The sequence below is a fragment of the Mauremys mutica genome, chromosome 1 (assembly GCF_020497125.1).
Source record: "Mauremys mutica isolate MM-2020 ecotype Southern chromosome 1, ASM2049712v1, whole genome shotgun sequence".
NCBI classification, from domain to species: Eukaryota; Metazoa; Chordata; order Testudines; family Geoemydidae; genus Mauremys; species Mauremys mutica.
Genome location: NC_059072.1, coordinates 229977705 through 230049793, shown reverse-complemented (window position 1 = coordinate 230049793; position 72089 = coordinate 229977705).

Here is a 72089-nt window from a genome sequence, read left to right as displayed (position 1 = left end):
ATCTTTCAGATCATTACCTCACCTGGACTCAAGAACAAATGCATTCTCTTAAACACCAGTGTCTCTCAAACCGCATCAGCAGAGCCTTGCTCTCACAGGCACACACATTGAGAGAGCTCTTTTTCTGCAGATTACCTTTCAGTCCAGACATGTACATTCAGAGAGATCACTTTTCACAGCCTTCTTATCCGGCCAACACTTGCAGTCTCCCTTTCAGATCACAATCCAGTCTCATACACACACGGAAGCCGCGCATCAATTTTTACAATTGTCCTCAGATTTCTGATCATCACAGTAACCCTCTGTTCAAAATAAAATCTTCATCCTTCTTTTTACACTGTCATAAATCTAATAGAGTCCTAGGTAACCCTCATGCTAAGGGGCTGGAAGACAGGATTATAGAAAGAAATGCAACTAACAGGAAAGTGAACGGTTGTAAATTAATTAGATTGCCTTCTGCCAGAGATGACCCATGCCTGGGGCGGGAGAAGAGGTCAGAGTGAGGGTAGCTGGATTCAGCAATGTTGCTGAACATGCTCAGTCCGTGTGAGCATGCTCAGTACAAACCAAGCAGCAAATCTAGGAGGGACGTGACCCCACATGCCCCCCCACCCCATCACCTCTGTCTGCTGCTTTAACCTACACCGTTTCTTCAGCTCCTTGGCATGTACATTACACTCCTTTACATATTGGAAGAGGATATAATAGATGTAAGAACTCTAGCCGAGCATAAACTTGCAACCCAGGAGGAGTGAGAGCTATGGTAGCTTAAGTCACCTTTGCATCATCCTATCCTGTTTGCCTGATGGTCCTCAGAAGGCAGACTCACAGCTGTCTTACACAGTTCCTGTGCGGATTAGGTCCTCCCCAGTGAGGCAGTAGAAAAAAATGAAGTGGGTACTAATCTAAACTAAACTCTATATTCCACATATGAGAAGTGGTTAAACTCCATTTACCTTCCTGTACCCTCAACTATACTACTGGTCCTTCCCCAGTTAAAACCAGGCTTTTAGGGCCTTTTTATGTGGCATAAAGGGGCCAGCGCTGAGGTGATGATCTCACCCCTCGTTTCTCCATTTTCTCCTCCACTAATGGGTTGTTTGTTTCTTTCTAAGGTTAGCATAAAATATGTCATGCTGTTTTGGTAGATTTACATACTGATGTGACTAGTGGCTTAATTGGATGCTGGGAACATTAACATTGCCCTCTGGTAAACCCCTGACATTGTGCTGACTGAAAAACAGAGATAAGGAAAGACAAATGTGGTGGATACCTGAGAAATATTTTCTTAGCAATAACAACCAAATAAAAGCTCTCCAACTGTTGCACTAATATTCGATAAGAGGTGCTAACAGCACCGAATGAGTGAAAACAGATAAAGGATCCCATGCAAATAAATTGCCATGAGCAGAGTAAATGTCTATCACATGTAGAGGCTTCCAGGTTGTCTGGGAACTTGAAAATTTGCCATGAACAGCCTTTAATTACTTCAACAGCACAACTTCTGTATTTTCCCCCCAGTTCATTTCCTCTGTGTTTTAGAAACTCTTCATCAGAGTTCATAAAATAAACAGTAGTAATACTTTGCCAGCCGTTATGTAGTGCCTTTCACACTACATAAAGACACAACATAAAGACATGGGCAACTATCATTATCTACATCTTACTGATGGAGAAATTGAGGTCCAGATAGGGGAAGGCCTGATTTTTAGAAGTAGCCGCAAACATTATGTTTCTCCATTGCTGAGTCCCTTTAGATCTTTAGACACTTGGGACTAGACCTCTTTGCTGTGGCCAAGCAACCCTTTGGGTAACTGAGGAGAGGAAGGTCGAAGGACGCTGTTGCACCCCCCAGGCTGCTAGCCTTGGGACTACCTGGTCCTACCATTCCCCTTAGCTATCTAGTTTCCTCAGTGAAAATATGTGTGCAGTTTTTGAATACAGACAAACCAGGACTTGTAGTAAAATACTGAGCATTTTACAAAGCATCAGTGCAAATGAGATAAACTACCCAAGAAGTATTTCAAAGAATTCCTGGTGACAGGGCTGGTGCAAGGATGTTTCGCGCCCTAGGTGAAACTTCTACCTTGCACCCTCCCCCCCGTGCCCCCACCCTGAGGTGCCCCCCCCCGCAGCAGCTTCCCCCCTCTGCCCTGAGGCACCCCCCTTGCGGCACCTCCCCACCCCCCACCCTCTGCCCTGAAGCACCCCCCCACCCCAGCTCAGCCCTGCTCCGCGCACGAGCACCCCGAGCACGCCGTCACTGCTTCACTTCTCCCACCTCCAGGGCTGGCTCCAGGCACCAGCATTCCAAGCTGGTGCTTGGGGCGACAATCTGCAAGGGGCGGCAGTCCCTGTTCTTTTGCCCCCAAGCAGCTTGCCGAATTGCCGCCGCGGGCGGCGGGGGCAGTCCCTGTGCCCTTAGGGCGGCAGGCGCATTTCCGCGGCGGCTGCAATTCATCAGCAGCTTCTATGTTTAGCTGTCCGCGGCGGCTTCAGCTAAACATAGAAGCTGCCGCCGAATTGCTGCAGCCGCGGAAATGCGCCTGTCGCCCTAAGGGCACACAGACTGCCCCCGCCGCCCGCAGCGGCAATTCGATGCGCTGCTTGGGGCGGCGAAAACTGAAGTGCCGGCCCTGCCCACCTCCCAGGCTTGCAGCGCCAATCAGCTTAGGCGCCGCAAGCCTGGGAGGTGGGAGAAGTGAAGTGGCCACGGTGTGCTCAGGGAGGAGGCGGGGCAGGGGTGAGCTGGGGCAGGGAGTTCCCCTGCATGGTTCCCCTCCCCTTACTTGCTGCAGACGGCCCTCCCTGCGCTCCCCTGCCCCAGCTCCCTTTGCCTAAATGCCGGCGGTGACCGGGGTGGCCGAAGATCTGGCCGCCGCAGTCATTGCCAAAGAAAATGGCGCCCCCCAAATGCGGCGGTCGCCTAAATGGTTGCATCGGCCCTGCCTAGTGAATCCCTTATAGCTTCTGTGATCAGTTCAAACTATTCAACCATAGGTATCAGTTGTTCCCAGCCCATCAGAGGATAAAGTTCTCTTCAGCAATGCTCCTATCCAACAGGAGCCTTTACCTACTAAAGCACTGAAAAATATAGAGCCAGCAGCTTCTATGCATTACCAGAAACATGCTCCTGTCAAAGGAGCCCTCCTTTCAGGAGCAAGGATTTGGCTAAAAGCATTGAACTCATTTTCTCCCTCATCCTTTCTGCACACGGACAGCTATTTGAAAACCTTTCTGCTTACAATGTCCTTTTACAGTGCATGTAAAATGGCATGTAGTTACTTACATGCTAGATTATAAACCACACTCTGACAGGCTGCTAAAAAGGGAAGGGGCAGGGGGGATGCATGCAGTTAATAAAGGAATCCTTCATCCTGGCACCCAATCAGCCACCAAGAGATAGCAAAGCTGGAATAGCTTTTCAGCAGCCACTGCATGGAAATAACACTGATTCGCAAAGGACACTCCCACTAAGCTTCTGGTTTCTTGAGGTAATTGCAAATAATGTTGCATGGATACAGGTAGCTGAAGGGAAAAACACAGATTCTGATGAATCATGAAATTACCTGCCCTGAGCTCTAAAATAACTCTGTGTAAAAATTCACAGGGGTCTGTTGTAAAAAGAGAAAAAGAAGCCTCTGTTTCCACAGATGAACTTCCTCTTGTCTCCCCTCCCCCAATCTGTAATGTGTTCCTGTGCTACTATTTGCTTGATGCCAGAGACCAGCCTTGCATACATCAGAGGCTCCTGCATAGAATCACTCCAGCATTAAAAGGGTGGGTTGCTGCATTCAAACTAAGAAGCTGGTGCCTCCTCTCCTGTGACTGCCTGCCCAGGCTAAGTTCAGGGGCGATGGTAGCCTGGAGTGGACCATGCTCACGGTCACGTTGGTCATCAGCTTTTACATTTTTCTTCCATTTTAAATACATTTAAGCACAGCAGGACAGCTCTGACTGAAATGCAGCCTCGTTGGTTGTGAGAAGAGCCAGATGCTAACATAACTGCAGTGGAGAGAAACTAACAAAAACAGGAAGAACTAAAGAGGTGCAAAATGGTTTTGCACATCAAGGAAACCCCAGTACATTTCTTCTTCTTTTGGTGGTTTCACACAGGCAAAAAGAAAATTTTGGCAAAAAATCATCGTTTGAGTGATTTCACTCACAGAGTGTCACAGCAGAGGAAAGCGAGGAAGAGCAAGCATACTTGTCTTGCTGTTTGGCTGAATTTTGCATTTCTTAAAATACATGATGTACTGGAGGAAGAGAGGAGTTCATGCAATGAAAAAGCTGTGGTGTTGGTTATGGCACAGATCATCAAAGAGCCACATTCTGATCCCCTTCTCACACTGAGTAGCGCCTTACTCTATGAGTAGTCCCCTCCTCCCCCCGAACTCAGTGAGGCTACTGATGGAATAAGATCTTATTCAGCAAGAATGAGACTGTCAGAATCTGGCCCTTGGTATGATAGGGAATATAAACAGAGGGACATTGAGATACTTATCAATGGTTAGACTCTGCCGTCTTGCCTACAATGGGGCCACTTAGAGAGTACGGGACTACTCAATATTAGGCTGCTATGTCTATACATAGCAGCCTAATTGAGCAACAAAACTTTTGTCATTCAGAGGTGCTAACCCCACCCCCACCCCAAAAAGACAAAAGTTTTGCCGCAACAAATATCAGTGCGAACAGCGCGTTGTCAGCAGAAATGTTCTCCTGTCGACAACACAAATGCCGCTTGTTGGGGCTGAAAGTATTTTGTCGGCAAAAGTGCTGACAAACAGCAGCTACACTGCCCGACTTTTAGCGACACAGCTGTGTCGACACGGCCGTGTCGCTAAAAGCTGTGTAGTGTAGATAAAGCCTTAGTAAGGAGGGCAGAATCTGTCCCATAATACACTGAGAGAGAATGGTTATTATATATATTGCAGTAACGCTAGAAGGCCAACCACAGAACTGAGCACCATTGTGCTCTGAGTTGTATGTACAGAGTAAGGCTGCCCCAAAGAGTTTAGAGTCCAAACTGATAAAACAAAGGAAGGAGAAAGTATTATCCCATTTGACAAATGAGGAACTGGGGCCCGAGAGAAACTCAAGGATTTCCCAAGATCATACAGGCAGTCCAGTGGTTCAGTGTTCAAGCACCCTTTGTGAAAGGGTGCCTCAGGAATCCTGACATGATTATCACGAATCAGAAGAAACTATCCTTGCTTTTTGGATCCTTAGCCAATAATCCACAGGATATGAAGAAATAAAAAGGGCTGATTTGGTTGTTCTAAAATATTAAGCCACATGATGAGTGGGTGTTAACCATTTGGTCTTATCTTTTTCCCAAAATAATTTGATGCCTTGTTTACTGACTAGTTGTTCCTTCTTTGCAATTTTATAAATGCATAAGGTCAAATTCACAAGTTGGGCCACGTTCTCAGATAGTTTAAATTGTCACTGAAGCCAATAGAGCTATGCTGGTTTAACACCAGCTGAGGATCTGCCTATGATCTAGTGCAGGGTCTCTGGCAACAGAATGTCCACTGCAGTAGAGCTGAGTAATGCACCTGTCAAACTCCATTCTGCTTAGCAGCTGATCACCCCAAAAGTGAATGTGGCTAAGGCAGCTGAGGGATGCGAGATCTCTTTTGTAATGGGGTACACCAAAAAACTCATATCTAAACACCTCAGAGTTTTGAGGTAGTCTGGATTTGGATCCAAATCAGGGCCAGCCTTAGGGGTGGGTGATAAGAGCAGTTGACTTGAACACCATATTCCAAGAGGACCTATCCCTGGGCTGTTTTTTTTAAATTTGTCTTTTTTTCTTTCTTTCTTTCTTTGCTCAGCTGCTGAGGAGCGGGTTGCTCCATCAACAATTTCTGCCCTGAGTGGCAAAACATCTACAGCCAGCCCCGATTCAAACTTCAGGATAAGGCCCTATCTCCATAGTGGGTCAAATTAAAACTAGATCCCACTTCTTCCACTCCTCCCGCCCAGTATTAGGGAAATTGCATCCAAATACCCTGAACGTGGGGCTCAGGCTCTTCACCAATCTTTATGAAGTTTGAGAATTGCACTCATGCCTTACAAAGAGGCTTCTTAAACCTAATTTATTTTATCCATTTTGGAAAAATGGGTTTTTGATGAAGAGTCAGGGAGTTATCCAGCATTTCCGAAAAGCAGTGGAGTAGCCATGGAGCTAGATCCACAAAGGGGACTGAGGGCATGTCTACACTAGAAATGCTACACCGCTTGTAGCAGTGCCATCTAGACACTTATTACAGAGACAGAAGAGCTTCTTCCATCCACCTTCGAGAGGTGGTAGCTAGGTTGATGGGAGACTTCTTCTGACTAGCAGTGTCTACATCAGGGCTTAGATTGGCTTAATTACATCTCATAGGCATGACATTTTTCATAGCCCTGAGTGATGTAGTTATGCTGACCTAACTTTGTAGAGTAGAGCAGCCCTTAGACACAGAGTTGCTATGCCTCACTTAAGCTGCCATACCACCCAGTGGATCCTCAGCCATGAGTTAAGTGCCCAGGCTCCCTGTACAGTACATGGGGAGATTTAGGCACCTAGGAATGGGATCCACAGAAGCCAGCAAGCTGAGCTAGCCCATAGGAAATATTGAGACGGGTGAGCCTAAGCCCCGCCCCTCAGAGGGCATTAGGCACCTAAATCTGAACGAGACGGAAATGCCTATCTCCACTCAGGATTCACAGCCATGAAGCCTCAACTGAACTCAGATACTTACATCATGTCAGCCCTTTCTTGTAAACAAACAAATGAGAGAGGTGGTGGTGATGCCCCTCTTTCCATCCCATTTTTATAATCTGTAGACAAGCGGTTAGTGCATTCACCCCAGATGTGGGAGACACAGATTCAATTCCTCCCCTCCCTCTCTGCCTGAGTCAGAGCAGGAACTGGAGTCTGTGACCCACCCCCCAAGTGGCTAGGGCACTCCTCTAGAAGGTGGAAGACCTGCGTTCAAATCCCTCATCTGAGTGTGGCAGAGGGGGGGAGTCAAGCCAGGGTCTCCCACAGCCAAGGTGAATGCTCTAACCCCACTAGGCTATTGATCTGGTAGAAAGGGACTGCTACCCTTTTTGGTGTGCAGGGCCTGATCCAGTAGGTGCGCTCTAAGGCAGCTTCTAAGAATGAATACTGGATTGGGCCCCACAGGCAGAGAATGCCTAGTTTAAGGATCACGCCAGGGCTTAGACAGCATCAGGACTTACATGGCTTTGTACATTCCTACAGGCAGGAAATTAGGCACCTATGGCACTTTGCCCACAGAAATGTAGGTGCATAGGGAATTTGGGCACCTACAGGGTTAGGCAGCAACTGAGTCTGGATTTTGAGAATCTAAATTTTGTACTTAGGCACCTGAAGTGACAGGTTTGCACCCAAAATCCTTTGTGTGTCTAGCCCAATGTCCATCAGGGGCTTTGATGGATGATACTATTTCAGGTCCTGAAATAGGTTTTTCTAATTCAAAGAGGTGATATTAGAATCAGCAGTGAGATAGGAATGGGGAGGGGAGAAGAGAATATATCTTTGCCTGCTGCTTAGATGTGAGTCAAAACTCCAAATGAGTATTTGCAAATTACATTCAAATTAAAACTGCACAGTTGTGGGTGCACATTTTTGTTTGGATGTATGCTCATGAGAAGAGAAAAATGTCCTGAATACTCTTGGAAATATATAGTCACATCAGAAATTTATATGTCCACAGTGGAAGGATTTCCCTGGCTAACCTGAAAGCTTTTGTAGGCTTGGGAGTCAGCCAGTCAAAGATCATGTAGTCAATCACATTACTCAAATACTGAATTACAAATGGTTATGTTACTAGTGGCAAATATTGCATAAGCAATTCAGAGGATGAAATATGTTTGCATAAACTATTAATGAAATAATTTAAAATGACGACTAAATGTTAGTGTTGTTTTATTCCCTTCAACCCACTTGTCCTCACTGTCTTGAGTGTTAGGTATAGACTGGGCTAAAGCTAAAATCAAAGAAGAAATGATCTTGTACTTACTGAATTGCTGCTGAAGACCCGGACATGCCACCCCAATAACAGATGGAGTGCCGCCCCTTTCTATTGGCTGCCCCAGGCACCTGCTTCCTTCGCTGGTGCCTGGAGCCGGCCCTGGAGAACAGCTACTAAGAGGAAATTTATAGCTAACTGGCTGGCTGGGTGTCCATAAAAGGGAGCTACCCTTCCCCCCTTCATTTAGCACAGGTATCAAAGCAAAAATATAGTTGATATGTCCCTCAGATTTGAGTAATACTAGTAGCCAAGCAGCTCTTATTTGGACACTTATCAATTTTCCAAATATTTGTGAAAAGTTTGAAGTTTACAGTCTGAGGCCACAGAAATTAAAAATTAAGCAGAGGCCTTATTCAATTTCAAAAGGATAGTCAAATAGAAGTTAATAGTTGAAGAAAGAATGCTTCAAAAGAAGAAATACCATGTAAGGAGAGACACTGGTTATGTTGGGTCAAATGTGTGTAACGACGAGAAATGGACTGAAATTCAGAAAAGGGGAATTTAATATTTACCATAAACTAAAACTCTTTAATGTGAGAACTATTAGACTGGACTAAACAAAGAATGTGAAAGAAAGTAAACTGACTGATATATTTAAAACAAAACTGGAAAAGGATTAGAAAATATATGGTGGAGAACAATCCCGCACTGAGAGGAAGAGCGAAAGAATAACCAAATAGATTTTTTCCATTCCTCACTTCTGTACTACTCTGCATCATCTTCCTTTTTATGAATGGGATAAACTGTTGCATTGACTGTTTTCTCCTTGCCTTTTAACAGCAATGTGCAGCGTATGTACATCGGTTACTTTTTGTTCCATGTTAGCATTCTGCTGAGAATTTGGCCTAGGTTTCTTCAAGTTCTCTGTTTCACTGTGGACAACTGTGCCGGGGAAGATGCTGATTTTAATTGTTTGCTTGATGAATATTATATAATGAGGAATTCACCAAACCAACAAAAAAATGTATATGAGCCACAGTGGATTACCAAAGATCCAGTCAAAAGTGCCTCTGAAAGAAGAAGCAACTATCAGGCAAGCCACATGAGTTACAGCCTTCTCCTCTGCCAAAAGAGCTTCAAGAGACTTATGGTCAGAGGGCACTAGCAGAGACACAGAAGCCATAGCAACAGCAGGAGGCACTGCATCACTCTATGTCTGCAAGGCCCATCTGACTTTATTAAAGTTTCACCCAAACAACTAGATTTTCTTTTTATTAAGACTAGGCAAAAGAAGACCTGGGTCTTAGGAAACCTAAGTTCTCCCCACTATGACTATATTGCAAGAGCAACAGCAGCTGCTTTTAGAAGACTGGTTTCAGAGTGGTAGCCGTGTTAGTCTGTATCAGCAAAAACAACAAGGAGTCCTTGTGGCACCTTAGAGACTAACGAAAGCTTATGCCCAAATAAATTTGTTAGACTCTAAGGTGCCACAAATACTCCTCGTTGTTTTTATTAGAAGACTGTAGCTGGGTTTCTTGGAATCAAGAAACACAGCACAATGCGATTATCTGTAGTAGCTGAAATGTAGCCTACAACATAGATAGCTAACATATCCCATTGTTAGATAACATCAGGACACAATCAGTGGACAATATTTATGTTTGAATAGCAACAACTCAAACTATTAAGCTAAAACTAGAAATGAGCCAAAATGGTTTAGAAACCAGTGAACAAGTTTTGCAATTTGGGTGGGTTCCTTATAATAAATGAAACTGATGGTGAGTATCAGGCAATTAGTAGAAGTTATATAATGTCCCCAAATTGGTATTGCTTGGGACATTTGAAAGTTCAGCCTTTGAGCAGCAGTGCATCTGGGACAGACATTAATACATGTCACATACTGGGGTCCTTTGATGTTCCTGACAGTAGAGTAGTGACATGATTTCTAAGTGACCTGAGTGCCGGTCATGGGCAGCGGGTGAAGCTTCCCCTGGAGGAGGCTAGCTCCCTGTCCTGCCTTTTCTGCCCATGGCCCCACCCACACTCCACCCCTGCTCAGCCCCATCCCTGCTTCCCCCCTCCCGTCTGCTGCTCACCGCGTCCCTCCTCTCCTCCCCCGTAAGGCCCTCACTGCCCACCACTTCCCTCCTCTCCTCCACCTCCCTCCCCTGTGGAGCTGGAGGATGAGGGGGGATATGTCAAGTGACAGGCAGCCTCATGAGGGTGGGAGTGTGGAGGAGAGGAAGGAGATGGTGGGCGGGGGAGTCTTGTGGGGATGGGGAGTGAGGAAGGATGCGGAGAGCAGTGAGTGGGGAGTCTCGCAAGGGGGTTGGAGGAAAAGAGGGATGTGGCAAGCGGTGGGGACCTCCAGAGGGGAGGGTTGAGGAGAGGAGGGTCATGGCGAGCAGATCTCTGGGGTGGGGGGTGGACTGGAGGAGAGGCAGCAGTGGGGGCCTTGGGGAAGGGACAGAGCAGGGATGGAAAGAGGCACAGCATAGGCGGGGCGACCACGGTGTCCGGCCGTAGGTCAGTGGCAGCTGTACCAGAAGAGGCTTAGCCTCCCCTGGTCTATTATACCTGCTGCCTATGGTGCTGGTTCACAAGAGACTTTGACTTGTCTCAGAGAAACCTTCCCTCTTTGGCCAGAAGTCAACTTGTATTATTAACTTCCACAGGTCAAGTAGCAGGAAGGTATTTGCAGACGGTAAAGTGGATGTGGTATTTCACTATAGACCTAACTGTAACTAGAATAAAAATAATCAGACCCCCGCCCTTTCTATGCCTGGTCTCAAAAGCCAAAGGAAAGCACAGTTTTCAAAAGTGCATTGTCTCTTTTCTCATAAGAACATAAGAGTGACCATACTCGATCAGACCAAAGGTCCATCTAGCCCAGTATCCTGTCTTCCAAAAGTGGCCAGTGCCAGGTGCCCCAGAGAGAATGAACAGAACAGGTGATCATCAAGTGATCCATCCCCTATCGCCCATTCCCAGCTTCTGGCAAACAGAGGCGAGGGACACCATCCCTGTCCATCCTGGCTAATAGCCATTGATGGACCTATCCTCCATGAACGTATCTAGTTCTTTTTTGAAACCTGTTATAATTTTAATTCTCTTTTATCATGTTGCACATCCCTTGAAGCCAGTAAAGGAGAAATGTGGTCATCTCTATCTTCCGCTGGTAAATTGGACACCCTGTCTACTTGCTTTATTCCTCACCCCAGCAAAAGGAATGTACTTTAACACCTTCAAAATGAACATGGCAAACCCAGGATTTGAGATCCTGAGCTTTAGCTTTAAACCAGAGGATTGCCATTCACATAGAAAGGTCTTGCTGAGAGTTCATTTTCTTCAGTGTTTCATTCATTATGGTGCATGCTATAATCATTATAAGCAATTGTCTGCTAATGCTACCCCCACAGCTCTGCTGTTTGTACTGCATGAGTCACTCACTTCCCTGCTGTAACTGAAAACAGGATTTCTTCATCCTGTGGTAGCCATGTACTTTGCCCCAGATTACCTCACTTCCATTGGACTAGGCAGAACTGGTGAGGTTCACTTAGAGATAAGGCGGTGTGTGTATGATATAGGCACAGTATTTGTGCCAGTGCTGACAAACCTGTTTTCCCCCCTCATTATAAACTTATACATTATATGATTAAAGCTATTTTGGCTATAGACTCACTAAACCATGCAGCATGCACAGCTTTCAGAAGCATGAGTTTCTCTTTCTGGAAAGGAACAACAAGCTGGCCACTCTGACTTTTGAATTTGTTCGTATGTGTTTGACTAATGTGGTGAAAGCTGGTCTAACTCCATTGGCCTCTTGTGGAAACAACTTTCTACTTTATATATAGATTGTTCCGTACCCTCCTCTTCTGTCAGAAATCCCGCCCCCTAGCCCTGCCTTAGCGCACTCTACATGCAAAAACTCCCGCTCAAAACCTAAGCTTCAGATGATACAAAGGTTATCTTCAGCATCAGCCCATATATGGACTTTTCTTCCTTCCCCATTCATCCAAATCACAAACATAAGGGTACAATGTACATATCTACCCATCTATTCCCCTAAAGGTAAAGGAAACTGTGTGTGTGTGACTGCTTACAGACCTGACAAGTGGTGAGAGGTCAGGTTTCTATACAGCCTTCCAGTTTCAATTTACAAAGCTTTCAAGGTAGACTGACTTGAATTGCATATTGGTCTGTATGGATCTGATACACACTGCACTTCTAATTCGGTGGTTCTCAACCAGTGTACACATACCCCTGAGGTTACACAGAGGTCTTTCAGGGACCAACTCCTCTATATATTTGCCTAGTTTTACATCAGGCTACATTGAAAAGCACTAGTGAAGTCAGTACAAACTAAAATTTCATACAGCGACTTATTTATACTGCTCTCTATATTATACACTGAAATGTAAGTACAATATTTATATTCCAATTGGTTTATAATTATATGGTAAAATAAGACAGTAAGCAATTTTTCAGTAATATTGTGCTGTGACACTTTTGTATTTTTATGTCTGATTTTGTAAGCAAGTAATTTTAAGTCAGTTGAAACTTGGGGTACACAAGACAAATCAGACTCCTGAAAGGGGTATAGTAGCCTGGAAAGGTTGCGAGCCGCTGCGGTCTAGTTCACTGCATCTCTCCTTGCACTCTCAGGCTTGGAAATTATTCTTTCAACTCCTTTTGGGGGGTAACAGAAAATTTGGAGTGGGATTGTATTACAAGTCAAATACAAATTACTCTGGTCCTGAGTTGAGTGCTTGACTGTGTCCCATGGCTATGTTATTGCTTTTAGTACAGAAAGATAGCGGGAGATCCTGTTTATCTGGCAGATTGAGGAGTGGTGATCTGATAGCAGGTGTCAAGCCCCACCCACTGTCCATATGTACTCATCTGAGGTGGATGGGATTGGCTCTTAAATAAAACTGCACTTATTGAAAGATAAGTCTGAAGCCTACCCTGGAAATTTGCTTAAGAATGAGGCAAACTGAAGTGTAGTTTTCACAAAATCATGCTGCACACCCAGCTATGTCCAGGAAGAGCATGATCTAGTGCGCTGATCTTTAAAGGGTGTGTTGGTTTCAGAATAACCACAAGACCACTGATAGGTATTTTTAAAAAAAAAATCAATGTAACATAGTAGTAAAAAGAAACAAGTTCATAAGAAAAGCATATTCAGCAAGGGTATTCAGCCTGTATAAAGATATCTGCTTGTTAAGATCCAATAATTACAGATTTTAAAATTATTTTTTAACTAGGGGAATAAACAAAGCTTACAATCGGGCTATATCTACACTACAGTTTATGCCGACATAATTTATCTTGCTCAGCGGCATGAATAAACCATCCCCCTGAGCGACATAGGTTATGCTTGTGTGCAGAGTGCTATGTTGGTGGGAGAGCTTCCCCCACTGCCATAGCTTCTGCCACTCGCGGGGGTGGTTTTTTTATGCCGACAGGAGAGGTCTCTCCCATCAGCTTAGAGCGTGTTCACCACATGTGCTGCAGTGGTCAGCTGTACCGGTACAACTGTGCCACTACAGGGCTGTACATATAGACATGGCTTCAGAAATTAGATGCGTGGAGACAGAAGATGACTAGGACAGGGTACAAAATAAACCCAGCCTCAAACTTGGTTTTAAAAGATACAGGTTGAGTTTTCAAAGGAGCCCAAGGAAATCAGGTGTCCAACAACCAAAGATATTCATACTAACTCTCTTAGGTGATTTTGAAATTCCCAGTCACAGAGTCTTGGAATTGGTAGGGCTCTAGGGCCTGACAACTAGGGCTGGTTGAAAATTTTGCATTGAAAATTGAGTTTTTTGACTGAATAAAAACATCCACAGAAAGCATCTGCATTCCTCAAACTGAATCTAAACGTTTTCAGCTGAAAGTTTTTGGGTTTTGGCAAAGTTTGGAAAACTTTTTCAGTTTTTCAGTGGAAAGACAAACTTTTCTCTGTGAAATCTTCCAGTGAAAATTTTCCAGTGAAAAATAAACATCTCCTCACCAGCTCTTCTTTGGATACACACCTCACAGTGTTCCAGAATAGGGAACTCAAATTCAGAATCCTAATGTATTTAAATCCTTTAAATCAATACTACAGGCCAATATGCAATTCAAGGCTATTTCTAAAAAAGATGGGGTTTTAGTGTGGTATAACTAAGTGGCTCTTTGCAGGGGGTGGGTCTCAATGCCTGGGCTCAAGCCCGAGGCTTTGTCTACACTATAATTTTAGAGCTCCGCAGCCCAAGTCCCACAAACCCAAGTCAGCTCACCCCAAGCCAGCCACAGCCGTGCCATTGGTCTTTTATTACAGTGTAGACATACCCTTGGTGAGGTCAACACTCCACTCCACACACTACCCCCATGGTTCACTTCGCCTAGCTACCTCACAGTAAAACTACAGTGCTTTTGTCTCCACTAGGATTCTACAGCTGGATAGGTAATGCAGGCTAGTTATTCCACACTAAAAACACTCCTTTTTTGGCAGTGAGTTCTAAGCCCAAGCTGCTTATCATGAAGAGATTTTGAATCAAGAAAGAGATTGAAACAGTTGCCTTCACTTCAATCAACAATTTGGACACCATAGACTTTCAAACAGCATTTTCAAAGAATTCTAGAACTGTACAAGGTCTAAAATGATGTAATAAGTAGAATGTTGGCACAGCACATTTCAGCCAGATGTGCAACAGGAGGTGACGATACTGTGAAATGTCATTATTGCATTGGCCCTAACTTCCAGAGCTGTGGTGATTGCTTACAAGAAACAAATTGCTGACACTTCTGACCAATGGACACAGGGAATCCAGCCCCAAACACAATGTGCAGCCCTACCTCAAAATGGGTTTAGCCTACCTCTAATATGGAGCTGCTGCTCTACAGTTTTGATTTTGTTTGATTATTTGTTTCCATTCCACCAGAAAAGGGAATTTTAGTTTTACTCTTATTTTAGTTTTGAAGAACATCTTTCTGGGAAGACCTCTCTTCTGACTTCAATGCCCATTATTGGGATTTTGCTGAGCTTCTACTCTAATGTGCAAACAAGTCAGATATGGATATTTTTGCTTGTGTTTTAAAGGAATAAGGAAGTCACCTTTCATAAAAAAAGACTGAGAGTAGTTTGGCCACTTGAAATAAATGTTTGCAAATAAATACATTTGCATCTTTCCTTGATCATATTTATCCTCTCGGACCAAAATAAAGAGGGAGGTTTATAATCATGTTTCCAGAAAGTTTTCTCTTTTGTTTAAAGTGAAGTACTTAGCATGAGCTACCTTAAGCAGCTTTCTTTACCCACATGTAGGTGATGGGCTGAGACAGAATATTAAATGTCATTTTTACCAGAGCTAGCCACATGCAGCTTATTTCCCAATTCACTAAAATGTCTTCCCTGACCTCTGTCAACCTTTCATCACAGGTTTCTTTCACAGAATGAGTTTGTCTGAGTAGCCCCCCGCCTCTCCTCAAAGGATGAGAAAAAATCCAATGTAGCGATATGCTCATTTGCACCCAGAAATGGCATCAGCACAGTAATACTTTATGCTATGACTACTGTGGCAGTTGCTGTCTGACTAGTTTCCAGAAAACATTCTTTATCACAAGCAGAGGCAGCGGTCCTGATTTTCTCAACTACAGCATGACCTGGGAACAAACCTCCTCCCTCCCAGACCTGCCTTCTAATCACCTGTTCCCAGTTCAAGAGGCAACACTGAGTTCAGATCAAAATTCTCCACTCTTCCAAAGCATGCCTGGTGTGCTTTTGTTTCTTCCACACTTTTCAGGTTGACTCATAATCCTTTGCTGCAATGCCAACATGCCTCTGATAACAGTTAATAGCCTTTCTAGTGAGTAGCTACCATTATAGGCAGCAGGTATAATAGGCCAGGGAAGGCTCAGCCTTCCCCAGCGCAGCCGCTGCCATGGGATGACAGGTTGAGTGTTTTTACTGAGGGCATGGCTACACTTGCAGTTGTAGAGCGCTGGGAGTTAAACCAGCCTTCGGAGAACACAGCAGGGAAAATGCTGCTGAGTGTTTACACTCTCAGCTGGAAGCACATTGGCGTGGCTACATTAGCAGCTCTTGCAATGCCACAAAGAGCAGTGCATGGTGATAGCTATCCCAGCATGCACGTGGCTGCAACGTACTTTTCAAATGCGGGGAGTGGGGTGGAGTGTGACAGGGAGTGTGTTGTGTGTATGTGGAGGGAGAGAGAGTGGGTTTTGGGGTGGCGGAGAGCGTGTCAACATGCTGTCTTGTAAGTTCAGACAGCAGCAGACCTCCTTCCTCCCACCCCCCGCCGCCTCTCTCTCACTCACTCAAAGCAAGCAGCATTTCTCAGTAATGGTTCCTTTGTCCTGGAGCAGATAAGCAGCCAGGTGTCAGAAACGGAGCTTTGATAGGGTATAGCCACATTCCTACAGCAAGTTCAAACAATGACAAGAGTGGCCACTTGATTTAAGGGGATTATGGGATGTTTCCAGAGGTCAATCACAGCGCAGTAATGCAACACCTCATTCATACTGACACTGCAGCACTCCAATGTGGGCACAGCAAACGTTATTCCACTCGCCGAGGTGGCGCACCAGCAGTACTGTAGCCACAGAGTCAGAGCACTCTACATGCCTTGCCAGTGTGGATGGATAGTGAACTAGTGCGCCCGGGGCTCCTTTATTGCTCTGTAACTCTCAAGTGTAGCCAAGCCCTTAGTATTATGTGCTATGCAGGTTCCAGAGCAGCTGAGGGCGTGGTATCTGCTATTCAGCTTCCTGAATTCATCAGTATTCTCCCTGGACTCCAGAGAGATCACTGATGAACCCAGGAAGCTGAGTAACAGACACCAACTCTTTAGCCACCCAGGAAGCTGCATGGCACATATGAAAAGCTCAGCATTCTTCTGCTGAGTAGCTCGGGGTCTCAGGAGAGGAGGCGCACTGCATTTCTCATTCTCCACCGGGGCTGCTTGGGCTGACCCAGGGCTGGGGCAGTTGGGGCTGCTTGGGGCGGCCGGATAGTGTAGCTGGGGCTCCTCGTGCGGGGGTGGGACTCAGGGTTCCAGCCAGGCCAGGGCTTCTCCAGCCGTGGGAGGAGGGCCATGAGGCTTGGGGTTCCAGCAGCAGGGGGCGGGGGAGCCTTGTGTGGAAGGGGAGGGGCTGGGGGCTACCCAAGGCTACCATCTAGCTACTGGAAATACTAAGCAATATATTGTGGCTACTCAGTGACTAGCCTGAATGAGCATAAAAGGTGCTTTGTAAGTGACCCTTTGGAATTAGATCTTTCAGTCACTATTCCCTCCTCCCGTCTCTCCTTCCTACTTTTCTCTTAGTCCCCATCTTCTTGTGACTCCAGTCAAGCCAGGCCAATTTACACCAGCTATGGATCTGGCCAATGGTTCCTGTCCACACAACATGTTAAGTAACCAGTGACTCTTTACTGGATGATGCCCCTGCCAGCTGTTCAGCATGGAACAAGTTCAGTTCCACAAATGCTTATTTGGCTGTGTGAGTAACCTGAAATCTCTTGGCTAGTTTAAGAGCCTGGGACTTGTTTGCTGGTCATGGCATTCATATAAAACTGTCCAGATAGCTGAATATTTTGAGCTGAAAAGCAACCACATTCACCAGCTCTCTACTATGGAAAAGTCAGGACAATTCACTTGCTAGGAGGGTGAGACTTCCTGTGAGCTCTTGCTGTTTATTTGCGGTGAGAAGAGCATCCAAGCCAACTTGAAATCAGCCAGACATCATCAGAAAATGCATCAGAATGGAGTCAGTAAGCTGCTGCATAGCACCAGGAAAGATGAAGTGTAGCTGCAATATACTCAGGTGAAGGACTCAAACAAGGACTCTGGCAACTAGCATAGCAGTCCAATAATCCTATGAAGAGAGGGGATGGGGGTTCTGAGAAAATGACCAGGGACAAGAAGCCCTGGTACGAGAAGCTGCTGCTGAGGCGCTATGCGATAATTGCCTAGACTATTCTTGAATGGCTCCATAGCAATATGGTTAGGCAGAGCGCTGGGTGTGGGCACAAAACCACAGTTGTGAGAGCAGAAATGTTGTGTTGTGAACACAAATCAAACTGCTTATCTTATAACAAACCAATTACAAAATCGTAGTTTTAGTAATGATGGAGCCTCAGTCACTATTCAGACTGTATCCAGAGAATTCTGCCAAAGGGAAGAAGGAAATAACTGCTCTGGTGCATCTGAGAGTGAAGGATGCAGGATAACACAACAACCATATGAACAGAAGTAAAACTGAACAAGGACTTCCCTGAAGATTCTCAGTTAGTTTGATGGGTATCTGAGGGGCAGAAAATGTCCTCCTCACTATTGCTAAAGCTTTGACAAAAGCACAACAGATTACAGTACCTTCCTGGGAGATAGACTGAGATTAGATGTGCTAAGTGATTTTTAGTATAATAGACTGCAGTTTGAAAAACATGCCCTACTACGATTTGTCACAGGAACTTCCTTTGACCAAAGGCAGAACAATAAGCCAAAGTGAAACCATAGTCTCACTGGGTCAGGGGAACTGTAAAAGCCATGCAGAAAAGTGATTGCTAAAGGTACAACTCCTGGCAGCCCAGAGAATAGGGTCAGAATGAATCACCATGAAAAATGAGTTAGTAGAGTCAGTTCCAATAAAGACCATATCCACACTGCCCTTGCCTTTACAACTGAGTTTAAGCCCATTACTATAGTGTATAAGCACTCAGTATAGTATAAGTATCACTTATAGTATACAAGCACTCAGCACTTAGTGACTGAATCAAGAAATATTGCATCTGTAGAACAGGTTCCTCCTCTCCTTGAGTTCTCCTATTATTGAATTGTAAATAGCTATAGTAATTATTTAATAAGCTGATAACTGTGTTCAATATAGATTTCTTTTATGTTTGATTAACATACTTTCAGGATATCTCTTTACTGAAAAGTTCAAGGTGTGGATTATTATTTTAATTTATTTAACAAATAAATAACATTTTGTTGTCACCTGTGTCGAGTACCAAAAGCCCATGAGATGGCAGCAGGAAGAGAATGGATTTCTGTGAACAGTGGGAATTAGTGTTCTTATGATATAGTCTCACCCTTACTGGTGCAAGAGCTCTCTCATTCAATGCCCTTCCTAAATCTCTCCTTCTCACTGACTCTCTTGGTGTGTCTACACTGCAAATAGACGCCTGCGGCTGACCCATGCCAGCTGATTTCAGGCTCATGGGGCTTGGGTTAAGAGGCTGTTTAATTGTGGTGTAGACGTTGGCGCTCTGGGACCCTCCCACCTTGCAGGGTCCAAGAGCCCTGAGCTCAGGGCCGGCTCCAGACCCCAGCACGCCAAGCGCGCGCTTGGGGCGGCGTCCCGCGGGAGGGCGGCAGGTAGCTCCGGTGGACCTCCCGCAGGCATGCCTGCGGACGGTCCGCTGGTCCCGCGGCTCCGGTGGACCTCCCGCAGATGTGCCTGCTGAGGGTCCGCTGGTCCCGCGGCTCCGGTGGAGCATCCGCAGGCATGCTGGGAGCTGCAGCCTGACCCTGAATGTCTATATTGTAAACAATGCAAACAGCCTGTGACATTCCCCTCTAGTGTTATCTGGACTGGTGATCTGCTAGGTCACTCCAATCCTCTACTCTGGGAGCCAGCCTTACCCTGCTCTGCTGTGAGAACCCCCACTCTTGGGTTGTTCCCACACAGCCTCTGGCATGTAAGCTGCTCCCAGCTACGTGAGTGAGCACTTTTGGCCAGCTGCTGCTTGGACTGTGTAATTGAATGACACTAGCCAATATCTTCAGTCCCAGACACAAGCCTAGGAACCTCCATCTTGCTGTGTCCAGTTATGCCCACTGGATGCTGCAAGCTTATATGAGTTCATCAATTTAACAAAGAAATTGATATGTACCAGGCTTGTTATCCCAAGGGGAATCTCTGACACGCTTCAAACCGGACTGCTTCAGATAGAATAAACAAATGTATAACTACAAAAGATAGATTTTAAGTGATTATAAATCAAAGAACAAGTCAGATTTGGTCAAATGAAATAAAAGCAAAACGCATTCTAAGCTGATCTTAACACTTTCAGTGCCCTTACAAACGTAGATGCTTCTCACCACAGGCTGGCTGGTTGTCCTTCAGCCAGGCTCTCCCCTTTGATCAGCGCTTCAGTCACTTGGTGTCTGTATATGGAGGTGGAAGAGAGAACGAGCCTGGCAAATGTCTCTCCCTTTTATCATGTCCTTTCTTCCCTCTTGGCTTTTCCCCACCTCCCCTCAGAGTCAGGTGAGCATTACCTCATCACAGTCCCAAACTGACCAAAGGAAGGGGGGGGACTCACTTGAGAGTCCAACAGATCCTTTGTTGATGCCTAGGCCAGTGTTCTTTTTTCCTGTGAGACTGGGCTGGGTTTGTCCCATACCTGCCCTGATGAGGTGTGAACTGCCCCTCTGCTCCTGGAGAGTTTTTGCCTGGGCTTGTTTTAAGCCATGAGGACAGATTTTCAGCCTCATTGAAGTTACAACCTATAACATTACTATAACAACAATGCTCAGTGCATCATGAGCCTTCCAAAGATACCCAACATGACAAACTTTGCATTGGATACCACGCAATCATATTATAAGGATGAACATGGGGGTGCAGGATGTTCCCCTAAGGTACAGAGTGTCACACAGCCCCTTAACTCCAGTCCCATAAACCCAAATCAGCTGGCATGGGCCAGCCGCAGGTGTCTAATTGCAAAGTAGACATGCCCTTAATCTCTTTTCAAATCTGATCTGAAAACATCTTTTTTTCTATGCCTATACAGTTGCCTTTAAAGTTTTCTACCCTCTCCTGTTATGCATTAATTAACTGTAAGTGTACTTAACTCAGTAAAGCTCTTGGGGATATAATTTGAAGATCCAATACAAATTAAATTGAATTGTACTTCTTTTGCCCTAATGCTAAATGAGGAAATTGACTACCTATTTTCCCCAAACAGAAGAGTGCTTGAGCTGCTGGCTAAGCAGCAGTTCTGCAGAAAAGGACCTGGGGATTACAGTGGACGAGAAGCTGGATATGAGTCAGCAGTGTGCCCTTGTTGCCAAGAAGGCTAACAGCATAATGGGCTGCATTAGTAGGAGCATTGCCAGCAGATTGAGGGAAGTGATAATTCCCCTCTATTCGGCACTAGTGAGCTCACATCTGGAGTATTGCGTCCAGTTTCCCTCCCCCCCCCACCCTATTACAAGAAGGATGTGGACTAATTGGAGAGGGTTCAGCGGAGGGCAACGAAAATGATTTGGGGTCTGGGGCACATGACTTATGAGGAGAGGCTGAGGGAACTGGGGTTATTTAGTCTGCAGAAGAGAAGAGGGAGGGGGGATTTTATAGCAGCCTTCAACTACTTGAAGGGGGGTTCCAAAGAGGATGGAGCTCGGCTGTTCTCAGTGGTGGCAGATGACAGAACAAGGAGCAATGATCTCAAGTTGCAGTGGGGGAGGTTTAGGCTGGATATTAGGAAACACTATTTCACTAGGAGGGTGGTGAAGCACTGGAATGGGTTACCTAGAGAGGTGGTGGAATCTCCTTCCTTAGAGGTTTTTAAGGCCTGGCTTGACAAAGCCCTGGCTGGGATGATTTAGTTGGGGTTGGTCCTGCTCTGAGCAGGGGGTTGGACTAGATGACCTCCTGAGGTCTCTTCCAACCCTGATATTCTATGATTCTATGTTTTTAGGCCCAGATTGGAGGCATTTCTAAGGTCACTAGGAACAGTTCTCTGCTGGGATGCCAGCACCAACCCTTATTTTAAGTAACAACACAATTCCAAATTTGAACATGCTGAGTGTGCTGAAAGATGCAAAAATATTCTAAAAGTAATCAGAGCACTCACCATTCCCATTGACTTGAATGGGAATAGCCAGTTTTCAGTACTTCTTTGGCCCAGAATAATCAGTCATATATAATTACTTTTTTTCATATCCACTAAACAATTTGTAATGATTATATTTTCAGTTTAATTTTAATAGCTCTGTATTAGCTTCACTTCTGAATGGGGGAACTGCCTCATTAAAAGAGTCTAAATTTCTGAAGTCTCAACCAGGCTGCCATTTATTTTTGGACTTTTACCCTGAAAAACAAGTGCTAGAGTCACATGGAATGTGGTGGCTTAGAAGACCAGCGTAGAAAGGGTTTGTCAGATGCTGAAACACCTCGTGACCATTAGCCTTAAGGTTCATAGCGACAAAGAGTCCTGTGGCACCTTATAGACTAACAGAAGTATTGGAGCATAAGCTTTTGTGGGTGAATACCCACTTCATCAGATCCAGACTAACATGGCTACCCCTCTGATACTTTGACACCATGCATGGTTCGTATCTAGAGTTTTTTACTTTAACAGCAGGCATGAGGAAAACCTAATAAGAAACTCTCCAATTCCATGCATGGTGTCAAGTATCAGGGGGTAGCACTCCATGCATCTGAAGAAGTGGCTTTGTTACCCACGAAAGCTTATGCCCAAATAAATCTGTTAGTTTTTAAGGTGCCACCGGACTCCTTGTTGTTTCTCCAATTCCAGTATGTCCTAAAATACATCTTTCTTTCTTTTAACAAAAGAAACCCTCTTTTTGAAAGAGATGTTGCACCTGCCAGTATTACAGCAGAATTACCCATCTGGTGGAGAATTCAATGGAGTTACACCAAAGATTCAGGTAGGCAGATACTGCAAGAAATTATTCATCAATGTTTGCTCAAATAAAGGCACAGTTGTTCTGATACTTTCCACATCCCTTTACCTTTGTTTTCCTATAGAAATGCATACAAGGGAATTTTGTTCACAAGAACGTTCATGAAAAGAAACAGTCTTACAAATATTAGTGTGAACATATTTCTTTGTGAAGGATCAACCTGGAAATGACTTGTTCAGTCCTTCCTATTTATAAAAATTCAGTCATGCAGTCTGAGAACAGAAACCACATCCTGGGTCTACTTTTTCACTCTCTCACACTGCTTTTCACTCCCAATGAAGTGTAGAACTGCTAAACAGTTGCAATGGTGAAGAAAACAACAACAATATAATGGATGGAGAGTCAGATACACTGTGTGACTACCATTCCCACAGCATGAACAACAAACCGCAAGTGCTCATGTAGTTGCAGGATATTAGGCCTGGTCTACACTAAGAAGGGGGTTCGAATTAGGGTACGCAAATTCAGCTACGTGAATAGCGTAGCTGAATTCGAAGTACCCTAATTCGAACAACTCACCCGTCCAGACGCGGCGGGGTCGAACTCCGCGGCTCCCCCGTCGACTCCGCCAACTCCTTCTGCCGAGGTGGAGTACCGGAGTCGACCGCGGCGCTTCCGGAGTTCGAACTATCGCGTCTAGATCAGACGCGATAGTTCGAACTCCAAAAAGTCGAACTCTCCGCGTCGAACCGGCAGGTAAGTGTAGACGTACCCTCAGAGAAACAAGGTGGGCGAGGTAACATCTTTTATTGGACCAGCTTCTCTTGGTGAGAGAGAAGCCCCGTGGCGTTCAAAAGCTTGGACTCTTTTGCTGGTATAACTGTGTCTATACTAAGCAACAAAGAATCCTGTGGCACCTTATAGACTAACAGATGTATTGGAGCATGAGCTTTCGTGGGTGAATACCCACTTCATCAGACACATGTCTATACTAGCGCATGTGTCCAGTGATGAGCTGCCAAAATCTTAACAACGGGTTCCCTATAAAAAGTTCTGATTTAACAACGGGTTCTCTATAAAAAGTTCTGATTTAAGGGATGTGCGACAGCATGTATTTTTTGTACCAATAGGGTTACCATACGTCCATATTTTCCCAGGAGGTGATTAAGAACCGAAAAGCCTGACATGTCCAGGAAAATACAGATGTATTTTAACCCTACCTAAAGTTCTTTTTTAAAAAGATGGGGCTGAACTAGAAATGAGCTCTGTTTCACATGTGTGGGTGGTGATCAGGGACAGTCTCAATTTTTGGGTCTTTTTCTTATATAGGCTCCTATTACCCCTCACCCCCGTCCCATTTTTCACACTTGCTGTCTGGTCACTCTAGGGTGTGCACATGTGTGGGTCCCAGCTGCTCCCTGCCCCCCCTCATTAAAGCAGGTGTGCAGGGTTACTGCCCTGGGAACTGCAGGGCACCAGTGGATGTGGGGCTGGCTGCAGATAGGGGCGTGGGGCAGGGCTAGCTGGAGGCAGGGAGTGACACGGGCTGGCTGTGGGCAGGTGATGCAGACGGGCGGGCTGCGGGTGGCTGTGGGCAGGGGGTGGCTGCGGGCGGCTGTGGGCAGAGGCTGGCTGCAGGCAGAGGCTGGCTGTGGCAAGGGCTGGCTGCGGGCAGAGGGCGGCTGTGGGCAGGGGGTGGGGCAGGGGCTGGCTGGGGGCAGGGGCTGGCTGTGGGCAGAGGGCGGCTGTGGGCAGGGGCTGGCTGTGGGCAGAGGGCGGCTGCGGGCAGAGGCTGGCTGTGGCAAGGGCTGGCTGCGGGCAGGGGGCGGCTGTGGGCAGGGGGTGGGGCTGGGGGTGGCTGGGGGCAGGGGCTGGCTGGGGGCGGCTGTGGGCAGGGGCTGGCTGGGGGCAGGGGGGCGGCTGTGGGCAGGGGGTGGGGCTGGGGGTGGCTGCGGGCCGGGGCGGGCGGGGGGCCGGGGCTGGGGGCAGGGGGTGGCTGTGGGCTGGGGCTGGCTGGGGGCAGGGGGTGGCTGTGGGCAGGGGGTGGCTGGGGGCAGGGGCTGGCTGGGGGTGGCTGGGGGCAGGGGGGCGGCTGTGGGCAGGGGGGGGGGCTGGGGGTGGCTGTGGGCAGGGGGTGGGGCAGGGGGTGGCTGTGGGCAGGGGGTGGCTGTGGGCAGGGGGTGGGGCAGAGGGTGGCTGCGGGCAGAGGGTGGCTGTGGGCAGGGGCTGGCTGTGGGCAGGGGGTGGGGCAGAGGGTGGCTGCGGGCAGAGGGTGGCTGTGGGCAGGGGCTGGCTGTGGGCAGGGGGTGGGGCAGAGGGTGGCTGCGGGCAGGGGCTGGCTGGGGGTGGCTGTGGGCAGGGGGTGGGGGCAGGGGGCGGCTGGGGGTGGCTGGGGCAGGGGCTGGGGGCAGGGAAGGCGGGGGAGGGGCGCAGACACTCACGCGGGGGGGGGGGGCTGGGAGCAGCAGGAGGCAGCCGGGGACTCACCAGGCAGCAGCAGGAGCCCCAGGGCCAGAGGTCCAAAGAGCAGGAGCAGCAACAGGGCCAGGAGGCAGCTCACATGTCTCTCGCAGCACAGCGCAGCGCCCCCTGGCGGCCGGGAGGAGGAATTACAGGCTTCCCAGGCAGAGCCCATCAAAGCTTCCCTGGCAGGGAAGCTAGTTAACAAGCGGTTCTAAAACCGCTTCTAAATTTAACAACGGGTTCGCGCGAACCGGTGCGAACCGGCTCCAGCTCACCCCTGCATGTGTCTATACTAGCGCTTCTGCTGGCATAGCTGTGTTGGCTGTGGGATGATTTTCTTCACACTTCTAGCCAACGTAGCTATGCTGCCAAAACTTTGTAATGTAGACTAAGGGCATGGCTACACTTGCAAATGTAGAGCGCTTTGAGTTAAACCAGCCTTCGCAGAGCACAGTAGGGAAAGCGCTGCATGTCACACTGGCAGTGGCATTGGGAGAAGTGCATTATGGGCAGCAATCCCACAGAGCACCTCTTCCCATTCTGGCACTGTGGCTGAAGGGGGCGGGGGCTGCAGGGCATTTTGGGTCCTGTCCCAACACCCTGTGATATCAGTTCGTATCCCAGCAATCCCTGTGCTTCCATCCATATTTGGTGCCATCTTTCAATGTTTTTTGTACTGCGCGCTCTGTCTTCCCTTTCGGTCTGTGGGATTGGAGCCTGAACTGCTGAGGAATATGCTGACGAGTCTCTCCACCACGTCACATTTGGCAGTCGAGTTACTCCTGTGACAAAGTTCCTCCTCTACCTTGGTGGGTCCTGCGCTTATTGGCGGATCTGCACACCTCAGTGATCTTCCCCTCTGGTGGAACCCACAGTCTGGGTCAACTCCTCCTGTGTCTGATCAGGAGGTGGGAGGTTTCGGGGGAACCCGGGCCCGCCCTCTACTCTGGGTTCCAGCCCAGGGCCCTGTGGATTGCAGGTGTCTATAGTGCCTCCTGATACAGCTGTGCGACAGCTAAAACTCCCTGGGCTACTTCCCCATGGCCTCCTCCAAACACCTTCTTTATTCTCACCACAGGACCTTCCTCCTGGTGTCTGATAAAGCTTGTACTCCTTAGTCCTCCAGCAGCACACCCTCTCACTCTCAGGCTTTGGCTACACTTACACTTCAAAGCGCTGCCGCGGCAGCGCTTTGAAGCGCTAAGTGTAGTCAAAGCGCCAGCGCTGGGAGAAAGCTCTCCCAGCGCTGTCCGTACTCCACCTCCCTATGGGGAATAACGGACGCTGGGGCTTTGACCACACTGGCGCTTTGCAGCGCCGCAATTTGCAGCGCTGGAGAGGGTGTGTTTTCACACCCTGCTGCAGCGCTGCAAATTTGTAAGTGTAGCCAAGCCCTCAGCATCTTGCACCTCTTGCTCCCAGCTCCTCACACGCACTTCCTCTCCTCTGGCTCCCCCTCACCTGACTGGAGTGAGCTCCTTTTTAAACCCAGGTGCCCTGATTAGTCTGCCTTGATTGGCTGCAGGTGTTCTAATCAGCCTGTCTGCGTTAACTGGTTCTAGTGCAGCCCCTGCTCTGGTCACTCAGGGAACAGAAAACTACTCATCCAGTGACCAGTATATTTGCCCTCTACCAGACTCCTGTACCCCAATGGTTTGGGTCTGTCACACTCCTTAAGATTCAAACTGACAATGAGGACTCCGACCATGATATCAACTCGAGTACCGCATACAACACGAGATTGCTTGTGGCATTCACGGACATGCTCACCACCATGGAACACCACTTTTGGGCTCTGGAAATAAGCGCTGAGTGGTGGGATCACATTGTCCTGCAAGTCTGGGATGATGAGCAGTGGCTGCAGAACTTTCGGATGAGAAAAGCCACTTTCATGGGACTGTGTGAGGAGCTCGCCCCCACCCTGCAGTGCAAGGACACGAGATTGAGAGCTGCCCTAATGGTGGAGAAGCGGGTGGCTATTGCAATCTGGAAGCTGGCAACTCCAGATAGCTACCGATCGGTCGTTAACCAGTTTGGAGTGGGAAAGTCGACCGTTGGAATTGTGTTGATGCAAGTTTGCAGGGCCATTAATCGCATCCTGCTCAGAAGAACTGTGACTCTGGGTAACGTACATGACAGTGTGGCTGGCTTTGCAGAAAATAGGTTTCCCTAACTGCGGAGGGGCAATAGATGGGATGCATATTCCAATTCTGGCACCAACCCACCTAGCCCCCGAGTATGTTAATTGGAAGGGGTATTTCTCCACGGTTCTCCAGGCGCTTGTGGATCACCTTGGGTGTTTCATTGACATTAAAGCAGGCTGGCCTGGAAAGGTGCATGATGCACACATCTTTCGGAACACCGGCCTGTTCAGGAAACTGCAGGCAGGGACTTTTTTCCCAGACAAGATCACCATAGGGGAAGTCGAAATGCCCATTGTGATCCTTGGAGACCCTGCTTACCCTTTAATGCTGTGGATCATGAAACCCTACTCAGGGAGCCTTGACAGCAACAAGGAGTGGTTCAACAACAGGCTGAGCTGATGCAGAATGACTGTTGAGTGTGCTTTTGGCCATTTAAAAGGCAGCTAGTCCTCTCTGTATGGGAAGCTGGACCTGGCCAATGACAACATCCCCGCGGTTATATCTGCGCCGTGCTGTACCCTCCATAACATTTGTGAAGGGAAGGGTGAAAGATTCACTCAGGCATGGAACTCGGCGGTTCAACATCTGGGGGATGAATTTGAACAGCCAGAGAGCAGGGCTATTAGCGGGGCCCAGCGTGGGGCTGCAAGGATTAGGGATGCCTGGAGGGAGCAATTTGAGGCTGAAAGCCACCAGTAATGTTTGGTGCCTTGCACGGGAGTGAAGTGCAGTGGTTACAATGTTAGTAGGAATCTGTGTTTGCTATGCTGACTTGCAGCGCCTGTTGCTTTCCTGGGCTAAGATATCTTTTACTTTATGCAATAATAAATAATGTTTTCAAAGCCAAAAAATCCATTTATTGAAAAGAAACACAACTGCTTGGGAAACAGAAAGGGCAAGGGGGTGGGGTGGGGAATGGTACAATCACAGATTTGTGTATGTCCTGTTATCATACTCAGCCTTTCTGTCTGGAGTGCTGTGCAATGAGTGCTGCACTTCAGGCTGGCTATACTGCATGGTGATGGGGGTTGAGTGCAGTGGGTAAGGGTCGTTGTTTTCAGGGTTGGGTGGTGAAGCTACAGGTGTTGGAGGCAGCTGGTGGTGATAAGAACCCAGATGTTCGGGAAAGTGGATTGGAGGTGACATGGGGACACAAGGGAAAGAGATTGAGACAAGGGCTGTGGGGGGTGGGGGGGCAGGAGCGGTCGTGCTCTTCCTGCATGGCTATGAGCACCTGGATTGAGTCCACTTGGTGCTCCATGATAGCTATCAGCTGATCCGTGCTTTGCTGCCGGAACTTCGCGCTTTTTTGCTGGTGCTCCTCATTCTGCTGGCAGATCCTCCTTTCACTCTGCCTCCACTCCTGTGCTTTTAGATTTTCATTAAGGGACTGCTGCATTACTTCATGCAGCATGTCTTCTTTGCTTCTACATGGCCTCTTCCTAATTTTTTGGAGTCTTTCGGATGGTGATAACGTGGACGGCTGAGATCTCAAGGTTGCATCTGTAAAGGCAAAATGCAACTAACAGAGGCAGCATTGTTCACACCAGACAGAGCAATGATTCCCTTGTACTTAAGGGCAAGCACACTCTACACAATACATAATTTGCCCATCCCAAAGCGAGCGCACATAACCCAGAGGAGCCCCAAAATGGTAAGTAAGCACAGGGGCAATGGGGACTGATTGTTTCAGGACCTACTGTCCTCTGGGTTTCTGTGCCTTAGGGAGAGCCAACAGCAGCAGGGGGCCCCTATTCTGAACACTGTCCCCACATTTTCCACAGGAGCTCGTCCTGGAAGATATCTCGCTGCTGAGGGTGACCTGGGAAGCAAGGGAGGGTCTTCTACTGCAATGCAGCTTCCACCCTGGCCCATATGCAGCTTGCCTGTGTGCAGCAATGGTCCCCGCATCCCTCACAGCACAGTGGCGTGGACATGTTAGCTTGACTGGGACAAGGACCACAGTGGCTATCCCAAGAAACTCACGCAAGCGCATTGCCCAACTCCTGGATGAGACCTTTGAAGAGATCACTGAGGCTGATTACCGCGAAGTGAGAGAGCACATCAACGCCCTATTCCGCACCTAGGCATGCATGCAGCCCTAACCCTCCTTGCCCCAAGAGCCCGCACCGAATAACTTCCTTCCCAGAATAAAAGCTGCTTACTGGGAACCTTCTCTGGTGTTTGTCCTTCCCCAAGCACTGGCCACCGCGACTGGCTACCTTCTTCCTGGCTTGAGAACAGCTCCTGGCTGCATGCATCTAGGGATGCCAGGCTGTCTCCTCCTCCTCAGCACCCTCGCTCCCGCTATCCTCCTCCTCCTGCCTTGTTGAAGTGGTCTCTGAAATGTCCATGGTGGTCCTCGGAGTGGAGGTGGGGTCGCTCCTAAGTATCACGTCCAGCTCTTTGTAAAAATGGCAGGTTACGGGGGCACCACCGGAGCGGCAGTTTGCCTTGCGGACTTCACGGTAGGCATTCTGCAGCTCCTTCACTTTAACCCTGCACTGCAGTGCGTCCTGGTCATGGCCCCTTTCTATCATGTCCCTTGATATCTGCTTGAAGGTATTGCAATTCCTACTGCTGGAGCGCAGCTGGGACTGGAAAGCTTCCTCTCCCCAAACACTGATGAGGTCCAGCACCTTGCCATTGCTCCATACTGGGGATCACCTGGTGCGTGGAGGCATGGTCCCCTGGAAAGATTCGCTGAGAGCCTGGCTGAGCAAACAGGAAGGGGATTTTCAAAATTCCCAGAGAATTTAAAGGGCAGGTCTGACGGTTGGTCACCTAAGGGCAGGGCGGTAGAGTTCAAAGTGATGACCACAGTGGCTAGAACAGGCATTGTGGGACACTTCTGGAGGCCGATCAGAGCACATTAACAGACTAGGGCATCTACACTGGCACTGCGGCACTCCAGCAGGGGCGCATCAAACGTTATTCCATTCGCCTAGGTGGAGTACCAGGAGCGCTCTGGCCATGTAGTCCGGGCGCTCTACGTGCCTTGCCAGTGTGAATGTGTTGTGAGTTAATACGCTCTAACTCGCAAGGGTAGCCATGCCCTAAGTCTTACATTGGTTTAACTCTTGGTAATGCACCTTCATACCAGTATAATTGTGTCTACACTAGGGATTGTACCAGTATAGCTATACTGGTAAAAATAAATTGCAGCCCCAAAGAACATAATAACATAATAAAAGTACAAAACCTATGTGTAGACGAGGCCTAAGAGCTTGTCCACATGAGAGAGTTGCATTGATATAATTCAAATTGAAAATTAAACCAATATTGTTAAATCAGTGCAAACAGCTGTGTGGACATTTATTACAGTAGAGGAGTGGCTTATTTTGGTTTAGCTAAACCTGTTCCTAACCTACTTAAGTTTAACTTAAATAAGATGCTCCTACCAAAATAAGCTTCCATGCAGCCTTTTGCATTGATTTAACTATATTGGTTTAATTTCACACTTTATGTTATCCCAGTGCAACTTTCTTGTGTAGACAAGCCAGTGATCTCAAAAACCTTCCTTTTATATTTTTAGGGTAAGATCTTCAGCAAGTATAAATCAGCACAGGTCTGCTTCATGAACAATACATGGACAGAAAAAGAGCTAAGTTAATCTAATACATTATTTGTTATGACTAGTTTGTCCAGAGCCACACATCACTCTGCTGTTCAGGTGTCTGTCAGTCGTAGCTCCAAAGGGGTCAATTAACTTCAGGAAATTTTCCTGTTACTATATCCTTTTATTTTATCCTCACCTTTAGTTTTCACTCTGATTGAGAAAGCCACATGTCATTTAATTCAGACGGTGTTATTAAGTGGATATACTCCTAACTGCACCTCCTAGTCTCCTGTGTTTCTCCTTTGATCTCTGAATGAAATGTGATGCACCATCATGCCAGAAAACTTTCTGCTTTCTCTTTGATCTGCTTCCCTGTGGCTTGATGAAGAAACAAACTCTCTAAAGCCTGCCCTTTATACTCTTAAGACCATAGTCTGACTTATACCCGCTAAGGATATCTCCAACTCAGTGGTGCTCGACTTACATGTAATTATGCTGCCTTACATCCACTGAGGATCTGGACTATATTTTAAGTTAGTCCAATAAAAAGGCCTTGCTTGAAACTTTGTATTATTCAGTTTTTTACTGTATTTCATAAAAGCTATCACGCATAGGTAATAGCCCAGTTTTGCTCCCATTTATCTTAATGTGAAAACTCCCATAAATAACTTCAGTGGGAAACAGATCAGGCCCACTATATGAAATATATATATATATGACAATATGTTAAAATAGAGGCTGAGACTTATTTTAAATATTTATCGTGGGTACAACAATGAGGTACTGGGAAATGTGTGAGGGAGAAAATTAGTTAAAATTCTGCAACCAAATTGACAACAGGGGAGTTGTAATGGTTTCCCTGCCTGAGGTAATTATCTTCTCTCTGAATACTCTCCCAGTTCCAGCTGCTTTGATCAACTCTGTGATGAGGTGACTTATCTGACGACTTGTAAAACTAGAGATGGGAAAAAATTTTGCCCAAACCTTTTGTGAAAAAGGAAGATTGGGTGACCCTAAAGCATTTAGCAAATTTGTGTTTATTTTGCCAAATTGTTTTGGTAAAAAAAAGTAAAAAAAAAAAATCTGAAAACTGAAATATTTTGCTTTGACATTTTGATTTGAAATAGCTTCATTCTTGAAATGTTCTTTTTATTTTTTTTTTAAATTAAAGTACAATAGTATTCCAAATCTACATGACTGGAGGGGAGGTGGGTGTTGGAATTGCCAATGAACAGAAAAATCTACAATTCACACAACTTTACATAAAAGTACTTCTGTAACATTACGGTTTGGGGTGCGGGTAAGAGGGTTGGAATGGACCAATGGCAGGTATTTAAAAAAAAACAAGAAAAGAGGCACTACACTCCCATCTTCAATTTAATAGTAATAATACCTACCTCTTATATAGCTCTTTTCATCCATAGATCTCAAAGCACTTTACAAAGGAGGTCAGCATCATTATCTCCATTTTACAGCTGGGAAAACTGAGGCACAGAGTGGTGACATAACTTGCTCAAGGGCACCCAAGTGGCAAAGCCAGGAATAAAACTGAGGTCTCTCATGTTCCAGTCAAATGTTCTATCTAATAGGTCATATTGCCTCTCTATTTACTCAGGTTGAACAATACACTCAGTACATATTTCACAAAATAAGCAAAGTAAAAATATAAATTTACTGCCTGCAGCTTAGTTATGATTCTGAGGGTATGTCTACACTGGCAAATTTCTGCATCACAAATTATACCACTTTTATTAAAATGCTGGAATTAAACCACTGTTGCGTGTCCACACTGTGCTCCTTGTGACGCTGGAGCGCATCCACGTTAGCAACTCTTGCAACGGCAAAGACAGCAGTGCATTGTGGGTAGCTATCCCACTGTGCAACTGGCCTCAGGGTGCTTTGGGAAGGGTTTGCAATGCCACAGCATCACATGATGCAGGTTTCCCAATCCCATTGTTCCATGGGCATCCTACTACATTGCCAGCTGCTTTCTAACTGAAGTGTGTGTGGCAGGTGGGAGTGTGTGACAGTGTGTGTGTATGGAGAGGGGGAGAGAGACAGTTTGTTTTGGGGGCCAGAGAGTGTGTCAGCATGCTATCTTGTAAATTCAGACAGCGGCAGGAAGCAACCAGTCCTGGGGGAGGGGGAAACCCCGACATCAGCCCCTGCCTCCCTGGACTCTTTGCACAGTACTCTTTCTCTCACTCTGTCACACACATGCACGCACACAGACACCTGCCTCTGTGTTCAGCAGCACGACACGAGACACGAGCATTCCACATTAATGGTTTACTTTTGTGTCCTGGAGCAGATCAGGGTGACCAGACAGCAAGTGTAAAAAATTGGGACAGGGGTGGGGGTTATTAGGCCTCTATATAAGAAAAAGCCCCAAGTATCAGGACTGTCCCTATAAAATCAGGACATCTGGTCACCCGAAGCATAGCGCACAACGGCTGTCAGAAACGGTGCTTTGAAAGGGGAGGGGCGCATGTCTCCAGGGCAGCTGAGTTCAAAACATTGAGCAGGGCAGTCACTTGAGGCATTATGGGACAGCACTGGAGGCCAATTACAGCTAGGCTGACCAGATAGCAAGTGTAAAAAATTGAGACAGGGGGTAGGGGGTAATAGGTGCCTATATACGAAAAAGCCCCCAAAATCTGGATTGTCCCTATAAAACTGGGACATCTGGTCACCCTAATTACAACGCAGAAAGCAATCAAGCGTCTACACTGGCAATAGAGCGCTAGAGCCTCAGAGCAAATAGCCTTACAACTCTCATCGAGGTGGTTTTTTTGCAGCGCTGCAACTGAGGAGTTTCTGCGCACAAAGTGGCTTGGCAGTGTGTACACGCCTGCAGTTTGAGCGCAAAAAGCTGCTTTACTGCACAGAAACTTGTCAGTGTAGACAAGCCCTGAGACAGCATTGTTACTGAAATTATAGATTCCCCATTCTTTCCTTTCCTCTCTCCTCTGTGAGTGCATCACCCCTGGGGCACAGAGTTTATCAGTAGCTGAGGGAGATAAGTGTTTTAGCAGCCCCTTATTAAAATATTGACTGCACAAGACTGTGGTAAGGGCTTTTTACCTGCTGTAAAAACTACAAGGTCTGAGAGCTTTGATCAATTAAACAATTAACACTTCAAAGAGTCTACTGGTCAGAGCTAACAGATAACCTGACTATGCTGGGCTTTGCTAGTTTATTATTCAAATGAAGTTTGTAAAAGGAATTCAGCTTGGGCAATCAAGCCTTTGAAGCCATGCAGAGACACCAATTGAGGGTTACCATTTCAAAGAGGTTTTTACAACAACATGAACATAGAATAATTTTGGTGAGGACCAGATAATTCATTCCCAACCTGACTAAGCTGAAAAGAACTCAAGCAGGGCTAACTGAAACAGTTCATGAGCTACTCTATGAGCTGCCATTATGTGAGGCCTGTATAAAGATTTTATTTTTTTAACCTAGAGACACAGCATGGGTGTGGCAGAGTTTCAGGGAGTTGAGAGTTTGTCAATTTCCTCTGGTGACAGTTGAAATGTGATCAGAAACTAGCTTTGGTGGAGACAGATGCATCAAAAAACCAACAAAAAGTAAGGAGAACACAGATCGATACATAGACATCTAATAGGACCAAAAGATTTCCTTAGGCTATGGTTACACTAGAGAGTTTACAGCACTGTAAAAACTGCTGCTCTAAGCTGATGGGAGAAAGCCTGTTGACTTAATTAACTCACTCTCCTGCTGACATAGCACTGTCCACACCAGCACTTAGGTCGATGTCCCTTATGTCGCTCAGGGGGACTGGTTTATTCACTCCTCTGAGGGCTTGGTTACACTTACAAATTTGCAGCGCTGCAGCAGGGTGTGAAAACACACCCTCTGCAGCGCTGCAAATTGCGGCGCTACAAAGCGCCAGTGTAGTCAAAGCCCCAGCGCTGGGAGCCGCGCTCCCAGCGCTGTCCGTTATTCCCCACAGGGAAGTGGAGTACGGACAGCGCTGGGAGAGTTTTCTCCCAGCGCTGGCGCTTTGATTACACTTAGCGCTTCAAAGCGCTGCCGCGGCAGCGCTTTAAAATGCAAGTGTAGCCAAAGCCTGAGTGACAAGTTATCCCGACATAAGTGGTAGTATAGATAAAAGAGAAGTTATTTCTACATATGTATAATAAGGACTCAAGCCTTTTAACCTGAAGACCCCCAACTGCTTCACAAACTTCTCCTCAGCCGCTGACATGGACTATTGCTAGCCCCGTTCAAAAATCATGAGTCAGGCTCCCCCGAATTATGAGATTAGTTTACAAATGATAAGTATTAATAATATTGTTTGGGAGTCCCTTTATTCTCTTTATGGGCTTGAGCCTTGAGGAGTCATGTTTTCAAGCTTTTTCTTTGTAGCCATAAGGGCATTAAAATGTACATTTAAAAATAATAATGAAAGAAAGCTGAGATTCTCATGTAATCACTTATCACTTCACTCCTGGTGCAGACAGCACTATGTCAATAGGAGGGCGTCTCCCACTGACATAGCAACCACCTCTTGGGGAGGTGGGGTATCTACACTGACAGGAGAAGCTCTCCCATCAACGTAGGTTAGATCTTCACTCAGTACTGCGGTGGGGCTGTGCTGCTGCAAGTATAGACAAGCCCTAAGCTGGAAGCCTTAAGAACACCAAATACCAGCAGATTCGTGAGAAAATTCTGAGATAAAACACTGAGCAGCTGTAATGCCGAGAGACCCCAGTAGGTGGGATCAAACCTGGGGTCTCTGTAGCTTAGTGCACGAGCCTCTACCACATGAGTGAAACGCCAACTGGCTCTTAGTTAAGGCTGTAGAGCAGACTCATTTGACTCTTTCTAAGTCAGGCCTGCACAACTTGTAAAGCGGTGAGGGCCATATTACTCCAAAGAAAAAAACTGAGGGCCGAACTCCCCCGGCCCCACTGAACCCCCCCCCAAGCGCCACCAAGGCCCCCCAAAACACAAAACCCCGAAATACTCCCCCCCTCCAGCACCGCCCGCCCCGTGGAAACAAACCCTCCTTCCCCAGCGCCGCCCCGCTGAAACAGCGGTATTGAACCTTGGTAATATGTTATAATGGGCCCCTAAGGTAGTATAATTAAGGTAAAAGAAAAATGTCTTTTTGCTAGAAGTAGAATAAGATCTTCCCCCAACTTTGTAATCAATTGCTCTGTTGAATGAATGAGGTGTGAATGAGGAAGGCGTGGAAGGCAGCACCTCCAGACAGCTGCAACCCTTGGAGAGGTGATGGGAGCCAGACCAGAAGAACAGGTCAGCCACTGACTCGTAGCTCGCCTCCTCAGCCTCCCGCCCCCCCAGCTCGCCTACTCACCCCCGCCACTGCCTTCCCACTCACCTCCTCAGACCCCCATCCCCCTGGCTTGCCTACTCACCCCCGCCACTTCCCACCCGCCTCTTCAGCCCCCGTCCCTCACCCGCCACTTGCCTACTCACCCTCTGCCGGCTGCACAGTGAGCCCACCTACTCACCCCCCGCGGGCCTCACAGTGAGCCCACACAGGCTGCATGTTGTGCAGACCTGCTCTAGGTGGTCTCAATGCCACTAGATGGGACAGAGCACCACACCCAGGAGGTGTGTGGGTTAAACAGCCATCTCAAGGGTGACACTAGCAACTTTTGATCTGTGTCTACCAGTAATATCCAGTTGAAATGATCGGGGAAATTAAGGTTGGGAGAAACTGGAATGTAGCCAGGATCCTCAGGTTGTATCCTCCTATTCTTGTGGATACTCTTAAAAGAAAAGCCATCGAGTCTTTTGGGTCACATACATTTACACAGTTTGTTGGCATTTTTGGTAAATAAAATCATATTGTTTTTGTAGCGTTTCTGACATTTTTACTAGTCCCATCACTGCCTACAACTTTTAAAATTTAGGATTCAATTACTCTAACAAGCCTGAGCCATACGAGGAAAGCAAGAGAGAGAGTCTGACTTCTAGGCCAAAGGGGTCTGGGTACACAACTGAACTATCTGTTGCTTTCCAGAGCCTGTGTATAGAGATGGGTCAAAATCCAAGCTGGAGATCCAGACCCGCCCTGCACTAAACTCAGGGGTGGGGGGGAGGCTCAGGATCTAAAACCAACTCTGGACCTGAATTTCCTACAATTTCTATCACTGAAACAGATCCACCAGTGGTAGCAAAGCTGGGAGTACTAGCATAGATCATACACCAGCATTTGTAACACAATGTTGTCTAATCTGAGGAACCAGATTAAAGGAACCTTAACTAAAGGGTATGTAAAAATAAGGCATAGCCTACACCTTCTCATCTCATCCCGTTAATTGCTTTTCTGACCCCTCAGCATATGAGCTACATTAGCTTAGAGTCAATGAGCCGGTCATGGATCTCTTTTACCTTGTCCTGTAGTGATGCAGCTGATGTCTGATAAAGTAGCTTAAGTCAGCTGTCTGGTGGAATTAGGAAAACTCCACAAGTCCGAACAAACAATAGCTCCAACAAGCCCTTCTTCACCCTTTCTAGGGCACAGTCCTCCCTTGGGTGTAATAATAATAGATATGCCAATGTCCTAGAACTGGAAAGAACCTGGAGTCCAGCCCCCTGCCTTCACTAGCAGGACCAAGTACTGATTTTTGTCCCAGATCTCTAAGTGGCTCCCTCAAAGACTGAACTCACAACCCTGGGTTTAGCAGGCCAATGCTCAAACCACTGAGCTACCCCTCCCCCCATGTCTGGGCAATCTCCCTCCCTCATTGTTTGAGGGGAACAAAGGGGGGATTTTTCTCCTGCCTCTCCCCATCTGTGGGTCCCAAACAGGAAGCTAGCACTCAGTTCATGCCCCAAGCCCTTTGCCCAAAGCACCTTCCTAGGGGAATTGCCCAAGTAGCTCCAGCTATGCACACATCCATCTGGGAGCTGAAAAACAGTTCCTAAATCCTTGAACATAATGGTTTGAAACTAACTGAGTTTTAAAAGACTCTAACAATATTTTCAGAAGTTGAAATTTCCCCCTGTGCAAAGGACCAGCACAAAGACTGGGCCTTATTTAAGTCTTATTTCAAAGACTCTAAATGCTAGAGACAATAACCATTCATGCACTAGGTATTCAAAAACAAACCAGCCATGATTCTGCTGCACATTAAATGATCTTGGAAGGGCACTCGTCCAGCGTTCAACTTTTTAAACATCTGTTTGAAAACATGCTGTTAGCGCTTGCAGTAAAGTCTAAGGTTACTCTGGGAATTAAGAGGTGGCTGTTTTCAGTGTACTCCACAGACTGGTTAAAATGCTTTTGTTTATGAGCATGTGCTTCCTAGTGAGAAGAGCAGCATTGATGTGTATCTGGAAATTGAGCAGTAAGAGAATGAATGATGACTAAAGAAACTGTTGCATTTGTTTTCATTTTCTGAGGGGGTGGGGGGAAGCAATAGCAACATTTAAAAACAATGAAGTTTAAGATTAAATATTAGTGAAAAAGGGAAAGAAGGCATGTGGAATGGTCCTCGGACATTATTTCCCATATCCGAGTGCTGAGGGCTAAGGAAAAGCAGACTGGGCCCAGATCCAAATCCATAAAACCATTTCCTTCCTGTTGGAATTCAAAGGAATAAATGCCGGAAAAAAAACATCCTCACTTTAATGTGCATACTATTACATCCTTGGTTTAACCATTTTTATAGTTACATTGAGCTAATTCACAATTCCATAGGAATTTTACTAAACTATTTTTCCTTGTTTGGGCAACATTGTATTACTATTGCGCTTAGACACATTCACTGTTCAAGATGGGCCTGATCCATTGACTTCAGTAAGCTTTGGCTCAGGCCATATAAACATGTGTAAATCAGAATATCTGGCAATGTGTGTGTGTGTGTGTGTGCGCGTGCGCGCAGCTAGAGACAGAAGGTCTGATCCTGCACTCATTGAGTTCAAATGCAAAGCCGTCACTGACTGCAGGTAGAGCAGAATCGGGCCCTGAGTTATCTCAGCTGTGGTTTGGAGAGAGTCTGGTGACTCTCTGGTGTGGCCTCTGCAAGTGTGAGCACAAAGCATGCCTTGCTCTTCATGCGGTTCATTAGATGAAACCAGAAGAGTGAACAAGTGCAAATGCACACTACCGAGCACAGACATTATGTTCCTGCTCAAGGGAGAGGAGCTAGGGATGTGTATAACACTCCACAGGGCCACTATACACACTAGCACAAGGGGCAATGGTGCCACTCTCAAGTACAGACCTACCTGTTGGTAGGCCTGGTGCTTCCCTTCTTAATCTGTTTGTGAGGAACACCATGGCAGTTCCACACCAAACTTTCAGGTAGAAGAGAGAGGGCAGTGGGAGAAGGGAGAGAACAAAAGAAAAGCATTCATAGTTTGCTTTGGCAGCTAAGTTCTCTTTGTTTAACTCAAGCTTTAGAAAATAGTTTATTCTTCATATAGACAGGCTCTGGTCCTTCAAAGGTAACTGAAATCAATGAAAAGCTGCCCACTAATTTTAGTAAGCGCTGGATCAGTCCCCTAATGAGTAAAGTTTCCAGGGTTGGTTGGTTCTTGTTAGTTCTGGTAGATCAACTCCAGAAAGAGCTGTAGAAAACCTCTCACCACCAGGTCTTTTGGCACAAGGGGTGAGGATGGCAAGGGTGTTATTTAGAATTTAACATTATTTAGAACTTTGAATTCACTTTATTTATTGCATCTGCCAACTGATGGCCAGGTCTCAAGGTAACCAATTTGCTGAGCACCAGATCTGGCACCTACACTTGATGGACAAAATTCTGCTTTGGTGTAAGCTGAGAGCAGAATTTAGCCTACTTGACATGCATCCTGCACGTTACTGCAGCCAAGCCTCGAACTAGGACCCCCTCTTTGTCCACAGGCAGTCCTAGTTCTAGGGGCAAACAGGGTGGTTTCCCTGGGCACCAACTCCCAGAGGGCACCATACAGCTGTGCCACTTGGCCATTTTCCCCCTCTGCTGCTGCAGGAAGGGATTGGGGGAAAAGAGCTGAAAATATTTTCTACCTTGGATGGCAAAACAACTAGGGCCGCTCCGGGCAGCAGGTGAACCAAAAAGCAGCTCCTCCCTGACCATGCCAATAGTGGTACTCGGCATGCCAGCGCTGGAAGTTGTTGTTATTCTACCATACAAAAAGTAAGAGCAAGCTGTTTCTCTTTTTTGGTTTCCAGTCATTATTTGTATTTAGGTTTATAACAATGCACCCTTACAACCTGTTTCAGGACACCGTGATGGTTTCATATGCACAGATTTAGCCCCTTAATACCTAAGAAACGGTGAGTACTGTATTGTGCCACAGCTCTGTCAGACCAGTGAAGGAAGTAAAGTTTGACTCATGAAGCACCACCGAGCACCCTTTTACCATCCTTGGATTTTTAACTATAAGAATGTCAGCTCAGGCCCCTTAGCTGACTTCAAATGCCACAACCACATGGAGAGAGAAAAGGTAGGTCATGCTATTTGCATGCAGTCCATAGTCAGGGATATATTGCATAGGCACATTACTTCAGGGGGAGCACCAGGAAGCATTGTTCAGAGAACACCCATCCTCCTGGTCTCCCTGGCTGTGATGGAGGGGAGAGAAGGGAGTAACTGACTACAGCCCTTTATAGGGTGTTTTTGATACTCCTTCTCATCCCCCATGCAGCCAGCCTGAGCCATCTTTGCTGGATTTGCCTAGTCTCTGCCCCGTCTCACTCAGTCTGCACCCAGTTTCTCCTAGGGAAAGCTCTGGAGCTGCACCTGTGACTGGATCTTACAGCCCAGGCAGAGGGATAGATCCTTACTCCCTCCTACTCCCATGCATATCCAGTTAGGATATGTCTACATGGTAAGCAGGAACCCACGGCAGTTTGGGCCTGCAGAGCCTGGGCCTACAGACTTGGGCTCATGCTACGGTGCTAAAAGTAGCTGTATCTGGAGCTTGGACTCTGAAGCCCTGGGAGGAGCTACACAGTTATTTTTAGTGCTGTAGTGTGAACCAGAGTCTGTAGACCAGGGTTCCGAGACTTGCCACCACAGGTTTCTGCTTGCTGTGTAGACGTACCCTTTAGGTTTAGCTCACAATGAGGGCCACAGCCATATAAGGCATTATAGATCCGGGTCAACACTTGGAAGCACTTCAAGGGCTACATTTTCAAAGCAGTTCCCCAAAGCTGCACTGTCAAAAGGTGTGGACACCTTTATCTGGCGCCAGCAGAGAAGTGCACTCACATAATTTGAAGGTGAGTTTTGGAAGTTGTTTTCAAAATTTGGCCCGACATACCCACTAATAGGTACTTTTAGGAGAACTCTCGTAGTAGCAGCTATGGCCCAGATCCTCAAAGATATTTAGACTCCTAACTTCCACTAAAATCAATGAAAGTTAGGAATCTAAATACCCTTGAGGGCCTTGGCCTATACCGGGATTGGCAACCTATGGCACGCGAGTCGATTTTTAATGGCACGCTGCAGCCGCCGTTGGCCCCGCTCAGCTCGCTGCCGAACCCCAGCAGCAGGCTGAGCGCGGCCGACGGCCAGGACCCCGGCAGGCAGCAGCGTGCCATTAAAAATCCTGCCCAGCCCAGCCCGCTCTTCTCCGTCCCCTGCCTACCGCTCTCTCTGGCAGGGGCAGGGGGCAGAAGCAAGCTTGGTCCTGCCGGCTGCTGCTGTAGGGCAGGCTCCTCTGGCAGCCAAGCTTCCCCCCTCCCCCACCTCTTCCCCCAGCGTGCTGTGTCGTGCCCCGCCTCCTCTCCCTCCCTGCCGCCAATGGTCCTTGCAAGGGACGGGAGAAGAGGAGCCCCAGCGCCCTCGCTGCTCAGACCGGGAAGGAGGTGGGGAAAGGAGGCAGGAGCGGGGCCTTGGGGAAGGGGGGTGGAATCAGGGCATATCCCTCCAGCCCCCTGCCATAAGTCGCTCAGGGCAGGGGGCTGGTAGCACCCCCCGATCCCAGCCCACCCCCCTGCCCTCTGCCCTGACCCCTGCACCCCCCTCACGCCCCAGCCCCCTGCACCTCCACACAACCCCAGCCCTGACTCTGGCACCCCCCACACACGCCTCCAGCCCTCTGCCCTGACTCCTATATGGTGCTTCCTCCTCACACACATCCTGCCCTGACTCCTGCACTCCCCTCACATACCCAGCCCCCTACACACCCCATGCCCTGACTCTTGCACCCAGGGCCGGCTTTAGGCCAATTCCACCAATTCCCCCGAATCGGGCCCCGCGCCTAAGAGGGCCCCGCACCCAGTGAGAATCTCTTCCTTGGCTAGAGGCACCTTTTAAATTTTTATTCACCTGGCAGCGCTCCGGGTCTTCGGCGACACTTTGGCAGTGGGTCCTTCGCTTGCTCTGGGTCTTCAGCGGCACTTTGGCGGCTGGTCCTTCAGTGCCACCGAAGACCTGGAGCGAGTGAAGGACCCGCCGCCGAAGACTCGGAGCACTGTCCGGTGAGTACAAGCCCCATGTGTTTTTTACATTTTTTTTTATATATATAGTCATCCCTGCCGGGGCCCCATTGAAACAGTTCGAATTGGGCCCCGCACTTGCTAAAGCCGGCCCTGCTTGCACCCCCCACATCCCCACCCTGAGCACCAAATGGGAGCTCCTGCACCCCCCCACACATTCCCACCTGCACCCCTCGCACCAAATGGGAGCTGCCCAGGTAAGCGCTCCACACCCAAATCTCCTGTCCCAACCCTGAGCCCCCTCCCTCATTCTAGCTCCTGGCCAGACCCTGCACCCCAACCCGCAGACTGCTCCTTCACCCCTAGCCCTGTGCTCAGTGCAGAGAGAGAGGAAGAGAATGGGCCAGAACCAGGGAGAAGGTAGGTACCCACTCTATGTGGGCAGGGCCAGGACCCAAGACCGACAGTGGGCTGAGCAGGGCCGGCAGCCGGGACCCTGGCTGGCAGGAGCCAGCGAACGGAACCCCAGACCAGCAGCGGGCTGAGCAGGCCAGCGGCGTAAGATCAGCATTTTAATTTAATTTTAAATGAAGCTTCTTAAACATTTTGAAAACCTCGTTTACTTTACATACAACAGTATTTTAGTTATATAATATATAGACTTAAAGAGAGAGACCTTCTAAAAACATTAAAATGTATTACCAGCACGTGAAACCTTAAATTAAAGTGAATAAATGAAGACTTGGCACACCACTTCTGAAAGGTTGCCGACCCCTGGCCTATGCCCTTCCAGTATCACTTTCGGGTTATATCCTGCCACAGATTTTTATATCCCATGCCAGGAGCTCCAAATGCAGATCCATGGCAGTATAGTCATGCCATGCAAAGAAAAAATGGACAGTTACTCCTAAAACAACATATTGCAGATAAATCATAGACAGTACTTCAAACTGTACCCCCAAACTTCATCTCCAGAGCAGACTGTGAAATCAGCACAGCATGTGGCTGGGAAAATTGCAGGAGAACCACCCACGAAGGATGGAATAGTCTGAAGTAGCAGGTATTTCCAGTACTCCAAACCCAGGAGAGAAGTAAGCCTACTGAACACTGGCAGCAAAAAACAGACATGCATCCCAGCTGACCCCAATATTAGAAACTTGTTCTGCTTGAACTCCAGTCAGCTCCATCAAATTCATTGCATTATATCCTGGTTCTTGGGAGACAGACCTCGTATCTTTTATCACACAGCTCATGTTGTCACAAATGTTTCATAACAGGTTGCTCATTCTCTAATTAGGGAGAATAATCCAAGACTTCAGAGACAATCTCAAAATGCAGACTGCGGGGAGTGAAGATTCACGCATGCCACAAGACTAACAAAACCAATCAGACAGAGCTCACAAATCAGCTTTGTGCTGACTCCATAGATCTTCTAGGGTTGATCTGGTTGGATATGATTTTATAATAATGACAGGGAGGAGAACTGAACGGCAAAATAAAAAGGCCATACATGGTAGTGAACATGAGGTACAATGTTTATTGCACTAAAACCCTAATACCAGAGTCAAATATAGTATGTCTCAAGATGGATGACCCATAAATCAAGGCAACCAAAACAAAGAAATATTTTTGAAATGGTTAGCCTGATTGACTGGGTGAGATATTGTTCCTGGATGAAGGATATGAAAGACAGCAGGTACTTCAGTAAAAAGCATTAATGGCTGTGGTGCTAGTAGATATGCAGATTCTGCATTGTACCATCTGCATGCCCTGAGGTAGCGGAGATTAGGGTTCTTGCCAGAGCTGACTAGAACAACTAGTAAGGAATACTCTACATCTCAATTAAGGGAGAGGGTGGTTTCCAGCTAAAATGCTAGAGTCTAGGAGCCAGTTGTAGGTCAGGCTGGATACTAATCAATCAAAACTAATAACTAGCTCAGTCTGGCTCATTGTCCTGGAATTATTACACATTATCTGATTTGATGGAAATGAAAATAGTTTCTATTCTTGAAGATATTTTTCCAAACATCACAACAATCATGACAGAGGTTTTTGGTTGGTTTCTTTTCCCTGCACCAAATTCATTCCACCAAATAATTCTGTTTACAACTGAAGGAATTTCAGCTGATACAAACAGGAACACGAAAATCTTTAAAAGCCTGTAAATAAAAGATGGTTTAAAAGTGGGGCATGTGGAAGAGGATTATGTTTTTCATTAGCGAAGGGAGATCTAAACCAACAAACCACAACAGCTGAGACCCTTTGCAGCTTTTTAGATTCATATTTGCTCTCTTTTCACACACAAATACAAAGAGATAGACAGACCAGGGCTGAGATTAGAAACACTGCACAGGGAAACAAGAGTTTTACTGAATGTATATTAGCTCTTATTTTAGGAAACATGAAAGAGTTTAAATCTATGTTTTAAAAAAAAGACCTTCTAGATGTAGAGGCTCAAAGAATCATAGCCCTTTTTGTGCTGAGATACAAATGTTTTTAGTATGACATTATGTGGGAATTCTGTAGTCCACAGAGACATGAAAGATTACCCATGTCACACACACAAATAGTTTTCACAAGCATTTGAGAAGCACTCACACTACTGTTAGAAATGAATTTCATAAGGTTTTGAGCATCAGATAAGCATTGAATATCTCCGATAGCATTTTGTTAATCTTTGCTCAAGCATATTTAGAGACTGAATTCTTTAACAAGGAAATGTCAAGTACTGAAAATGTTGGGTCTGTTTATTAATTGCATCATATAGAATTTGCCTAGCTGGTGTAGAGTAAAGACATCTGGAAGTTGATAAGAAAATTATTTATAGACAGTTTTGCAAATGCATAAAGGTGAACGGAATAAATGATTACAGAGCTCTCTAGTTTTGTATCTACCTCAGGCTCAAAAGGTATAAAAAGTCTATCCAGGATAAGTGAGCATGTTTAAGAGCTATCTTTAAGGACTGTTTAAATGCTTTGCAGCTGGAGTTGCATGATTAATTGACAAAAACATTATTCAGCAAATAAGCTTAGTTTTTTTGCTCACGGAATATCTTCAAGCAGAATGCAGTATCCTCAGATAGATTCAAATGTATTCAGTCAATATCAATTTAATTTTTTTCTCTATAGATTTGCCATGTACATTTGAAATTTAAGCTGTTATTTAGTAATGATTGGTCATGTAAGCCACATAATATCATTTCTGCCCCCTGATTGGAAGAGAATGTAAACTTTTATGGAGCAAATAGTCACATGTGTGAATTTAAAGTTCAGAAACCATGAATATTCATGAATGCAAATTTGAAATTTGCTTTCCATGAACATCTGTGTGCCATAAAACTTATGAGCATGACTGAAGTGAATTCATCTAAAATTCAGACGAACATTTGAAGGATTTTTTCTTCCTTATTCAGTCAGCTTTAGCTGTGGCAAAACTGGCCTGAAAGAGTCCAGAGAATGGTTGTAATGAGGTCTGATCTCACGCACAATGGCCAGCCAGACCACAGTTAGGTTGCAATTTAACTGCTGTGACTGATCAAAGAATGGATCTGATCTAGGAAAGTGGAACCTGGCAGCAGGTCCACAGGAGGACCATCCAGCATCTTCATAGCGTATTGCAGATTCACTCAGCATAACATGTGGTGGTCAAGTAGTGTAAATAAATTTGATTTCAGCAGTATTATAACAATCATGTTTAAACCAGGCTTAAACTAAGCACCAAACTAGCTGGATTGTGTGTCCTGCCTAGAGGCGACCAAAGTTAGAAAAGACAAACAGAGACACTTTGATGCAAAAATCTGTGGAAAAACCTGCCTCTCTTTCTGTGGTGATTAATTAAAAATGAAACTGCAAAACGTTTTCTGACAGGCAGAGACCACTTTTTATTTCTGTGTCAGTGTCTAGTATAATGGGGCTCTTGATCCTTGAATGGGGCCTCTAAGCACTACCATAATAATAAATATATTATTAATTATTATTATTATTATTAATTGTAGGCTTTGCAGGCTCTGAGCCCACTATGTAGATATAATGTACCCAGAGTAAAAATATAAGTAGAGAGAATTCATGTCTATCTGAAGAAGTGTTACATATTTTATTTCCATGGCTGACATTGACTGTATTTATTTCTTGCTTTAAGTGGTACATAATGCAGTTTCTATAATTACATAAGAGAGCTGAGAAATTAGGCATAGGGACTGTCAAATACCAGTGACATTTTAGTATGAATTGCAAAACCTGGTGTTTCCATCCAATTTTTAGTTTCTCTTATGAAAGTTATGACAAGAAGTAATCCAAAGTGGAAGACTAACATTATTTAGGAATCCTCTTAAAAATTAAACTGGAAAAAAAATGTTTACATTGGAATGATAAAGATTCCAGATATTTTCCTCTCTTGTTGCTCTATTAATTACTTAAAATATTGGACACACAAAAGCCAGGCTTATTGTGATCAGATGGAATACAATCCCATTTTCCTTACCAGGACACATGGAGACTATTAACTCCACTCCGTCTTTCCTCTCTATCAGCCAGTGTTTAATGGTCAAGATGATAAGCAGTTGCGGCAGGCAACTAAAGGGCAACTGGGCAAAGGTGATTATGCGTTAACAATTTTTTACTAGCAAATGTATATACAAATTTGTTGCATGTATTTGTTTTCCTTCCCCCTTTCTCTCCATCATTATGTTACTTGTCTTCTCAGGGCCTAGCCCAGGGGTAGGCAACCTATGGTACGTGTGCCGAAGGCGGCACATGAGATGATTTTCAGTGGCACTCACACTGCCTGGGTCCTGGCCACCGGTCTGGGGGGGGCGGGAGGCTCTGCATTTTAATTTAATTTTAAATGAAGCTTCTTAAACATTTTAAAAACCTTATTTACTTTACATACAACAATAGTTTAGTTATATGTTATAGACTTATAGAAAGAGACCTTCTAAAAACATTAAAATGTATTACTGGCACGTGAAACCTTAAATTAGAGTGAATAAATGAAGACTTGGCACAGCACTTCTGAAAGGGTGCCGACCCCTGGCTAGCCCCACACTTTCACTGAGCATTGTGCAGGCAGACCTTGGCACCCTCAGCAGAACCCACTGACTTCTGCTTTCTGGCTATAATGTGTTTTTTATCTGCAAAACTTATTTCCTAGATGGAGTCAGTGGGCTGTCGGCAAGATTCTCAATCCAGAATGGGGCCCTTAGCTTGTCAACTCTTTATGGGAGGGACTATGGGCCAGATTTTTAAAGGTATTTAAGTGCCTGTCTCCATTTCAGATACCTAAATACCTTTGACATTCTGGCCCTGTGTCTACTTCTCTTTGTACGGCACCTAGCAGGATGAAATCTCAGTTCTTTGATCACAACCATTCATTATTCTTATAGAAGAAGTAGCAGAAATTAACATATCTAGAAAAGTGGAACCTGCTGGCAGTATGTCCACAGGAGGACCATCCAGCATCTCCATAGTGTATTGCAGTTTCATGCAACATAACGTGATGATCAAGCAGTGAAAATGAACTCGATTTCAGCAGTATTTTGGGAAGGGTCACTTGTAAGCCAGGGGTTAATTCATTGTGTTTAAGTAAAGCAAGTGAAGGGGCCAGAGAAGGAGTAGAGAGGGAGAGGGATTAGTTATTATAAAAGTGTTCTAATGCAGTAGTCAGCTGAAATATTCACTGGGTGGAGGCGGCCAACAATACACACATCAGAGAATACAAATATAAGAATTAGTTCTATCAGCTAATATTATTGGTTCATTTAGGGCCATAACAATGATGCACACTCAAATATCTCAGTGGAAAATGGTTCAGCCGAACACTGCAGCTTACATAAGATCCTGAAAGAACACTTTTATTATCAGCTTCTGGCTATCAGCACCACTTCATATCCAGCGCTCTGTTTGTGTGTTCTGCTCAGAGAGCGTTCAACATTGAAGATAGATATTTGGCAATAACATCCCTATGAAAGTGATACCCCTTCTGGGGAAATACTGAAGGATCATTATTCAGACAAGGAAAATAGAAACTCAAGGAGAAAAATGTGATTGTTTCCCCTCTTAAATGTCTCCCCCACACAAGCTCTCGGCCTAGGCATCCTCTTTCCTTTAGCTAGGGAAGGAGAATGTGAGCCAGCCAGTTTTTCCGCTGTAGTAAATGTCAGTGTGGTTCTTTGGCCAGATGCTCAGATTCATTCAATAGCTGGCTGCAGCCCCACTACAGACAAAGGAGCTGATTCTCCTTTCCCTTACACCAGCGTAACAGAGGTTTCATGTGACTAAAGTCAGTGGAGTTGCGCTGGTGTGGGTGAGTAGAGGATCAAGCCTAACTTCTCCACCCCCACCCCCAACTTCCACTAGCTCCAGGCTTGGTACCTGGGGTCCCCTTGTCCTTATTTTACCATCAAGTTCACAAAAAGAATAAATAAATGAATGAATACATAAATAAATAAAATTGTGCTGTTCATTTTTCAGGATCACCAGACTCAGAATGAACAGGAGTACTTGTCAAGTATCAGAAGGGTAGCCATGTTAGTCTGGATCTGTAAAAAGTGACAAAGAGCCCTGTGGCACCTTATAAACTAACAGAAGTATTGGAGCATAAGCTATCGTAGGTGAATACCCACTTCGTCAGATGCAAGATGAAGTCTGACAAAGTGGATATTCACCCACAAAAGCTTATGCTCCAATACTTCCAGGAGTACTTGTGGCACCTTAGAGACTAACAAAGCTTATGCTCAAATAAATTTGTTAGTCTCTAAGGTGCCACAAGTACTCCTGTTCTTTTTGTGGATACAGACTAACACGGCTGCTACTCTGAAACCAGACTCAGAATGTTTATTAGCAGCAGGTCTGCTTGGCTTGCCACATGTGGCAAATTATTTGAAATTACATCTCCGACTCTTCCCTTTTCTTTTAATACTGTACATGGTCCGCAACCTGGGCCATCTGAAATGCTGGGTAAGCCCTGTGCTTCTGTATTGCCCATTGGAAACCATGTCCTCTCCCTCCCCATCTCCTTGCCACACTATCAGAGCCTGTATTAACTTTTCAGAATATTCTTCTCTGCAGTGATGGGGGACGATGCACAAAATACAACCGGCTCTTTCTCTCCCCAAAGATTGGCATAGAACCCCCTTCATATGGCTGGTACCACAGAAGTGAGTCACTGTCACCCCCATGGGCAGGCAGAAGAGGTGTCTATGTGCAGAGGTCAGAGCATAGATCAGGCTGGGACAATTGGACCCACATGCTTGTTAACTTGCCTTTACATAAGCTTTCTAACTGGTCTGGTTAAATCACTTCATCAGAAATCCCCTGTAGCATCTATACTGAGCAGATTTTTGATAATATGAGCCAAACAATTCTGTCGTCTGCACTTTTTCCAGAATCTCCTGGGAAAATGGAATGAGGGTTGTTGTTTTCCCCCCCTTTTTGGTGGATAAAATGCTGGTCACTTTACTACATTAGCACTCCCAATGTTGTCATCATCTTTGGAGCTGCCTCTGTGATAGCAAGGTTATAAAAAAAAATTCAGTGTGTAAACACTGCCTTGAAGACCCAGTGAAATTAGTAAAATGCAAATTCAGACTCCAAAGCCCTGCCCAAAACTCACTGAAATTAATGTGAATCTTTCCATTGACTTCAGAGAGCTTTGGAACACCCCACAAGGATATTGTAACGCATTCCAGCCAGGTGCCCTGCCTGGGAAAGGGACTTGATATTTTGTGGAAGGAGGATCTTCACTGAGAAGCCACCACAGAGTAATCTGGAGCCATCAACTTGGATTGTCTCTCAACAGACACCCCCATGGAACAATGCATTTTCTACACAGGGTCTTCAACATGGCCAACATGCCTGCATCTTTTCAGTCTGGGCACGTGGCAAGAGGAAAGAGATTATATTTAAGGGTGAGTTGTGCTTGTCTGAGCAGGGGGGCAGACCATCACCACATGTAAGCAGGACTGGCTGGAGACAGAGACGGCAGAAGGGACTCTGCCTAGCCTATACCATATTTAAGCAGTAGAATGGCGATTATCAAATCCTAACAAGCAAGGAATGGAATATCAGAGGTTCCAGTTACTGACAGTAGACCCCAGTTCTCAAGTGGAGAATTTTAGGAATTTGCTAAGGAAGTTTGAGCGTAACCTGCCTCACTGAAACATCTCCAGAGGAGCAGGATGGCTGAAAGTGAAAAATATCTTAAAGGAGGCAAAACGTGATGAAGATTCATTTCTAGTTCTGTTAGATTTCAGATATTGCCAGTAGAAGTAGCTTCTCCAGCCTGGCTATTAATGGGCACGTAAACAAAGACTTTACTTTCAGTAAGAACTGCTTGACCTGAACAAACACCAGGCTTACAAATACTGCACGAAAGGCAAAGGAACAAAAATGTTACTTTGAAAGACAGACAAAAAACCACTGTTCAGGCTGACAGCTCAGCAAGCAGTCCATAGGGCAAGTGACAAGAACAACTCAACACCAGTAAGTGTCATTTTATCTCCAGGGCAGGACCACAATCCTATATTATAGAAATGAACAGCTAGGGAAAATGGAGAAATCATTGAGATTTACTTGACATATCAGAGATGTGACAGGCCACCTGCTGGTACAGGAAAAAAAGGTAAAAACTAAATTCCTCAAGGAATAGATAAGGGGAAAAGAATGTGTATCCATGCCAGAAGAATCACTGCATATACTCACATCACCAAGGTTACCAAATGCAGAATTATTACAGAGACAAGCCTCACCAAGGCTTCCAAGTCCAAGTAGCAGCTGGTTGAAATCGCAACATAATCATCTTATAGTGAGTCACATTAGCGGCCATATCCTGAGAGGTGCAGCCAGATACACACAGGGCTGAAATAAACCACAGATGACTAATAGAATAACTTTTAAAAATGTATTTCCAGTGTAATGTTATTTCAAAGTTGGAGGTATTGGCTGAGGAATTAAAGAAGCTAATATGTGAGATATAAGATGTCAGGGTGTTTCTATGATACTGCCTTTGTTACACTGCCTCTGGGTATATTCACTGTATGCTAGGAGCCAGATCTCAGCTAGTGTAAACTGGGACAGCTCAGTCAAAAAAGTCAATGGAGCGACACTGATTTACATCAGCTGAGGATATCACCCTACTTATTTCCAGCAGCCTGACAAGTCACGGGGTTGCCTAGCTAATTATTCAGGGCCTGATTCAAACCCCACTAAGTTTGACTTCAGTGGGCATTGAATCAGGCCAACAGTTAACAGAAGTGCTGTGCCTGCCTTCTGAGTGCTTACAAACCAGGATCTTCTTCTTCCATATTTTCCCCTGTAAAACTAACCAAGCCTTACTTTGGGCTCAATCCTGTAAGTTGCAGAGTGCTCTGGCTTTGATCCATCAACGCACTTTTGTGCTGATGTGCACAGGACTACTCAGGTGTTCAGAGTTAAGCACATGGTTAAAATACTTTGCTGGATGATGACCAGGGAGTTTAGCAACTTCAGGGTTGAGCTCTTTAGCTACATAATGAAGAAACAGAACCAAGTATATAGCAAGTAATTAAAAATCAAACTGTAAATAATGTTCTGTTACCTGGCTAGGTGAAAGCCCTTGAGAATAGAACTGTTACCAGCAACAACAAAACCACAACCACGCATCACTGCATTGTGATTATATTTGATGAGCTCAGAACTAGTCCATTGTTCCCAGTGTACTCAACAAGAACAGAAAATTACCTTTCCAGAATGATGAATGAAATTAAGGAAATCAAAGCTCCTGGTGCCTGCATCTCAGAGGTAAAGAAAGGAGTTTGGATCACATTTACATCTTGATACAAACCATGAAAGCCAGGATATTCAAAGCTTAGATCGATACTACATCTGTGGAAACAGAGAGACAACACAAGAAGGGGCATAATGACAAGAATCAGAAAAGAGTATTGGCTTAAATGTACCTTTTGAATTTCTTGGCTTTTGCAATATTTAAATAAAGAGGGTTTTCTTCCACTGTGAATTCCTCTGGGGTTTGTGATTTAAACTTCAAAAAGGGAAGAGGAAAAAGAAAACCTTTTTTATCATGGAAGTTGATAAAATAGGCATAGACTAGAATGGCACCTTTTGTTCTGATATTTCAATCAGCTGAATGTAATTCATGCAAATATGTACTTAGGATCAATGTAATATGTATTTAGCTGCATTTAAAAGGATTTTTATTTACCTGGTTAAATAGGTACTTTGGGTTGGACATTACATGTATTTTTTCCCAATAGAATACAGTAATGGAAGGCTACTGTTATGGTTTATCATATTTTGACCATATTATTTAGAGAATATCTGTTATATATGTTCCATGTTATGTGTTGTTTACTGATGATTAAGCTGTAATGGTCTCTCACATAAATCCTTCTTAGCATGTGAATTACTGATCAGATACTCCATAATGATATGTTGTCAATCTAGCTGCCAGCTACAAACACTAAAATGCACATGCTAAAAATCGAAGAGGTTGTATTTAGAAAAAATGAGGAGCATAGTCAATACATTGCATTTCTAAATACAATATTGTGATTTCCCTCCAAATACCTGAAGGAAATAAATTCCTATTATGGATTTGTGGTCAACAGAATTTCAGTTTGAAAAACAAAGCCATTTTCAGTTGTACAAATGCAAAACATTCTAAACAATTAAAACTTTGTTTTACAATTGAAAAATGTCCAAATCCATTTTTCACAGGTAAGGGAAATAAATTGTTTTGGGCTAAGGTTGTATTGGAGGGCCTGAACCAAAATCCTGATCCGAGCAGTCTCCAAATTTGGAGGTTATTTGGATTAAACACCGAAACTCTTGTCCGTATCCAAATGTTGCACCTGGTGCTTAACTCTATAATGAGCAAATCACAAATTGCAATTCTGAATCTCCCATTAAACCTGGGGCTAGGTTGTGATTTTACCCAAATAAGTTCAAGTAAGAGGCACGGTGCAGTTGGGCTGCTACAGTAACGGATGTGGGGGAAGTAATCTAAGTCAGCTATAGGACTCTCCTTCTCCCCTGCTCAACTGCTCTGGTTAGCAAGTTGTGGAGGCTGAATTTCATTTGTTAATGAAAAAGGAGAAGTAACCTACAGAGACTGCTCTCCTGCTCCACTCACACTGTGACCCACAGTATGGGTAGTATATAATTCAGGTCACAATTTTGCCTATTGAGTAGGAAGAGTTTTGAAATATAAAATGGAAGAAAAGGGAAATTGATAGAAATTAATATAATCAGAAACTAGGAATTGTAGAAAATTGATAAGGGAAGCAAAGGGACACAAAGGGACACAAAGAGAAATCTATGGCCAGCAGCATTAAAGACAATAAGTTGGAGGTTTTTAAAAATATATTAGGGACAAATAGAATCCTAATAATTGTATTGGTACATTGCTAGATAGAAATGCTATAATTATCAATAATAATGCAGAAAAGGCAGAAGTATTCAACAAATATTTCTGTTCTCCATTTGCAAAAAAAACCCAGACTATGCAGTCATATCATAACACACTTTCCATTTCACTAGTATCTCAGGATGATAACAGCATGTCCCAAAATTAGAGATTTTAAAATCAGGAAGTCCAGATAAGTTGCATCCAAGAGTTTTTAAAGAGCTGGCTGAGGAGCACACTGGACCATTAATGTCCATTTTCAATAAGTCTTAGAACACCAGGGAAGTTCCAAAGTCTAGAAGAAAATGAATGTCATGCCAATATTTGAAAAGAGTAAACAGGATACTCCTAGTAATCATAGGTCTGTCAGTCTGATATTGACCCAATTCAAGATAATGCAGCAGCTGATATGGGACGATTAATAAAGATTGAAACAAGGTAATATATTTAATGCCAATCAATATGAGTTTATGGAAAAATAGATCCTGTCAAAGTAAATTGATATTTTTTTTATGAACTGAAATAGTATTGATGTAATATATTTAGACTTCTGTAAAATGTTTGACATTCTTGCAGGGGTGACTGGGAACATGGCTTTAATGTCCCAAGATGCAGTTTTCTCCCTTCCCTGATTTCATCTGCAGCCCACAGTATTTCACACCCTTTTTTTCAAAAGACCAGCATAGCTGCACGTACGCCATCCCCAGAGAAGCATGAACCCCACTCAGCTGTGCACTATTGTGCTGAGTGTTACAAACACCACGCAACTTATTCTGCAGTGTTTCCAGAGCTGCTAGAGGAACTGCTGCGTAGAACATGGCAATGGCCTTCAAGCAGCACGGCTGCAAGTCATGGAATGAAACAATTCCCTGTTACAGTTGCCAGTCACACAGTAGCTGAACATGGTGGAGTGCCAGTTCTGGTTCCGAGAAACAAACACTGATTGGTGGGATCGCATTGTCATGCAGCTATGGGATGACAAGCAGTGGCTACAGAACTTTTGTATGTGCAAGGCCACTTTCCAGGAACAGTGTGTGGAGTGCTTCCCAGCCCTGCAGGACATTCATGCTAAAATGAGACCTGCTGTGATAGTGGAGAAGCGAGTGGTCATCACTATATGGAAGCCTGCAATGCCAGACTGCCACCGCTCAGTAAGGAATCAGTTTGGAGTTGGTAAATCCACCATGGGGGTTGCTGTGATCCAAGTGTGCAGGGCCATTAATTGCCTTCCGCCAAGAAGGGTAGTGACTCTGGGCAGTGTGCAGGACATACCAGATGGTTTTGTTGCAGCGGGGTTCCCTAACTGTGGCAGGGCAATAAATGGCACCAAACCTCTCCAAAGAGTACATAAACAGAAAGGGATACTTTTCTATGGTGTTGCAAGAGCTCATGGATCACCGAGGACGTTTTACTGACATCAACTTGGGATGGTCTGGGAAGGTGCATCTTTAAGAACACAGGTCTGTTCAGAAAGCTGCAAGCAGGGACTTTCTTTCCTGACTGCAAAATCATCATTGGTGATGTTGAAATGCCAGTAGCGATCCTGGGAGACACAGCCTACCCCTTACTCCCATGGCTCATAAGCCATACACTGGACACCTGGACAGAAGCAAGGATTGGTTGGTTCAACCATAGGCTCATTAAGTGCAGAATGATGGTTGAATGTACCTTTGTCCATTTTAAGGATTTGCTAACTAGGTTAGACCTCAGTGGAAAAAAAAATCCCCATGGTTACAGCTGCCTGCTGTTTGCTTCATAATACATGTGAAGCAAAGGGAGAGAAGTTTCCACTGGGGTGGGGCATGGAGGCAGATAGGCTGTCTGCTAATTTTGAGAAGTCAGATACCAGGGCTATAAGAAGAGCTCAGCAGAGAGCAATGCAGCTCAAAGAGGCTTTGAAAACCCATTTTAGGGATGACCACAGTAATGTGCGTTGCTTTTCTTTGATCGCTGCTTGCTGTGATCACTGTGTTTCTTTCTTGTACCTATCTCCGTGCCTCGGTTTCCCTATCCCCCACCCCCACCCCACGCTTTGAATTAATAAAGATGATTTCATTTTCAAGACATAGACTTTTATTGCACACATATATAAATGCTGAAAGATCTGACAAAGAATTAAACCTTGGAGAGACAGTAGAATAAAATTGGGAGGGGGGGAACACATTCATTTTGTCTTTAAGAGTACAGCGGCCTTGCCTGTCATACATTATCATGTGTGCAACTGTTGTTCTTGGCACCCTACCTCTGGGCTGAGTGGAAGGGATATTGCATTGTCCCCCCTCGCCTAGTGGAATGTGTGTGAAGGGAGCAGGCAGAGTACGACGATGTTGGAATGCTGTCTCTCATAGGTGATCCTAGCTGATATCATGCTCCTGATGGTAACAGAGTCAGCAAGGGAACAGCTGCTGCAAGAGTCTGCACAGGAGCCGGCATCCAACTTTCCCTGGGGGTGCTCAACCCCCGCTCAGTCCCAGGCCCCACCCCTGCCCAGCCTCTTCCAGCCCCCACTCTGCCCCTGCCCCGCCTATTCCCTCCCAGTTCCACCTGCTCCTCCCCCTTCCTCCCAGTGCCTCCTGCACGCCGCGGAACAGCTGATCCGCAGTGGGTGGAGGGACAGGAAGGAGTTGATCAGCGGAGTTGCTGGCTAGAGGGAGGCACAGTGGGGAAAGGAGGGGAGCTTGGTTACTGGTGGGTGCTAAGCACCCCGGAGCACCCAAAAAGTCGGCACCTATGCATCCAGGTACAGACTGGGTCCTTATGCTGTGTGCTGCAATGATGCCATCTGAATTAATACTGGAGCAGTGTGGGAAAGTGTCCTACCACAGTGGAAGAAATAAGACAGTTCTACCTAGAAACCTTCTACAATGGATTGCAGAGCACCTCCAGGAAAGTTTCCTGGAGATCTCTATGGAGGATTCTCAGGACATGCCTCTGCACCCTCTGCTTAGCTGGTGTGGCCACTGGGAAGGCGATAGCCACTCTACCTCAACTGGTTTTTAAAAAATAAATAAAAAATTGCATATAAGAACATGTGATCCCAAAATATTAATTGGAATGGCATACTCACCAGAGGTTCCTTCCCCGGCATCACACTCAGCCGTGCTGCGACGGGGGTTACAAACTGCTCTTGGCTCTTTGGGACACTGGGTCCCCCGCTTGCCTGTCTCCGATTCTCCTTCTCCTCCAAGACTCCTCCTCAGTGTTGCCTGCAGTGGCTGGGGCCTCTGACTCTTCCAAGGTATCCACGCTGCTCTGGGAGGTTGTGGTGGGGTTGCCGCTGAGAATTGCATGCAGCTCTTTGTAAAAGCACCATATCTGGGGTGCTGAATCAGAATGACTGCTTGCCTCCCTTGCTTTCTGGTATGCCTGCTGCAGTTCCTTGATTTTGACACAGCACTGCTGTGCGTTCCTGGTGTAGCCCTTCTCCCCCATACCACTGCTCGTATATGTCTACATTTCTTCAGCTGGATTGGAGCTGTGTCTACACAACCTCTTCTCCCCATAGACCCAGAATGTCCACCACTTCCTGTGTACTCCAGGCAGGAGCGCATTTGGAGCCGGACTGATCTGCTGGGCAGGCGAGCTCTCCATGCCGAACAAACAGGAAATGGAAATTCAAAAGTTCCTGGTCCTTTAACGGGGAAGGGGCTGTTTCCTGTGTAGTTGGCTGGGGGGGCAGCAGAGTTGAGAATGGTGACCAGAGTGGTCACAGTGGAGCATTGTGGGACAGCTCCTGGAGGCCAGATAAGTCAACAAGGACCTGTTAGTGTTGATACAGACATTATTAGGTTGACGTAACTGTGTAGTGTAGGCCAGGCCTTAGTAAACAGCAATTTAAAAATGCAGTGGTAGGTAAAACAAAAGAGGCTAGGTAAGTCTGTAAAATACGTTAAAGTTCAAAGACCAAAACATCTCAGTCTTATCTGTGAAAGCATACAGCTGCTGATAACCACTGATTTAGTCACATTATTTATTTAGCAGTTACCGGTATGCATCCTGTAAATTACTCTGTGTTTAGGAAAAGTCCCTAAAATCACTTTTGTTCTGGAAGAGACCCAAATAAGATATGAACTGTTTCTGCAATATGTAACAAATTCTGAGAAACTAAATAGCTGGTTCTTCCCTTGCTTCATCACTTTAGGGAAGCAAGGGAAGAAGCTCCAGTACTAAGCTTTTTTCAGGTCAGCTACTGTACTGAGTAACAGGGAGCAAACAAACAAACGAAACACAGAATTCCTGTTGATGTTGAGAATGACTCACCTCTCACCGGTGCATATTGGCAGTGGATTTAGCCAACTGTAACCCTTTTTTGACCTGAACAACTGGTCAAAGTCTGGGGCTCTGGGGATGTTCCAGTTGGAAGTAGAAATTGGTGGAGTCTGATATTTGATGAAATCTTGTTTACTTACAAGGAAGGTACAAAGTCTCTGAATGCAAAAGGAACGAAAAGGAGCAGTTTTGTAGCTTACAGCCCCAAGCCTCTTTAGTGAACACCAGACTCCAAAGCTCTCTCACTAGCTTTTTCCACTGACATAGCGCTGTGCACACTAGTGCTTATGTCGGCATAACTGATGTCACTCAGAGGGGTGGAATATTCATACCTGAGTGACATAAGTTTTACTGATATAGATGGTAGTATAAACATAGCCTAAGTTTTTGGTTATTGCGAATATTAATTCTTGCAAAGGTTGCCTAGAGTTTGTCATGGGGCCTTCTATATGTCTAAGTACTTTCAATGTTTTCCCTGCCTAAAGCAGATAAACTTTGGGCTATATATTAATTCCGCTTTCCATCAGTATTAACATCTTTGTGTAGCTACCTTATATACACATAATTACAACACCCGTTCTTTTTCCTTATCAACTTTTGTACTTCTGGATCCATTTAATTTCTATATCATATCCATAAAACAGGACAGACACCCCACACTCTTTGTGTGTTCCATAATTAGATTTTACCAAGCCAGTAACAAATGTGAACTGGATCACCAGAGTCAGACTTCTAGTCTATATTGCTACCCAGGCAGACTGGACTTAGTGATAAATGGTCACTTACACCAAAAATCACACCATATTCAGGTTGCTTCCAGGCCCAAGAGACCAGTCATTTATCCTAGATCAACTGCTACCGTAGATCTTACACCAAAGACAACACCTGTAGCCAATCCTGTAATATACTATCTAAAGGTTTAACAACTAGGAAAAAGAAATGAGAGAGCTGTTTACATGTTAACTCAAGTAAACATATACACACAAATGAGTTACCATCTAAATCCAATTGTAGAGATCTGTCAATTCTTTCAGGAGAGACCCGGGAGATATTCCTTGGGGATCTCTAGCTTCAGTTTGGTTTGTCTGACCCTGTGAGAGTTCAAACAGCAAAGAGATGAAAAATCTTCATGTCAACTATTTTTATTTCCCACTACCAGCATTCAAAGCTATCTAACGAGGCCTTCAGCACATACTTCTCCATAGGTGGTTGGGGCAATTAACAAAACTTTTGCCTTATACTGGCCTGCTTAAATTTAAATAGTCCTCCTGGATGAGTTGGGGAAGGGACAATTCCCATGCCTGGGTTCACAAGTTCAGAGCAAACATTTTCAAAGTTATAAAGCAAAACACACATATTTTCTTATAGCATGGAATACAGACATTACAAGTGAGATTAATACATACAACAATTTACAAGTATTTCATAGAGCTTAAATACTAAACACATTCTTATAAGACTAATATCCATTTTGAGCAAAACTAGCATACCAGTGAACTGGTCTGGTCTCCAGCTGTGAAATCCCCGCTGGAGCATGTGCCCAGATCTAGCAGATATCAAACAAAACTTTGTCCTGAAAAGGAATGCAGACAGACAGGCCTGAAGCTTGCACTGAATCCCATTCACTTCAGTGGGACACTGTGAAAATGTAAAGGTCTATTCATGTATTTCTTTGTGGGTTCTAAAACAATCAATTGTGAGCTGCAAAAAGAACAGGAGTACTTGTGGCACCTTAGAGACTAACAAATTAAGTGTCTTAGTCTCTAAAGTGCCACAAGTTCTTTTTGCGGATACAGACTAACACAGCTGCTACTCTGAAAATTGTGAGCTGCTGAGCACTCAAACACCCACTGAAGTCAATGGGAGTTAAAGGTGCAACCTACGAGCTTGGTCCCAATAGCTGAGATTGCAACGAATAAATTCCCTTTTTTCAACCAATTAACTCTGAAATACTTAAGTTTGAAAGAGAGAGGCTGTTTCTCCCAATCTCCACATTTCAAAAGACTTGCTTCTGCCTTGCCTAAATTCCACATATAATTAATCAAGCTCTTATGTGTTTCAGACACTGTTGCTTTAAAGGGAGGATGAGTGTCAGCGTATGGGAAAACAGAAAAGAACAAGGGGCAGAGAGGGGACAGCTAAAAGCTTGGAACTAGGATAGATACTCGGTTGGCCTGCACTGTTTTGCTGTGAGCCAAGTTAGTCACAGACATATCTGATAAAGAAAGCACCGTAACAATACACCATTTGTGTATGCTCTTCCTTTTATCTCTACTCAGCAATGACTGTAAGAAATGGGGAGGAGACAAATGATCCATCTGCAGGCTTGATTGAAACTTTCATTTTCTAGTACTAGGAATGTATAACTTTGAAATTATTTGAACCGGGGAAGTTCCCAGCACTTTTTGTAGAGCCCCCTGCTTTTATTAAATTTCTGTTTCAGATGCTTGTGCCTCAAATTGTTGGTTTTTCTCTAGGTTTCTGAAGCTTTGTGCTGGTTCCGAGCATGGACCTGTGGGTTTCCCATGCAGGAAAGAGCTCACGGAAGAAGAGCATACCAGCTGAATACTCCCATATGGCCCCGAGAGGACAATTTTGCAGAGCTATTTTTATTGTTTTTTTAAATCAACGGCGGCAACAATAGATCAAATTCTCCTCTCATTTAAACCCATACAGATCCAATGGCTTTATTAAAAATAAAATTAGGTTAATTGACTTTCAGTCTCAATGTGTTTCCCTTAAGTCCTTTGTCTTGCAATCAGATTGGCAGAGTCTTGGGTCCACACGGAGCCCTCTGAAATTTACTGGGGCTGTACAAAGGCATATGGGTCTGCCTGTGCGCATCCAAATGAGGGACCGGAGACCAATTTTGCATTTTGATTGCTATCAGTATCTTATTTGGCATGGGATTCCTGCTGGGATTTGAACACTAAACATAACCCTTTGCAGATTTTGAAAAATGTCTGACAAAAAACATCCTTAAAATACCTTTTGAAGGAACATAGATGTACAGCAGGTATTTACAGTATTAGGATAAAGAACAATTAAGATAATGTTAATAGAAGCTGGAAAGTCAGCTCCGACCGCCAGGTCTACTTTAGTTTTGAATCAATGCCATTGCAACTGAATATGGCACCTCAAATTTCCAACATTATTTCCAATCACTTATTTGACCCAGGTAATTGATAGCCATGAATCATAAGAGTGGATAATACGAGGCACTGCAAAATATTGAAGGGGATAGAAAATGGTTTGTTTGTCTTGTTTTCTGTGTTGCTGAGCCTACAAAGTGATCCCTGCTGATCCATTGATACTGTAGATTGAACTTTTTGCCAAACACACTGTTTCCAAAGTATACATATGAGATGGCTCTAGATGACAGATCGCCCTGTGCCAGTTAGTGTCTTCATTTAAGATGGGAAAAGAAGCTATATAATCTCAGAGCTGCTTCCTAAATTGAAAACATATGTTTATTACTTAAAAAAACCTGCCAGAATTACATGTTATAGGAGCATGACACATCTAGCAATGCAAAAGATAGATGATGCATCAAATAAAAGAACATGCCAATTCCTCACAGAAAATGTATATTATGAAAGTATTTAATTTACTTGAGATGTGTTGGCATGAAACATCTGCTGTAGCATTCATTTCTTTCTGACTCTAGCACATTTTAATATTCTTGCCAACCATAGAACAGTCTCAGTGGCACTTCTTTTTAAAAAAATTAGCATAGAAAACCCCCAAACCACCTTTCCTGTTATTGTCAAAGTTTTTTTTAAAAGGAATTAACAGTCCTGAGACTTCAAGGGATGTAAAAGCTGTGTCACATTGTGTGATGCATCTAGCTATTTCTGTGGTTCCCAGCTGTTTGTCTGTGCAGATTTGGCTGGTCACATATTTTAAGCTGCTTTATTTCCAGCTGCTAAATCACAGTAATAAACAAATACACCAAGTGTTTCCTAGTAGAGCTTTCCCATGTAAACAATTGCTGTAGTTACCACAGGGACTATGTGTGTTTGTGAATGGGCGTGGTGGTGTGCTGTACAGTTGTGTCTAGGAGGGGAGGCAGGCTGTGCAATTGTAATTAAGTGTAATTGTAATTGTAAGGCTCACACAATTCTGAAGATGTGGCCATGAGATTCTTTCTACTTAACTATAGCCCACACTGTAAAAATGTTTGTGGTCCCAACCTAATCATGTTCACAGTTGTTTCACACACACTGCTACAAAAGGATATTGAGCCACCTCTACCCAAAACATTATCATTCCCTGTAATTGTGATTTAATATTTATTTTCTATTAGTGCTCAGAGGCCTCAATCACTGGCAGGAATGAGGATACATTGGGCAAGGCCCCGTACAAACACTTAGGGCTTTTGTACACTTAAAACGCTGCCACTGCCCTTTCAGCGAAGATGCACCCTATGCCAACCATTGGTGTAGGTACTCCACCTCCCCAAGAGCCAGGAGCTAGGTCAACGGAAGACTTCTCGGGGTTTAGGTCAGTTTAACTGAATCACTCAAGGGGGTGGATTTTTCACTTCCTGGAGTGACAAAGTTAAGCCAAACTAATTTCCTAATGTGGACCATAGTAAAAGACAGTCTCTGCCCTGAGAGCTGACAACCTAACGCCCTCATCCTACAAAGACTTACACACATTCTCAAAGCCAATGGGGTGAATTATGTGCTCAGAATGAAATATGTGCTTAAATCTTTGCGGGATTGAGGACTAAATAGACAAGTGATGTATGAAGTGTTGGTGGGACAAGGAAATAATCAAACACCTATGATTAAAAATATATATGCACATAAACTTAGCCTTCATAGATAAAAGTGTTACTGCAGAGATGGGTGTTGAAGGAGAGGGCAGTGACCTTACCAATCATTTCACTGCAGGGTTCTTCTAATGCAGCTCTAATGCTGGTCCTGCATTTCTAGTATCTACCACATTTAACCACCATCCCCACCCACCACCCACTATCATGGCTTATTTTATGTTATATTGGAATAAAACAGGATAATGAGTTAAAGGGGTGCTTTCTAGGAGGTATAGTAATTTTAGCAGCTTTGGTTTTACTTTTTATTACTTATAATTCAGACTAGATTTTTTTTTAACCAAAGGTATCTGAGTGCACAGAGATTTCTATACGAAGAATGATCATTTGTACTTATTAAGATTTACTTTGATGTACTTTGCTGGGTGCCATCTGGAAAGTAGTGACTTAGTCATATTCCTCTTGAAGTAGAGAATTCATCAGTTGGCAATGCAGACCAGTGGTTCTTCCATTTAGAGTCCCCTAGCTTCTGTGAACCTTGTTATTCAAAGGCATTATTTGTAATATACGTGTTTTCACAAAAAGAATACCATCTCAGACCTTATATTCCTTGAAAGTGGCTTTCCATTTTCCTATTCCATATCTGCCCAGAACTCTAGTTGGTCAGACCACTAGAGACTGTAATTAAAGGATATTTATTAATTTCTATACCTCTGTTAATTTATACCAGAGTATCCAGATTTCTAAAGAGTCCCTCTCTTTTGCTAGAGGATTAAGTCGATTGTTCTTCAAAGTATGTCTTACCTATTACTTTAACAAGGTGTGTTGGGGAGAGGATGTGGAGTAGGTTGGTGCAGAGAGGTTGGAATTATTATGGATTAATAGAGCATGAAAATAAAATAGTAACAAGTTCAAGTAAAATAGAAATCGTTGTTGGATGAGCATGAACCTTGCTTAAAAATTCACAATAAGAGCTGTGTAGTCACTCCAAGGCTGTTGGCAGATGAATGAAAAATAGAGCAGTGTGAACCCATGCAAGTCTAGGTGGAACCAGCTGGAGATTATTGTGTGTGTTGATATCTGGTTTGCACAGGTTCAGAGGACAGGGTCATCTCAGGACCCATATGTAAATCCATGGTAGAGATCATCCTCGAATCGAGGGCTCGCCGATGACAATGTTCTATAACTAGATTTCACCAAGCCAGTAACAAAATGTTAACACCTGGATCACTGTACCAGTCTCAACATGAAGTCACAGACAGTCCCCTTAGGCAGATCAATTGGTACTTTGGATCTTACATCAAAGACAACACTGGTAGCCAATTCAATAGTAAACTAGCAATGTATTAGCTAAGCAAAAGAATGAGAGTTATTGAGAGGTTAAAGCAAGTAAAACACATGCACAAGTGAATCACAGTTTGTAATTCCAAATGGTGGCAGTGATGTAATAAGTAAGCCGGTCCAGTCCAGTATGGCGTACCTGCAAGAGCCGGTACCAGGGCCGGCTCTAGACCCCAGCGCGCCAAGCAGGCGCGTGGGGCGGCCCTTTCCCTGGGGGGCGGCATTTGGCTCCGGCTGAGCTCCCGCAGGTGTGCCTGCGGCAGGTCAACCGGAGCCCGGGAGGAGCGGACCTGCCGCAGGCATGACTGCGGCGGGTCCCCTCTTCCCGCGGCTCCGGCTGAGCTCCCGCAGGCACGCCTGCGGCAGGTCCGCTGGTCCCGGGCTCCGGTTGACCTGCCGCAGGCGTGCCTGCGGGAGCTCAACAGGTGCCGCGGGAAGAGGGGACCCGCCGCGGGACCGGGGAAGGGGCGGCGCTGCGCACGGCTGCTTGGGGCAGCCTATTTTCTAGAGCCGCCCCTGGCCGGTACACAGCCGACTGTACCGGCAGGGAACAGCTTCCCCAGGCTGACAATTTAAAAGGGCCCTGAGCTCCTGGCAGCAGCTGGAGCCCCTGGTCCTTTAAATCACCATCAGAGCCCCGTGGCTCCTGGCTGCAGATACTGCTATCATGGGGCTCCAGTGGTGATTTAAAGGGCCCAGTGTTCCTGGCCGCCGCTACAAAAGCCAGAGCCCCAGGCCCTTTAAATTGCTGCCAGAGCCCAGGGATAATGGCAGCAATTTAAAGGGTTTGGAGATTTAAAGGGCCCCCTTCTGCCTGAGGAACCCCCCACCCTGCCTACTCAGGACCCCGGCCCTCTGTACCAGTAAGTCATAGACCCATAGACTTTAAGGTCAGAAGGGACCATTATGATCATCTAGTCTGACCTCCTGCACAATGCAGGCCACAGAATCTCACCCACCCACTCCTGTAACAAACCCCTAACCTGTCTGAGTTATTGAAGTCCTCAAATTGTGGTTTGAAGACCTCAAGCTGCAGAGAATCCTCCAGCAAGTGACCCCTGCCCCATGCTGCAGAGGAAGGCGAAAAACCTCCAGGGCCTCTGCCAATCTGCCCTGGAGGAAAATTCCTTCCCAACCCCAAATATGGCGATCAGTTAAACCCTGAGCATGTGGGCAAGACTCACCAGCCAGCACCCAGGAAAGAATTCTCTATAGTAACTCAGATCCCAACCCATCTAACATCCCATCACAGACCACTGGGCATACTTACCTGCTGATAATCAAAGATCAATTGCTAAATTAATTGCCAAAATTAGGCTATCCCATCATACCATCCCCTCCATAAACTTATCAAGCTTAGTCTTAAAGCCAGATATGTCTTTTGCACCCACTACTCCCCTTGGAAGGCTGTTCCAGAACTTCACTCCTCTAATGGTTAGAAACCTTCGTCTAATTTCAAGTCTAAACTTCCTAGTGTCCAGTTTATATCCATTTGTTCTTGTGTCCACATTGGTACAAGTTACTTTCATCCCTGCATCAGGGTACCCAGATTGTCTCTGAGAATCTCCGATTTGCATCTGGTACACTTCCCTCTAAGAGTCCCAACAGTCCAGAGATGAAGGATCTTCCTTTGAATTCATTCTTACATCTTCTTCTCTCAGAAGACAAGCTGACAGTGTCTCTACCTATGTGGGATTTTCCTTTGATGATGGTGAGTGAGGAATGCACTTTGTCTTTCGACCATATATAATGACCACTTGCTTTGAAATTAGCATTTTCCTTTAAAGTCCTTCATTAGCATTTCACAAGATTTCTTTAATGGGTTATTTAGTTACAGGAGTATACACAATGTAAATGTTTGCTATTACATTCTAACAGACTAGTGAAAACAATGTCCCATTAGTTTTCATGAAGTTTAAACACCAAATACACTCTTATACACCTAACCATTACTTTGATCTATCCTAATACACCAGTGAATTGACCTGAATACTCTAGCATGACCTGGTCTGCCAGTGTCACAACAGCAATCAAGAAAGCCCATGGGAACATTAGCATTCATCATGTTAGCTCCACAGTTTTTTGTTAGAATGGATTTATTTTCTTATTAATATTTCTGTTAGGATAATATAAAGGTCATTTACATAACAGTGATCTTGACACAGACATTTTGATATTACTACCACCACTACAAAAAGGTGAAGGTCCATAAAGCTCAAACCCACCCTAAACTTGTCTCTCTTTTGAAGTTTAACAAAGTTTTTTTCCCATTTTAAAAGCCCTTTCGCTTTTTGGTTTTAGCTGGAACTTGCAATAGAAGTACCACAATAGGTTATTCTCATGGTACACAAGGCCCAACTGGTACCAGCAAGTATTGGAGATAGGCAGCTAGATAGATGGGTTGCTTGTTGCAGAAAGCTGCATCGCAAGTAACACTGGAATGAAGTAAAAACACAAGCCGAATAACAAAGCCATTTAGGATCAGGTTTGTATTAATCCCCCCAAACCTCATAAAACTCACTCCTTGTTGATCTCCATTTCAATCTGAACACTCAGAGCAGAGCCAATGAAAGATTGGCTAGGATGCACAAACCCCCAGGGGGATCCTGAGTCACTTCTAAAGAAAGCGAAGCCTGCCCTTGTATGCTATCTCATAACAAAACCAGGTGAAACTTGATTATTTTGGGGGCGTGGTTTAAACCAGGAATGCAGAGCAAAATTTGGGCTATTTGGGTTAGTTAAACATCCATGCACCTAAGCCAAAGAAAATGCTTGACAAAACCGTGTGAAAGCCTAGCCACCACATTTCATACTGCTCCTCTTGTGACTTACAGAAAGTGAATGTCAAGGGTCCTAGAGACATTTAAGAGACAAATCTTTAGCTGGTATAAATCCTTGACTTCATTGGCTGCATTATGTCACCAGCTAAGGATCTGGCCCTAATACTTTAATACATGCAGATTTTCTGAGGCCTCCTCTACAGCTTCATTTTTGCTGAGTATTTCTCATGCATCAGTGAAAACAGAAGTTTCAAATAAAGAGAGGAACTGAAGTGAGGCCAAGCATATTTATGTAAACACTGGAGCCAAGAAGGAAGAGAGAGATATAGTAACATTGTACTGTGAACTGAGCTGCATACCAGGAATACCTTGGACATCATTCACACAGTTTACACCTACATGTCAGTAATGTGTTGAAAATTCCCCCATCTGATATGACATGAAATTCTTGGCTATCACTGAAAACAATGAAATTAACTTTCAGATGTTCTGCATAAACACATCATCACCTCTGCAAGGATTTAGCAGTGGGAAACTCATGGGGTGTAGAAAAGCTCCACAGCTGTGGATGCTGTAAGAGAAGAAACCAAAATATTTACAGATGCCAAGGAACACCACATTGCCCATACAGAATAAAGGGTTGGATGGAATAAGCACAATTTTGTGCTAGAAATTATCTGTAGATAATGGCTTGGTAACAGATTTGAACACAGCCAAGAAAGAAAAATAACCCAATTTAAATATCACAATGATATGTTATGCTGATACATTCTTAAATTTGCCAACACAGCTAACATCAAATACTGGTGTGTAGACAAAAGTAACACTGTCAAATACCCAGTTTCATCAGTTATTTGATAGGCTTTATGCAAAAATATAATAAACACACAAATGCATTTTATTAAAGAGATGTTATGATCAGAAAAGTGATTAGGCAAAAAAAGTTGTTTGCTGTGTTGTTGTAGCCCAGTTGGTCGCTGGATATGAGAGACAAGGTAGATTTGGTAATATCTTTTATAGGACCAAAATGGCGCCATTATCTTCAACAACAGTGTTCCCTGTTTGTATTCAGAGTCACTCTCTACTGACTTAAATGACACACAAAAAAAAGTCTTCCCTCCTGTTTTACTTCAGTTGATATTCAAGTGCTAACAGAGCTGCAGTACAGGAGATTATGCTGGGTCTCATTTTGACTCACGCATCAGCAGAACCATTACACAGCCCATCAGGGTAATCCACTGGCAGGCCGTGAGACATTTTGTTTACAATGATTGTCTGCAGGCATGACCCCCCACAGCTCTCAGTGGCTGCGGTTCACCATTCCTGGCCAATGGAAGCTGCGGGAAGCAGTGCGGGCCACAGGGAAACCTTGGAGTCTCTTGTTTACAACATTTATTTCAAACAGTATGTCATGCCACAACACTAAGCCACACAGAAATTTGAAGTTATGTATGTTTCTGGTGATTCTATTTCCCTCTGCCACTGTTCTCCCACGAACAGTTCCTGTCATAGCATTATCCTCCATAATGGCAACTATGGCATCATCTATCTTCCCAATTTGGTGTTTGATAGGCTTTATCGCCTCCACTCAACTTTCCCATCATGTGGCACTCAGTGGTTTCAGTGTCAGAAAGGATGTTTCCAGATGTTGCTTCAAAATTTGCCATGATGAGTTGATGCAGAGAAAAATACATAGATGCTTTGAATTACATTAAAAAATTCAGCAGCCTCACTAGAAGGTGATGCTGCATCACTGACCACCAAGTTCAATGAATGAGAACTGCATGGGACAAAAAAAGCTTGAGGGTTTAACTCTCGGATCCGTGTCTGCAGTCCTCTGTTCTTTCCTCTCATGTTGGCACCATTATCGTAGCCCTGACCTCTCATGTCAGCTATTGCAATTCCCCCATCTTCCAGCTTTTTAAGAAGCACATTTGTCATAGTAGCTCCTGTAGTATCATCAATATCAATAAATTATAGAAAATGCTCTCTGACAGTCACCATTGCAGGGACATTTTCAGTAGGTTCTATTGTTACAAAACACACCATTAAAGTCATTTGTTCCATATGGCTGATGTCAGGTGTGCAGTCCAGAATAACAGAGTAATATCTTGCTGACTTCAGATCTGCCACAATCTTCTGTTTGACTTTTGTTGTCAGTAACTATATGATCTCATTTTGAATTGTTTTCCAAGGTAGTGGTGTGTGTACATTTCTTGGGTGGTGACTCTTCTTAGATGCTCCTGGAATACAGCATCAAATTCAGCCATCAGCTCCACAATTTTAAGGAAGTTTCCATTGTTTGGCCCATACAGCTGATCTGAAGTGCCACACAGTGCTGGACTTTGGGTAGCAAGCGTTCTCACAATGGCAATGAGCCTTTTCAGAACATTTTGCCAGTAAAGAGACTCTGATGCAATCTTCTCTTGATGCTGATCATCTATGGTGGCCTTTAACCTTAGTCTCATCTCAAGCTCTTTCCACCTATGGAAGGCTTTCTGGTGATTTGCTGCCTTCTCATGGCATGCCAGATTTCTAGCCAGATTTTTCCAGTCCTTTGTTCCTGTAGAACCCAATGTGGCTGGAACATTAGACTAGAAGAGTTTGCAACAAAAACAGTATGCAGCATTCTGGGTTTGAGTACATAAGCCATGGCCTCTCCACTTTGTCACCATTGGGAATTTCACACCAGTAATGTGTTGGATGGAAACTTCTCTTTTCATTGTCTTTGGGGACCATGGAGTTTTTCACTTGCTGTGGTCCATGCAGTACAAGGAAGTCCCTCAGGCTACTGCTCAAGTGGGTCCACAGTCCTGGATCATCTAGACTTAAGGAACTAAACTCAGCAGCAGCTGTTTCTTGGGCCTCCACCACACTCTTCTCTAATCTACACTTTTCTTCAGGAATGTGCATGGGTACATCCATTTGAGATGAAGATATGGATGCTGCAGAAGCTGCCAGATCACCTGCACTCTGAGTAACTGGAAGATCACCACTCACATCCTCACTGGGGCTGGAAGGCTCACCATGAACATTTGTGTCTATGTATCTCAGGAGAGCTCCTTTCTGCTAGATAGAAAAGCTTCCTTTGCTTTCTTTCTTTTTCTGAATGCTGCCCCAGAGGGACATTTTCTTCTTTCACTCATGACTGCTGTTCTGTGCCAGCTATAGTGGCTCCCAACACTCAGCAGAAGGGGACAAATAAGCAGGCTGGTAGCAGGGCCTAAGTGAGGGAAGATATCAGTGTTTTAAGGGCCTAACTGGCTCCTACTGCTTCAGTTGACTGCCTGTTCTCCTCAAGTGGGTTCAGGGAAGCAGCAGGAAACAGGAAGCTCCCTGAGAAGCTGGTGTTAATCAGTCCAGGCTCCTGGAGGTGCTAGAGAGGTACATAAGAGGCTCCTCCTCCTCTCTCTCCCTGCAGCTCCTGCTGCTTTCTGTTATTCCCTCTCACCTTTTCTCCTGTCTGCCTGGTATGTCTCTTGTGCCCTCCTTCCTCCAGCACAGCACTCCACCATCTCTGCGCAGCTAGAGCAGAGAGAATACACATGCACCAGCAGCAGACACAATTTTCTACACTCTGGGTCCTAGTGGTGCCCCCCCCCCAGCCTGGCACCTGAGGCAGCCGTAAAGGTGGGTGATTGGGGGTAAGGGTAGAGAGGAGAGAGCAGGGGGAAGGGTATTGGGGAGAAGCAGCAGTGCAGGAGCAGTGCCTCGGAAGAGGCAGCGGCGCAGGGATGGGGCCTTAGGGAAAGAGGCAGCACAGGGATGGGGCCACGGTTTGGGCGCCGGTGGCCCCTCCCCACACTTTTTTAGGGAATTTCTGCCTACCCTGAAGCAATGGGCCAGATTCTGTACACAGTGTGAAGCCCTTTTGCACCACTCAGTAGATATAAAGGGGCCATAATCTAGCCCGGTAGAGAATTCCACAGGAGGAAAGCTCCCAGCTGGAACAAGTGTGCGAGTGTTTCTAACCCACCCCTCCCAGTATAACGGGTGAGTTCGGCGTCGGAGAGGATGTGACAAGGGCAGGCAGAGAGTGGGGTAGAGTTCCAGCATGCCAGTCGTCTAGGGTCTATTAAGATGTAGCCCCAAATTCCTGATTCTCCTTTTACTCATACCTTTTCGACACTGGTACAGTGGGGTTGGGAAAAGGTAAATAAGGGCCAGAAGATAAAAGCCTGTTGCATATAAAGGAAGGAGGGTTTGAGATGAACAGGAAAAAAATTGGGGTGCAAAGAAGATAGTGATTTAACAGAAATCTCAAAGGGTCAGATCTATTTAAAAATCATTTCTAAGCAGCCGAGGGATATGGCTATAGAATTTGGCATTTCTTTGCCACATGTTTAAATATTGCAAAGAGCAATTACTAAGAGCCAGGAAAGTGCTTACAGATGCAACAATTGGTTATTAAAATCTGTCTGGTAGAAAGCCAGCAAGAGGGAGTGTCCGTACACTGCTAGAGAAAGTGATTAAAACATAAACAGGATGCACTGAAGTAGCCAAATACATTTAAAAGAATATTCTATTCATGTGCCACTTCATTAGCTAGCTCTTCTGCACAATACTGATGCTTTGTCCAATGCAGCCGCTGTATTCCTTGCCAGCAGAGATACGCTCTTGATATTTCAGCCTATGGCTTGGAAGGAGTGATTCAGTATTTATTAACTGATAAAATATTTGCACATTTATTTTTTAAGGCCAAGGTCCACATACAATGGATGCAAAAGAACACCCACAATGTGCACATGAAATTACCAAAACTTCACACTCAGCCTAGATTAAATAGCATGAAAATTGCTAGTTAGATGCCTAATTAGTCATTTGCCACACTCTTATCCCAATTACCCATGCAATTGTAATACCTGTATATACAATTATGAGTACACAAGTTGTACACTTTTTTTTTGCAAATTTCACCCCAACTTTATACTTGATTCAAATTTTCATCATATATGAACCATCCAACAGATTTTGACCTTTTGTGTGTTCATGCTCAGACTGATTTATCCAAATGTATTTGTTACTCATATATATTTTCCTAATATTTTAAATGAACAGTCTTCAACCTGTTGGTTGCTCATACACTTTTCACTTTGACTGTTTTTGCTATTGGAGTATTTGCTCATTTGCGGTATGAGTCTCATAGAATTTCTGTTCCCTGACTGGATGCTTAATATTTTGAACAGGAGAATAAACAAAAAGCAAGTAAGAAATAGCAAGATACTCTTGTTTACTTGTACATATGCTTGCTCATGTGTGAATATAGGTATTGATATGAAGAATAGCCGTTCTCCAGCCACCCAAGCAGGGCCGGTG